This window comes from Colius striatus, chromosome 2, assembly GCF_028858725.1.
Source record: "Colius striatus isolate bColStr4 chromosome 2, bColStr4.1.hap1, whole genome shotgun sequence".
NCBI classification, from domain to species: Eukaryota; Metazoa; Chordata; class Aves; order Coliiformes; family Coliidae; genus Colius; species Colius striatus.
Genome location: NC_084760.1, coordinates 120,330,505 through 120,390,223, shown reverse-complemented (window position 1 = coordinate 120,390,223; position 59,719 = coordinate 120,330,505). Strand labels below are relative to the sequence as shown.

General features: G+C 41.6%; 1 protein-coding gene across 1 annotated transcript; it reads right to left on the bottom strand.

The window, feature by feature from the left end:
* Positions 1 to 10,650: 10,650 nt before the first annotated feature.
* EFEMP1 (EGF containing fibulin extracellular matrix protein 1) lies at positions 10,651 to 59,486 on the bottom strand. The gene is made up of 12 exons (XM_061989302.1): positions 59,408 to 59,486; positions 58,981 to 59,069; positions 58,754 to 58,841; positions 55,149 to 55,197; positions 54,729 to 54,986; positions 23,336 to 23,458; positions 19,644 to 19,763; positions 17,141 to 17,260; positions 15,588 to 15,707; positions 13,990 to 14,113; positions 13,670 to 13,865; positions 10,651 to 11,858 (listed from the first exon to the last, which is right to left on the bottom strand). Exons 3-12 carry the CDS (start codon positions 58,832 to 58,834, stop codon positions 11,700 to 11,702), a joined length of 1,350 nt encoding a protein of 449 aa, XP_061845286.1. The 5' UTR covers positions 58,835 to 58,841; positions 58,981 to 59,069; positions 59,408 to 59,486; the 3' UTR covers positions 10,651 to 11,699.
* Positions 59,487 to 59,719: the final 233 nt, after the last annotated feature.

Sequence of the window (59,719 nt, the reverse complement as noted above, 5' to 3'; positions counted from 1 at the left end):
CCATACTAAATGAAAATGGGCATCTTGTTCCTATTGTCTGAGTTGGGTGGAGTGAAACCTACCCTAAAGATACTGTGGGGAAAAGTTTTGATTGTGATTTGCTGTGATGAGCTTCACTGTGTAACAACATTGAACTTGGTTATCACAATTAAGTTTGCTTTAGACTTTTTGGCTATTTTGTGAATTTCTTTGTTCTATTTAATTGATTTACTGAAGTAGAGTTCCTGAACACAAAGTTTTAACGTTCCTGGTTTTGCCAACCTTTGAAAATAAACTTCAGTAGGTATCTTGATTTTGGAGAGCTTCAGAAATGCAAGGGCAGCACTCCTTTCTCTTTCTTTAAGTTCATGGTAAAGATACTGGAAATGTGAGTAAATTAATGATCTATATAATACAGGTTGATATGCAAATGCTTTTCAAATTACTCCTTACCAGTTACTGTGGAGCCAGTGCTTTCTTCCCTGCTGGTCCAGAGACCTGTGCATAGATTCATTTCATGGAGGAATGGATGACAGTTGCACAATTTTCTTAACGTTTTTCCCTTGTAAATACGTTCTTTCCACCAACACAGTGCTGATTCAGACAAATGAACTTGTTCCAGGTAGACAACAGCTGTTCTTGTGGATCCCAGACTTGATCTGATGCCAACTGATTGTATAGGCAAATTCTGTGTCTGTTGCCATCTTCATGATTTCTGGTCTCAACAATATTTGTTGTCTCTGGATCATGGCAAACAGATGGTGTTCAAGTTTTACTTAAATAACTGACTGCATTGGAAACGAGGCAAAATGAATTTAGCCATCACTAATAAGAATAATGCCAAACCCTCAGGAAGTTTCTTTCCTCTCTTGCTTTTCCACAGTCTTAAGTGTTATACAATTGTGTTTCATCTGGATGGTTTTGGAGATGTACCTGCATGTATTTTTTGTCTTCTATGAGCTGAATCACAGTGAGCATGGTTACTGGTGCACACAGGTGTCTCTTTAGACCTGTCTGTCATCTTTGTGTGTACAGAAATCGGTTTTAATGTAGAAAAACACATCTCCATAAAACAGTTATTGTTCTGGCTAGGTAAATGCAGCATTTTAATTGCATTTATCACTTGAGCCCAACCAGTTGTGTGTTAGTAACTGTTTTCCTCACAGCAGTAACCAGCAACAGCTGCAGGCACTGAGCTTTATGTTCAACCTCATTTTTTGGAAAAATTGTTTAGCAATTAACACTAATAGCTGGTTGACACTTGCATAGCATCCAAGTTCAACTCTACATTTGCCATTCACAGAGCAGGCTTGCAAACAAGATCTGGCACCCAAACAGGCCTGTGCTAGACTGAAATTATTCATGTGTAGTTGGATAAGTAAACAAATAAGGAATTTGGAGAGTTTTTTGATTATTTAATTTTTTTCATTTAGTATCTGCCTTTTTAACTTGGAGCCACCCAAGATGGTCTTGAAACTAAGCTTTTAGGCTTAAAAGCTCATTTATATGTTTCTAGGGTATATTATTCATACTCTTAATAAAACTAATGGGACTTAATAAACCCAGCAGAGCCTCTAAAGGAGGAAACTGTTCTTCAGTATGGACGTACCTAAGCAAACAAGTCCTGTAACACTTTGCAGTCAGGTTGGTGCCCTTTCAGAGTTGAGCTCTGTGGCACTGATGGCTCAGTTCTGCCATTCCATGAGATATTGTTTCTTTGAATTATACCTTTGATATTTCCAAGTCCTAGAAAGGTTATGTGAGCACTTCAATGAGGATGAGTGCCTTTGCAAGGGTGACACGAGGTGAAAAGGGGAAGTGGCAGTAAATGGGCTGCACTGACTACTGAGCTGCAGAGCATAGAAAATGCTCGAAATATCAGATGTGTAAGTTGAAATTGCCTCAAGGCAGCTTAATCTTATATGGGAGGAATTGGCATTGTGCATAAACCAAGCAGAAATGGGCCTTGGCAGCAGTGGAGGAGCAGCAGTGTCTCTGGGACAAGTTGTTCTGAACAGTTTTATCGCTTGTGAGAGCTCATGTTTGCTGCGTTGCTGACCTGGGGAATGGTCTCCTGGTTTGATCTCAGCCCGATATCACCCTTGGCAGAGCAATCCTGTGCTTCATTCAAAACTGAGCTGATCTTTCAGGGAAATCCTCAATGGCTGGAAATCCTCCCTGGGCTGCTTTCCCCCTGGGCTTTGTGGTAGTATGGAGGGCTGTGGTACCAGCCCTGGGGTGGTGGAGGCAGAAGCACTCTTAGAGGTGGAAGGGAGAAGACAGTTCAATGAAAATAATGCTTTTCCAAATACAGGTCATTCTCTGCTTTTTATCTCTTTGTTCCTCTGATTGGGATGGGGTGGGCAGGTTTCACAGTGGTCTGTGCACCCCAATGATCAAATAAACTTGCATGTTTTTGTGCTTCAGGACTCGTTTCTGCTTTGTGATTGCTTCATGCCGCGATATTGTGGTGGGATTATTTGGGAGAGAAGTGAAAACTTTTTTCGTTGTTGTTCTGGATGGCTTTTGGCACTAAGAAAACCTGTAGCTCTTGCAAAATGTTCAGCATCCCTGAACTTAAACGCTATCATAACATCAGACCTCACTGGATTTTGGCTTGAGGCTTGCATCCGGAAGTATTAAAGTGCTTGTGTTAGGAATGTTATCCTCAATATAAATTTCCATATAAAAACCTCTACTTGTTGTTTCTCCATATGTCCCCCTGTTTGTCTCACCCTTGTTTCTTTTTATTGCTATTTCTGCTTGGCACAGTCCTACCTGTTTGTCAGCCTTTGAGAGAGCTTCTTGCAGGGCAATGAGGTTTTAAAAAGAACAGGTTTTTTGGCATGCTATGGGCTCTCCAGGGCTTTTAGACCCCTTTTTTTTATCTCTGGTGAAGGAAATATGTGAGCAGTGGGATAGGGCTTTGGGTTGGGGATGACATGGGGAGGAACTGTCCTGACTTCTCTCACTGCCTGGGTGGCCCCAGCTGTGGCTTTTCCCTCTGGGATGGGGCACCCTGTCCCTGCCTCGTCTCTGCTGCACTCTGAGTCTCACTGTGACGAGTGGGATGGCATTTACACCTTTAAAACCTCTTCAGCTCTGTACTGGCTAAGGGCTATGTGGTTGTTGGCTCCAGCCTCGGTGCTTCAGGGCATGATTTCAACCACGTCTATGGAGACCAATTTTCAACATCAAAACAAACCAGTGTAAGTGGAATTTATATTACCTTTTAAAAACACAAGTCAACAGAGCTGAGGACTCTGCTTCGAGGAAGCCTCATGGGTTTGTTCAGGGAATTACTACAAGTATTTTTACATACTTTTTGAGGCTCCAGGCAACCTCAGGAGGTGTCTGCTGAGGACAGATGTTGAAATACCCCAGATTGTGTAGCTGATGGGGAGGATTTTTGGGCCTGTGGTGTGAGAAAGTGCATCTCTGTCACCAAATATCTTACACTGCTTGAAAGCACTGTCTAATTTTCAGAGCTGATCTTTCTAAATATCTTGGTAGTATTTTTTTTCCCCGTGGAGTACAGTGTTTGCAGCTTGGATGATGGTTGTCAAGAGTAATTGGACCAAAATCCTTGATCCCGAGTGCCTGAGTGTGCAATTTTGGGTAAGCCGAAAGGTGAAAAAATGCACTGTCCAGAGATGGAAAATAGCCCTGCAGCAATGACACAGCAGTGGAAGGGTTGAATTCAGATAAGAAAGGGCTGCAGTGGAGGCTGTGTTGGGATGTGCCCAAAGACCAATGAAAAGCCAGGCTGAAGATGGATGAGAATGAGCTGGGGGTGCTCCACTCAGCTCTGAAATGTGCCTTGAGCCCCCGGTGCTCAGACTGATTATCTTGGAGATTCAGTAATAGATGCTTAAAGCCAGAATCTGGACACTTCAAAAATGTGTTTTGGTTTTTCTTCCCGTGCTGGTTAGCGCTTATGCCATTTCCCACAGAGCAAGGAAGAGAAAGATGTACCAAGCTACTGGTACCCTGTCTTAGCAATTTAGACCTAGATATAAGCATCAAATTATGTAAAGATGAATAGTGAATTAACTGCTAACTTTATCATAGGAGTAGGCTGTGCCAACAAGCTGCCAGATTAGAGGTGTGTTCTAATTGTCTTGGTATCTTGCAGGCTGGTGGATTTGAGTGGGATGTTGGTACTGACTGGCTCCTCATTTCTGTCTTTATCAGTGCTCCATGTATGTATCATACGTATGTGATGTCCTGTGTGCATAATCTCTCAGGAGAGCTTTATTTTAATCTTTGCCATGACGTGCATGTGGTGCCTCTGGCTTTTCTTTACACTTGTATACAAACAGTCTTTATACAAAGGTCAAATGGAAACTTCACAAGAGTGTCACTGTGGCTTCTTAATTTCTGACAACTTCAGAAAGGGAAGAAAAAAAATGCTTAAACTGAGCAAGGAAACATATTGCTGGGAAATGTTTACTTGTGGTGGAGCTAGGCAGCTTTTGACCTGATATGATGGCAATTGTAATGGCTAGCAATGCCCCTACTGTATAGCAGGAGGAAAAAATGATTGTTGGAGAAGGGGAAGCTTCCTGATAAAAGTAGGAAGCTGAACCATTGCCAATTTGCCCAGAGATGGAGTGGGCCTTCAAAATCTGATGCTCTTGCAAAGGTTTCACCGTGGTTTCGGTTTGACGTTTCCCAGCACTAGGGGGGAAAATGATGCACGAGTCTGGCTTGCAGCAAGATGTGAGCGTATGTCAGCCTGATCTGCTCTCTCTTTGCAGCAAACAAGAAACTGCAGCCTCTTGTGATATAGTTGAAGAAACTACTGCTTGATTGCCCATGACATTTCAGTGCTTTATTGATGTTCACTGTGTAATTTAGGTCTTCCCTCTTCAGCATACCAGAGCAAAGGCAGAAATCTTCCGACCCCATTGAAGTTTCATGTTACTATTTTGATCTTCTGTTTTAGTTTTAAGTACAGAATCAGCAGCCTTGCAGTGAGTGCTCGGCATGTTGCTTCATGTCTTCCACTGCCTATCTACCTTTGCCAGTTTTTGCAGCTCTCATGGAACAAAGCAGCCCTATTAAATATCGGGGCATAGTCTTTACACTGACCCCATGTTGCAAAATTATCTAGAACCTGGTTCTTCATGGGAAGAGAAAGCAGCAAGTGCAAACTTGAGCCTCAGGCTTTGAATCACTTCAAGGGTTGATTGCTGTCTAATCAGTCCAAAAATGGCTTTTTTAGAGACATCACGATTGGAAATGATCTGGTTGCTGCTACCTTCCCTCAGACAGCGCCTTTAAACTGGGCAGAAGTTGAATTTCTCTCCCTTGCAGCTGTTTTTTGGTTGTTTTTTTCTTTTTACAAGTGTTTGCTGCTCATGGGCTTTGCTTTAATACTTCTGTGGCCACTGCTGAGCTGGGTGTGACAACTGGTCACCAAACTCAGTGTGGGCAGCTCACCATGGACTGACTACAGCAAGCACACAAATGTTGCTAATGCAAATGACGGATGCAGCATCCAAATGCTTTGTACAGGCTACCTCCCTTTTTCTTTTTGGTGTAATTTTCAGATTTTAGGCATTTGGCATTGTAACAGACACTGCTGATGGTAGAGCTTCTGGCAAGGATGTGTAACAGCTTCAGAGCTACTAACAGTGAAGTGCAAATGCTTCCCCTGTGCCCAGAGGTGCCATGGGAAGAGCTCCTGTCCAAGACAGCCACATAGTTAATGAATCTTGGGAGGCTTTTTTGTGAATTTGTGCAGTTATTTTTCAGACTGATCTGTGCTTTAACATTCCCTACATTCTGCTGTAAGAAGGAGTTGGGGGAATGAGACCCAACCTGCATCCTGTGTTCAAGATGTAGCTGATTTACACAACTGTGTGATGTTCAGCTTTCTTTCCTAATTAGCTTTCTGGAGCTGTGGTTGTCTTTAAATGATCTGTCATAAACTCCTGAGAGGCAGTGGACATTTCAGAGGCCTTTGGTGGTCAAATAAAGCAGGGAGAACTGTTCTCCCGTGTGCATCACTTCACATTTATCCCCTTTGGTTTTACTTGGCATTATTTGCTCAGTAGAGCACTGTAAAGGCCTTGTTTCCCAGAGAATGCTCATCTTTACCTGAACAACTGGATATCATTAGTGAAATTTGCTGTTCCCCCTATTCTAACCACTTCTTGCTTTGAGGCAGGTCCTTTGATGCAGTGCCTGTTAGAACAGCTCTGGCACAGTGGTACTGGCAAATTCCTTCTCCAGCAATATGATGGAAAGTTTCACTTCATTTTGCTGCCATGGCATTATCTTTTTTGCTTATTCCACTAATGTGCAGGTCAACCCTTGGCCCCATCAGTCTCCTGGGAGGCTGCTTCTGCTGTGCTTGGAAGAGGCTGGGTTTGCTAGTCTGGGTGTTCGTAAGTTGCTGCTTTGGCCTGCCTTGTTTGTTTTTGTGTGACCTTCCAGATCTCAGGAACGTTTCTATTTTCCTCATTCGTATACAACCTCAGCTTCTCAGAGAATGACTTATTGATTTTAATAATGCCTTTTACCCTGCTGTTTTGGTATGTTGGCTTCCCCTCTGCAGCCCTTATTCTGAGCTTCCAAAATCTGTTTGTTTTCCTAGTTTCCATGCCGCCTGCAAGAATTTTGCTCTTTTGACTTCCCACTTGGGTGTTTGTTGTATATATTATGTATAGGAAACATTCCTATATATTGCACATAGATACTCCAGGAACACTTGAAGAAGAAAATGTGACCCTCAAGAGGGAGTTGGTCATAGGTTCAGATGCTTCTAGAGTGGCATTGGCAGGATTTAGGTGTGGAGGTGTCTGTGTAACTCTTAATGGTTGTGGTTTGAGTTTAGCAGCATAAATATGTTACTTTTGTCAGCCCAGCTGGTGGGCTGCTAAATTTGAAAGCCTGTATGCTTATTCAGGTGTATATATGGGGATGGTGCATGCCTTCACATAGAGAGTTGTAGACAATAATTGCAGAAGCTTTAGGGGGTATCTTTATGGAGGGGGTGTGGGGGAGGAGGGAAGAAGACTGTTTCCTTAAAGGTATACAATAAAGTGCACCAGAGTGTGTATTTTCAGGGAAGAAGCTTTCCAAGGGCTGGTCTGAAGCATGTTAGTGGGAAAGTTTCATGTTTGAATATATAATTATTGTGTGGTTATGTAGAAATTTCAAAGCTGTTAAATGAAAACTTAATATTAATGATCCAGACATATTTCTGTGAGGGAGTAGAGATGCAGAGCACTGACATCCCTCTGCAACTGTTAGGATTCTGGATCAGAGAGGGAAATACTGTCTCTCAAGTGAGAGCAGAAACAGCACATGACAGTGTGATTGTGTTTACAGACAAAACCTGGACCTCACCTGTGTCCAGCATTTTGATCTGCAGGAAGCATTGCTCTGTCTTGGCCATGCAGCCCCTAATCCAGTATCAATCTTGATATAAATCTGGGGAAGCCTTTACTACTGCTTTGTCATGTTGTCATGACACAACGTTTGCAGCTTTTTCTGCTGAGCAGAAGGCTTTAAAAACAGTTAGCCTTGAGATCGCTTACTTTAGAAGCTGTTCAGTGTACATAATCTATATCAATGTAAAATTGGACTGTATTTTTTTCCCATGCAAAAATTACAAAAGCTGTTGTTCTGTCCTTGAAATTTGCTTTGGCAACTAGAAGCCAACTCCATTTTATTAAACAGCTCTCTTTCCTCCTAATATATACAGAAATGTTTGCAGTATAAACATCTTAACTAGACATCTGCTTTTTGCAGATATAAAGCACAGTTAACTTTTTGCCCTGTTTCTGTTCACTGGGGCTGATAACTTTTTTTTTCTGCTGGCCAGATGAAATAAAATTGGTTTTTTGTACCAGATGCAGTACAGCTCAGTTTTGCATTATGCAGGTGTTCCCCCAGCTGGGAAGTGTGGAAACGTGCCATTTTGCTGAGATGATGGTGAGGTTTAGAAATGTGAGGGCGTTAAAAATAATTCTCCGTGTTAACTGTGGGCTTTGTCCCTGGTGGGCTCCGTATGCTGAACAGCTGACTGGGACAGCAGCTGTTCTATATTTTAATAGGAGAGTTATAAAGTTAGAAACATGGATGATCATTCAAAACATAAGCAACTCTTTGCAGTCATGGAAACGGGATTCAACAATAAACTTGCATTTGTGAGCTTTCCAAACAAAATAATCCCACTGCACTGTGTTCAGGTGGTCTTGGGGAAGTGGATGAACTTGCATTTCTGTTTCCTTAAGCTCTGTTTACTCCAAGTCCTATTTTTTTAAAAAACACTTCTTTTCTCCCTGTTTTCTCTTTCTGAGAAGATATTAAACTTTGCATGTGATCCTGATTTAGATTCTTCTGCAGCAGTGACAGAGATTTATATGAGAATCTTTCCTGGAGTGTGTTATGGACAGTGGTTTTGCTGGTAGGTTATAGCGAAGGCTGTGAAAACGCTTTGTTCTCATCTGGCTTCTTGGAATTTCAGTGTCCCTTTTAACCCAAGTAGCTGTTGAAACTCCTGTTGCATGTTTTGCTGCAGCTTTGTATCCTTCACAAGGCAAGTCCTGCTTTCCTGGAGGATTGGATGAACCTGTGGGCTTCCTTCCTAACAACATACAGGTTTTCTGGAACAGTGCGGTGTACAAAAGCTCTCCTTGTTCAGGCCGTGAACCATCTTCTCCCTTGAATTATGGGCTTCTTTCAGACTTTCTCATCCTCGATCACTTACCGCACCCCTATCCAAAACAATACCAGCCACCCCCTTCCAACTTCTGCACAGCCCTGCTGTAGTCCCTGGCTCGCTTGGCTCGCCTGCTTGTGTTTTGGTTTGGAGGGGCTGCTGTTACTTCAGCTCCCTGCTTCCATAAAAGTGCCATGATTAATGTCATGTGTGGAGAGCAGTGCCCACACCCAGCAACTGTGTTTAGGTCTCAACCAACCCATTGCAGTATAGTGGCAAGTGTTTGGATCTGTGCTCCTGGGCTATGTGATAACCCTTAACTTGTCTAGATTGGACCATAAATGGTCTTATATAGACCTGGATACTGCAAACAAATGGGGAACAGTGTGGTTGGCAGGACAGTTTCTGTGTGAGAATAAATTGGTTAAGCCAAGTCAAAGCACAATGAGATGTGGAGGAACGAGTGGGATGAATATGGCTTGGGCACATATGAGCTAGAACCTCCTCTGCTCTGTTCGTGGCATTTGATAAGTACAGAAGTGTTGGTTTTTTTTCCCCCTATATATAATGGTCAATTTTGGGTTGTTATCAAATAAACAGACTTAAAAGGAGATTTAAAAGTGCTGGTGACAAAACTGGTATAAGTATTGGCAGAACCTGAAGGTGGAGTAAATCCTTGGAGCAGAGCCTTGCAGCTTGGGGATGATCAGGATAACTTATGGCTGTTTAATTCACTACAGGGGACAGTCTGGTGCCCTGTAAGTCCCAGGGCTGAAGGAGGCAAAGCCACTTCAGCCTCCTCTGAGCACCTATCAAGAGAAAAATGCCCATTTCAAACATGATTGTTTTTTGGAGTGGGTCATGCTGAATTACACAATTTGGCAAGTTAAAAGTTGCTGTAAAAGAGCAGTGCTGATGTTGGGGTAGAGGGGGATGCTTGAGGTCCAGCAAAGCTTCTTTTGTGAAGCCAGACTACATAGAAAAAGTTAATTGGAGGTGAGCGTATGCTGCTTGCCACAAGAATAGGAGGGAGGAGGCATTTTGCTCAGTACACATGTGGGATGAGGATCTGCATTTCGAACCAAGTGGATTTATAGTGGTGATGAATGGGGAGGAATCCCTCTGGGGAGAAGGAGCTTCCTACACGCTAAACTCTATATCAGAGTTTTCACCGTGGAAAACACCAGTTAAATCCCTCTACAAACCAAGTGGGTTTGTATTGGTGAACTCCTCTCTGCAGAGAGGAATGAAGGCTACCTGGGGTCTCATCCCACAGCTCTGGGGCTCCAGGCAAAGAAAATGTGACCCACCGCCAGCACTACTTTTTGGCCTATGCTATAACCATGTGTTCTGACTCTTTTGGCAGATGAAGTATTTGTTTAAAACCACAAATGACTGCCTGAAGGAATGATTGTTGGATAATGGGGTCCTGCTCTGCAATTTGTTTGAGCGTGGGGGATGTCACCCTAAACCAGAGCGGTTGTGGCCTGTCATAAGTTATATTCTGGAGCAATTTTTTTTGTTGTACTGCCATGCAGGACCTCTGCATGCCAAGTTCTCCAGCCATGCTTGTTGATTCTTTGGGTGCCTCAGCCGAAAAAAATCCCTGAAGGTTACTGACAGTCAGTAAACATGGATCTGCAGATCTGCACCACAGGAGGTCTTTTCTGTGTATACTGTGTGCACTATTCACAAACACTTTCTACAGGAAATGAATTTTAAGCAGAAAAGAGGTTTCCTCCTGTAAATCAGCAACTAGTAATGTGTAGTATGTTAGTATATTTTTCCTTGATGTCAGTAAAACTAAAACTCGGTAGGTAATACGTTGGAGGAATTGTGGTTTTAGTCTTCCATGAACTAATAATGTATGCACTGGGTTCTGAGTCATTCTGACTCCACAGACCTCCATGGGGCTTGGACTCCCACAGTAGCTGACAATTCAGCCCTTTAACACAGCTAATAAACTACCTCAAACAAAAAAAGCCTAAATACAATATAGTAAGAGATCTTTATTAAAAATTTTGTACATCAAAGGATTAACTACTACATTTTAAACAAGAAATCAGATTTTACATATTACAAAAGAGGTTACTATTTCTTGAATTAGAAATACATTTTATGAACACTGTACATGATACATCTGAGTTGTAAGAGTAGGGATAGGATCAAGTGCCTGAAAAGAAATGATAACTTAAGAAGCACTAACTTCTTTGTGTACAACATAGTATTTCTGGAAAAATAGCATGTTAACTTCTATCTGAAAATGCTGTATCCCTGTAACCAGTGACTACCAACAGTGTTCTTGGGAGAAAGCACAGACACATGTGCCCTGCATGGTGATTTTTTCTATTTGATATTTCTTTCCTTGTTGGAGGAATCTTCTTCTTATGGCCTATTTCTTATTTTGGAGAGAGCAGATTGTGATTCTGTGGTGTAATAAACACAATCTGCATATCAAACCCCAATGCAAAACAGTTCTTTCATTTAACTTTACCTCCAACCCAATTAGAAGAACCAACTGCTAGCACATAAATGTCTGACAGAAATAGACTTTTCTTGACTGTTATCTTTTGTTACAAAGTAGTTAAATACATTTTAGCTTATCAAATAACTGTTACTTTGTGTATCATTCATACTACATAATTCTTTCTTTGTTGAGATTGTCAGTGTAGCTGCATTAGGGTTTAAAATAAGAACAACACAGAAGGTCACCTTTTAATTGCGTGACCTCTTTGGCTAGAAAGGGTGTGTGAAGTTTTCCAGGACAGTATGAACACAGAGTTGTCATACAAAAGCATAGGATGTATCTAGTCCAAGAAAGGTAATAAAGATTTAAATCTTTATACAGAAAGTGACAATGCCCATGTTATACTATGGAACACATCTACTAATTCTGAATTACAGGTGTAATGTGTGGATTAAAGATACTAAAAAAAAATCCTTTAAAAAAGAGAGCAAAATCTATAAATAAAATAGTAAGTGCTTTCTTTAAGATAATATTCTTTGGCTGCTTTAGGTGCCAGTGAAGGGTTATTGAAAACCACTAAAATGCATAAGGTCCCACTATTATTGTTAATCTTAACACCGAGCTTGTACGATAATTCAAACTGTTGACTGTTAGCATCTCCAGATCCACAATGTGTTCTCTTGGTCCTGATAGGGATTTCACCAGTACAAGCATTGCACTTACAGCACTTGTTTGCTGAAAGAAGAATAAAAAAAGTTTAATTCAGTCGAAATCTAAATTGGTTCTAAATCTAAACGATTCCCTAGTTGTGTCAAGAGCGTGCCTGTGTGTTACTGCCCTGTAAAAGTGCTCTGTCTCAGCACAGATACACAATGCAAGTATTCTTTTTACATTTTTAAATGGCCATGACTAATCTCACACCTGGCTTTGCTGCAGGGAAAACTTTACCTGCCTAGGGCTCAGAGGAATAAACTACACTGCAAAATCTGTTCCTGGTTATGCTGACTCTCCTAAAAGATGTGAAAAGTGGTAATCTATCCCAGGATGGTCTTTGTTTTTATCCCCATCTATCAGCTTTTAAAATATATAGAGAAGTAAAACAAGAGAGTCCTAATGTCTTTAACAGTGATGCAGCTTGTTTGGTGAAGGGAAACTTGAAGTCTGTCACATGGCTCATACTCCAGAAGGAGTCGTGCCTCACTTGGTAAACACTGGCAATTTTTGCAACTGGTGATGTGAATCCCAATTGCCATCCCCATCTTGTAGTGCTCTGAAGCCTGTTTCCCAGTCTGGGATCATGCTGCTGGGCAACACCTACAGGCCTGCTCTGGGGCATGCTGCTAGTTGGTTCAAAGGGTTAACTCCATCTCTCCCTTCACTGACTAATAATATTTTCTCACGATGTCAAATGAGTAGGATGTACAGATGAATCCATTCTCCCTCCTCTACCTGAAACCCAGCTCAGAGCTTTCTTAAAACAATAGGAATAACTTCTAAGTAATCCTCTGTTTACTGCAGTCCCTTGGCACAGGAATAAACACATGCTTCCTTATTTAATGTGATTCCTTGTTAAGTAGCAAGATTAGGATTGTTAGTCTAAATCCAAGGAAAAGCACTGGATTATAGGTTATACCAGAACAAGTGAGATACAGATGAGTGGTGATTCATTCCCATCTCAGGGAAACAGGGTGTAAATAGGCAATGTTGTATCTTGGTACACTTCTTGATGTAATATCAACCTTTCCTAATCTTCAGGCATGAAGAATGGTAAACAAACCCCATCTCCTTCCAATTAATATATTTCTAATCTAATTTTTGTTCTGGTTCTGTTTCACTGAGTGTAAAGCCACATATGAAGCAAAAAGGACTTCCCAAGAATTTGTAAATATTACAGGCATCCAAGAAAATCAGCTTTCTTCCAGAAAATCTTAAAAAGCAGATGTTGTGGACACTTTCATTCATCTGTATCTACTTAAATGCATTATACCAACAGGAAATACTGCTATTGGAAGTCATTTGAACTTTTGTGGTTTCGGAAGTAGTTGCAACACTTTGGGGAAAACCAAGGTTTGAGTAGGTCTCAAGACACAACCTTTGTGAGTTAGCCTGAACTTAGCACTCCAGGAAGCAATGCCCCATCCCAAGTCAATATATGAAATGTATTCAAATAGTTATATCCGGAATCTTTCATTAAACTTTTCCTATGTGCATATATATGGGCTGTTGGTGCACAGAGGTATCTCATTTGGATCTGACATGGGTGTCACAGGATTGCTAGATGCTCATGATCACTACTAGTGTTGCATTCATTTGAAAGAAACAGTTTGATTCTTCTTAGAGTTTTCAGGTAGAAAAGTAAAAGGCTTTTTAATAGTTAGAGACTGAGCACATTTCATGAGGAAGTTTAAAAAAATCTGTAACTTTGGGATGCTGTGATGCTCCTACAGGGTCATTAGAGTGTGTCAAAACAGCAGGGCACTGTACCTCCCTGGTAGCACCAGTAGTTCTTGTACCCCACTCAGGATCCAGCTCCCACCAATACTCACTCTCAGGTAAAATTCTCCGTTTTCATTTCCAGACTTGATCCGGAATGTGTTAATAGTATTGGGGTAAATAGTGGTTGCCTGAATCTGGAAGATGTCAGAGGGCACTGTTCTGTCTGAACGGATGCTCATGTATTTGTACACAACAGAGTAAGGCAGCTCTCGGCAAATGGTGTTTGAAACAGGGCAGACACAGCGGCTGAAAAACAAAAATGAGTGAAACTCTGATGGCTGCAAACAAATGCTACTTGCTTTCTGTTGTATTTCATCATGTTACCTGTTGAGGATGATCCTACAAACCCCCAAACTAATGCTTATCTTACTTCTCAGATGTAAGGACATAGGGCTCTTGACAGGGATTTCTTGGGTAACAACGAAATCCCCCATGGTAATTCCAGCAAATTTCATCCTCTCTGCATTCATTAGTAGTCTCACACTCATTTATATCTAGGAGGAAGGAAAAGGGACTGTGTCAAAGCAGATGGGAATGAATTTGCTACAAAACCAAATGCAGTCTTCAAAACAAACCAAAACGTAGCCACCCGTTTATCTGTTGAGACCCACCAGGTTTCAGTGTCCTTTGCCTTTTCTGGGGCCTGACTCGATAAGATTTCTCTGTGCAGTAACAGAATAAATTTTTCAAGTGGAAATTAAAGCTGAAGACTTTTTTTAGTTGACTAAAGAAACACATTAACCATGTTATACATAATGCAACTGCAGGAATATTGTAGAGTTCCTCATTAGCAAAGAATGACATTAATGTAGCAGATCAGAGGAAAAGAGGAAAGTACATGAAGAAAGAGATTTTGAGGAAGAACTATGATTTCCTGCTCTTTGCAGGTTTTCTTTTTTAATTTCCTGGGTTTCATGGCTCTGTTAATGGTTACTTTTTAACTAAAATAGCTTGGAAAGAAATAATCCAAGGTGGTTTTTTTGTGCTGAGTAGAGCTTCAGGGTTTTTTCTTTTTTTGCCTGGGAAAATAACCACCGATGTCTGTGGGGACTGCCAGACTTCTGCTGTACTAATGCTTTATGATGCTGTCAGTGCCAGAACCTCACTGCTCTCATCTATACAGTCTCCTAACACAGAGTCACAGAAAGGGTTAATTGAAATGTCATCTCTGGGAAGGCACAAATTTTTAGCTGGTCAAACCTATCTCCCTTAAAATGTTCAAGATTGGCTATTATTCTTAAGGGGAAAAAAATAATTTGGATTTTATTAAGTTGTGAATAAACAATTTATTTCTTCACCCTTTTCTGCCAAGAATTAGGGCACCTATTTATTTCTAAAAATGATGACTGTTAAATTGGGTTCTGCATTACAGAAGCAGTGGTTCTTGCACTTAATATGATGTTCTGCAGTGTTCTATAATAAGACGCAAAAAGATATTTAGCATTGGTGAGGAAAAAAACCCACAACCTTAAACTCCCAAGATTTGAAGGCAGTTGGCCAGAATATTTCTTTTCTAAACACAAATTATATAAGCTACTTGAGGCTTGCATTTTTCCTTATTATCAGAAGAAACCTATCTTTAATTTCTAATGTGTCTCGATGTAGGAACCTCTATAAAATGAAACATTATATACAGCTATGTTTAGTGTCTGTAACAAATGGCCTGAGTTTTTTCCAGAGATACTTATCTCTGAAACTTACTCCCAGCCTAGACAAGTTTTACTTGGTTGCAAAACCTGAAATTTTGTTCTAAGAATCTCAAAGATTTAGAGTTTGAGCTGAAGGAATCAAAATAGAAAAGAATTAATGTAAGTGATGCAATTAATCAAATGCTTTATCAACTTATCTTTTGCTAACATAATGAAACATAATGCTATGAAATACAAACATTTAGATAGCAAACACTTCTACTCTTGCTTAAAATTATTAATAAGGTAGTACTGAGATTGCCAAGATGAGGGCACTTACCTTGACATGTTCTGCCTCCTACTACCTGGTATCCTTCAGGACAAATACATGAGAATTTTCCTGGTTCGTTCACACACTGATACTGACATAAATAACTTGAGGTTCTGCATTCATCAGTATCTGCAGAGAGTGATAAACTTATTAATTTTTAACATCTGACTTGATACAGAACTAAATATAATAGCTAAATGCCGTTCCTTACAGAATCATAGAAGGGTAGGTGTTGGAAGGGATCTTTAGAGATCATCTAGTCCAACCCCTTCCCCCGTTTTTCTTCTATCAGGAAAAAGAATTATCTAAAAAGAATAAGTCATCAAAACCCTGAAATGTACTCTTAAAAGTCTCAAAGTTTCAAAGAGAAGAGATAGTTCTACTTGTGTTTTACCAATGATTTTTACAAAATGAGAATTTTGGATTTGATTAAGCAGAAGCTAATTTAGGCTTCAGAACAGGTTTGGGAAAACAACTCTTGAAAGAATTTATACTTTGAATATTATAAAAACCACAGATGAGAGATTAGTGAGGCAAAAATACTGCCTTTGTACTTGTGCCCTGCCCTAGTAAAGCAGCTTTTTGAGAAAGAGGGGAAGGCCTCTTTTTTTTGCCTTTAAATGATATTCGGTGTATACTGTTCTCCTAGAGAAGTGTAGTGTGAAAAGAATTTAACAGTATATGCCATTAGCAGGAAATTAAATTAAACCTATCAAAACTAGGCAATGGTCTGGAAAACAGCACAACTCCCTCCTAATATCTCTGAGGCTTGAGATCAGTTCTTGATTTGAGTCAGGGATGTCCTTGGAGGCTGCATACTTGCTGCTCCCTGTTCTGTTCACTTGCAAGTAGGATTAGCTTAAACTTGGAGAGCGAGAGTCTGTAATTGCTCTGCTGGCTTGTTTAGGAGGGCAGTGGTAAACCAAAAAGACCTCTTTGGCTCAAAAACTGGTAGAAAGGATATGGGCTTTAAGGGTGAGATCATCCTGTGTCCAAAAGGAGATTAGAGGACCCCTGTGGAGACTCTGGCAGAGGAAATAAAGTGTTGATTGTATAATCATCAGGAGACATGCCGTTTGTATACACAAGCTTGAAAACACCTCAAAAGCACAATTGTCACTTCCTTAAAATCAAAAATTTGAGGCTTTATTTTCAGAGGAGCCTAACAACACACAAAATTGCACTTGTTTTTGGTTTGCATTCCTTTCCGATTCATTTAATGGTCATCAGCATTAGACCACACACAATTCAAGTGAGTTTGTGAAATAAGTATTCAGGAGCCTTATTCTTCCCAGCTGTGATGTGAACTGTAGTAATGTCTGTCCTGTTTTGCACGTACCATTAAAGAGATACCCAGATCTATGCCTACCTGAACGCAGCTGCAAAGGTTTGTATTAGCAACTGCACTTGCAACAGAAAAAATACAGGTCTGAAGGGTTTAGGCTACAAACTGCACCCATGGTGTGGCTCGACTTGAATGATATCCCTTAGTTCACAGAAGGACTTCTGGGAAAATAATTAAAGAAAAAAAAGGCTCTTCCAAGACCAAAACAGTTGCTTACCTTCACAGTTGATTCTGTCACTGCTTAACTCAAATCCTGGATTACACTGACAGATGAAAGAACCCAGTATATTGTAACACTGTTGTGCACATGGGTTATTGGCATCACATTCGTTTATGTCTGAAAGGTGAAATTACAGATATTTATCTTGTGTAGCTGGTAATTAAAGCTGATGAAGTGGATTAGTCCTTACTCTGTCTCTGTTGCTTAGCAGAAGCTCAGTTGACTCTATCAATATAGATCTGCAGTCACTGGAACAATGTCAGATCTATGCTTTACATTCCATGTAGAAAAAGAGTATTTTTCCAGGAATGAGTGTTATTCTAATGTGTGATGGATTCTTCCAAAAATGTTTAGTGTGGCTATTAAACTCCACATTCCAGAGTCTTTTTTTCAGGTATGAAATGCCAAGTCTCTAAATAATTGATATAAGGAACACATACTGATAAGACCTCTCAGCATGCAGTGGTTAAGATTTATTTGAGCTATTTATTACTCCGAAAATTTGTTCTTTTAAATTCCATTGCAATTATAACATGAGCCTTTGAGGCCAGTAGAGTTTTGCAATGCTCTAAGGCCTAGACCATATTGGGGGAAGGTATGTTTCTGGGTTAGATTTTTTCCATGATGTGCCCATCATAAGAACATGTGTGAGAACGCTGTGGTATGATATGAGAAGCAATTGTTAATGGGAAGTTTATATCATTAATCACCTCTGGAATCTATAACACTCTTTTTTATGGGCTGTTGACTAACTGCTGCTCCTCTGTCATTCATTCTAGATTTTAGTGTATTTTCCCTTCTGTTCATCCCCTGCGTGTTTTCCATTTATATTTGTGTTTATCAGACATAACCATTAATAGCAGAGCTGCATTTGAAGAAACAATCTCGAGGCTTCTGTAAATGCTTATAAATGTTTGCAATGCTCAGTCATTTACAGACACAACTGAAAACCGACACAGATGACTAAGATTGGGCATTCACAAAACCTAAACCAATGAGGATATTAATTCTCCACATTGTGTACCTCCTAGTCCTGAAACTGAATGGTAAGAGGGGAAAACTGATTGAAAAGATTTTTATTCCTCCTTTTAGTTTAGTTTCTGGCAACATTGCCAAAGAACGTACATCATGACAAAGCTACCAGAAGGAATAAATAAGCTAGCCAAAGCCACAGTTCTGTTTGTTTTCCTTCCAAGAAATATTGACCCACTTTCAATATATGCAGAAGTTGTAAGAGAAATGTATTTGGTACAGCTGTCAAGTATCACTTCTGCCAGATGACTGTTGCAGATGTGAAAGTCTGTCTTGACGCAGCAACCATTAATCCAGAAGCTTTCTTATGAAGATTTACTTCACTTTACCTGGTGGGAGTATGCTTCATTGGGCTGTGAGGCCAGCAAGTCAGAGAAGGGGTGTTTTGGTGAAGCACCTAGCAAACTTGGAGCTGCCAAGGATTTGTGAGTATAACAGAAAGAATAAACCTTGCACTTGACTAAGGAAAGGGTCAAATAAGTATCACATAACCGTGTAAAGTGCTTATGTTGTGTCCATGTGCAATTTTTTCATCTTGCATTAGGTGAAAAAAACCTGCTCTGTCACTTCAGTGCTATGCAGGGTGCCAGGGCACTTGCTAAGATATGGCAGTGCTTGAACCTAATGTTAAAAGCTGGAGAACTCTGGAAATATGTCTATAGTTACAGGGGAGTTTTATATATATAAAATACAGCCTTAAAGAACTTCTGACCATCTCCGTCACCAATCTCTTGGGTTTTTTTAATGGCTTTTCTCTCTCCACTTCAACATAGTTACCTTTTTATTATTACTTTAATTCTTCTAGAACAGAATTTATGATTTTAAATGTAAGAACAGTTAAGGTTTAATTGCAAGACTTCCCTTAGTCTTTTACTCCTAATGGTAAGACCATTTCTAAAGGCTCACTCTCCCTTAGTGACCCTCGTTTGCACTTCTAATGTTATTTTCTACATAATCAACTGTGACACTTGGAGATGCCTTTTTTATCTTCACTGTGTTTATCATGTGCTGAGAATAATGACACCTAAATGCAGAAGTATAGTATTGCTTCCCCTGGTTTCCAGTTCCAGCCTTTCAGTTGCATGACCTGGGAATAATATCATGGAAGCCAATTATAACGCAAAGCAAGCCACCAGAACTGAAAGAATAATTACGTCTAAGATTAAGTCATGACTATAAACCTCCAGGGTTCCAGTTGCCAAGCTAGATGTTCCTCAGAAACCTACTATTTCAACAAAATAACAGGTTTTCAATAATGCTCCACTTTTATTGTCTAACCCTCTTGTTCTCAGATCACTTGCAGAGAACCTCTCAATACAGCAACTGGTATGTCTTACGTACTGCTCGGTGTTTACTTCCTTTAAGCTGAGATGAAAACACTTAAATTTCAACCTTGGCGTGTAATGTGTCAGTATTTGTCCCTACACCACGTGAGTTTGTGTGTAAGCACATGCAGAGAAGTTCTTACCTACACAGGTGTGGTTATTGGATGCTAACTGGAAGCCAGCATTGCACTGGCAATAATAGGAACCGGGAGTGTTCACACATCGGTGGTGGCAGTATGGACGCAGGGTGCACTCATCAATGTCTGGGTTATCAAAGAAGAGAGAAGAGGTCAAATGGAATCACAGGGATTCACTGTTGCTGTTTTGTGTTCAAAGAAATGGTAAAGTTAATTGCATGTGATGAAAAGCAGGAAAAAAAGTATGTGAGCTAGGCACTGCTGCTATGGATATTAATGGGAATGCTATTTAACCTCTGTGAAAACCTGGTTTATGCTGATTTTCTTCAAGCCACTGAGATCAACATAGATTCCAACTTCATTGTTTTCAATTCAATTCCACAGTACTGCTTACTCTTGTTTGTTTTCTAGAGGTAGAACCCAGAGTGTTTTGTTCTGCTTTGCACCCAAGATTTCTCCTGATCAGCCATAACGCTGACCAACACACTGAATGAGCTTGTAGCTCTTGTTTGTCCAAAAATTCACATGCAGCACTTTTTAGCACATCTTTTCAGCTCCATTAGGAAGAGACCGAATTTTCTGTGCAAGTACAGAGGAATGATGAGAGGATTAATGGGCCTGAAAAGGAAACAGGTGGCTGTGCTTCTGCAGGGATCCCCCAGAAACTGGCTTGCTCACCCAAGGGGTTGCCCTTGCTCCCATTCCCCTTGCTGCCTCTCCTGCATACAGCAGCACTAGCACCTTCTGGCTGCACATTCTGGTGCCAAGGGAGGTGATCAGACTGGCTGAAGCTGGTGCTATCTCAGGCAGGATTAACTTTCTGCAGACTCTCCTTGCAGATTAGCTCTGGTTTTGAGGTGGAGCAGGCTGCCTTTCCAAGTTTCAGCATTCCTAATGTGCATTGGAGCAGGGTTTTCACCTGCCAACCACACAAAATGTACACCAGCCCATTTTTTTCCCTCCCTGCATTCTGGAGGAGATTCCGCCTCTGTTCTTGTCCAAAAACCTTTTTCTATGCTACCACAGTGCTGATTATACATGTATGTGCAGCGGGCGTCTTCAGTCATGGCCTGCTTGAGCTTGGTGAAGAAATTCATGCCGTGTTCCGTACATGTACACAATGTGAGGTTTCAAAGGCTCAGCGCTCAGACAAATAAGACCAGTTTTCACTGGAACAAAGAAAGGCACTTCCCATATCCATGCCAGATCTTGAGTTTCCTACCTCCAGCTGTTTCCACCATAGATGTGTTTAAAAAGAGGCCAAGGCTTTTTTATAATGAGGAAAGTGTTTGTTTTAATATCAAGTGAAAAAATAATCTTGAGATGTTAACCCTTTCATTGTCACTGGTTGGGGCTAAACTTAGCAGTGGAGTGTTTCAGATAGTTCTGACTGAAGAGACTTATCCTGGAAAATTCCTGACTATCCATACAGTAGCAGTTGTTGCTGTGACTCTTTTGTTAGCAGAGAAATTTGGAATTAGAAATGGAATAAATTAAGAGGTACAGTAGATCTCTTCCATCCTTGACTTTTACAGGACTAAGCTTTTACAAATTGCTGTTTAAAGCTCTGATGATACAATATAGACACAATAGGTACAATATAAGACATGATTTGCTGCTTAAGCACTGCACTTATGCACGTAAGTGCTTCCAGGATCTGACACTAATTCAGTGAGAGATTTCCTTGTGGGATTAGACACAGCAGCCTCCTGCAGAACTCAGGGCTAGGCATTATCTAATCAATTCAGCCAAATCTTCCATTGGAAGTAATGCTGGAAAAAAGGGCACTCTATCTGCAGCCCCACATTTCAGAAAAGACTAATTTTGCAATATGCAAACAAAGCAAATGAAACAAAACCTCAAAACCCAGAAGTGGCTAGTGAATTCTGATAAAATCAATCAATTGCTAGAAACGAGCCCTTTTCTCCCTCTACTTTGAAGCCAAAATAGTCTGGAAAAATTTCTTTCAAATTTGAGAAACATTTCCTCCCATATGGAGAACCTCTAACAAGATTTGGCCTCAAAAACGTTTTCTGGCTGAGTTGTTATAAAATCCCTAAAGACAGGCTTTATTCTGAAATGCTGACAGTACCAAGTGTCGGGATGTACTTATAATTTAGGTCAGTATGTAATATGTAACACAGGTGTTATTCTTGGTTTTGACCTAAATAAGAGAAGGGAAAATTCACTTTCCATAGATTAAGATGCATAAATGTCTTCACGTGTACATATTGGGGTGTATAATTCTGCTTCTCTTCTTTTGAGTGCTGCAGTGTGTCCTGCAAAACTTTCAGGCAGTACCTATGGTCTTGACATCTAAAGTGCTACTGCATAGCAATAATGTACTTCACCTGCTCTAAAATCTCTAGATAAAACATAGCTATTTAAATAAACAAACCAGTGACCTGTCCAAACTATTCCTCTTCCTACAGTCCAAACCAGTCATTCTACTCCTGCACAGAGAACTGAGAAAAATCACATACATCTGTGTCAATATCAATTTGTCAGTTCAGAACCTGATCCACATCTTTTGGGAAACAGATAATTTTTGGGTTGATTTCTACAGCTCCTGCCTCAGAATGCTGAAGAGCCATGCCCAGACATTAAATTGGTCTAGGTGTGTACTGAAACTTCCCCAGTTTCCTTCCTGCAGCTCTTGTTAGGCAGTGACTGTACCTACAGTTTTTGCAAGGCTTTTTGAAAGAGGTTAAAAATGAAAGGAAAGAGATTAAATGCAGGGTACCCAACACAAAGAAAAAGAGGAAAACTTGAAGCTGTGTTGTTCCTCTTCTGCTGAGGACAAAAGACCCCAAACCAAACCCTTTTCTAGGCTGCATAACACCAGGCTTGTATCTTATACAAGAAAAATCAATCTCATCTTATTCAAGACCACCTCTTCCATCACCTCATGATGTATATACTTCATGCTCTTATTTCATAGTTGTTTTTATTATCTCTGTCAAACCTAAGGCTTAAGGCTGGAGTGCCTATAAAAGCAATTCATCCACCGAAACGATGACTAAAGAGGTGTTAAATAAAGGCTGAAGGAGGACTGCAGGAACAGGGTAATGGTACTTCTGCATAATATTCCCAAACCAGGATGGAATAGGAAAGATGCAGTGTTTACACTGCACTTGGATTTAATTTAATGCTATACTTGTATAGGTCCCAAGGGTGCTGATAGTTTATTTTGGCACAAAGAATAAAGCGTGGTGGTTTATAAGTTGCAAATATCATATACCTGCATTCAGAGTTTCCAGCTCTTTCATTTACACTCATAAAACTCAGTACTGAAACAGACCATGCAGGGGGGCTCAGCAGAGCAGGGATTAGGTCTGTGTGAAGGTAGTGCTTCGGCCTGCAGATCTGGAGTCAGTCTCACTGAGGTCAGTGGAAAGACAGGCTTTAGTTTGCTGCTATGGTAGACTTATGACTATATCTGGGACATTAGGCAGTACCCCAATACAAACAATAAACACAATGGTAACTATTAGGAAAATTAATCTTGTGAAGTTCAACTCCAAGTGTTGATTATACTTGAAATAGTTTCTAGTTCCACGTTTTAGTGATTACTGTGATAAAGCATTTCAAGCTTCTCTCGCTCTCTTACAGTACACATACCTATACACTTGATAACCAATACAAAGTTTGCAACTACAGTCATGCAAGGAAACAGTTTTCCCTAGAGCAACACTTACCAACGCATTGGTCCCCTCGTTTCTGATAGCCTGGAGGACACTGGCAGCTGAAGGACCCTCTTAAATTGACACATACTTGGTCAGCTCTACAGGTATGGCTTCGAGTTGCACATTCATCTATATCTTTAGGAAAAAAAAGCAGATGCAATATTAGTCATGAAGTTTACCTAAAACACTTAGTCTGTTGAAATGCTGTATGCATCTTCAAGCTCCTTGTAAGTAAAAGCAGCTAAGTCAAAGATGTCATCTCAAGGCTTGCTCCATTTCTAGGACATGAAATGTTACTAGATTTCTAATAGCTTTTCATTCTGATGTACTGCATTTGGAAATATTTTCAGATAAGGTTACTTTAAACAATCAGATGCTTTAAATTGTCAAAGATCATTAATATTTTGTACTTGCCACTATAAAAAAATCTGTAAACTTATTACATCTTTATCATATTTAAGTAATTTCCCTTTTCCCCCCCCATGCTGGTTGGTTGATGGATGCTGAATTACTCTGGAAAACTTCAGCAAGCATAGTTCAACACTTTTTCACAAATGAGATCAGTTAGAAATATATTGTTTTGCTGATGCTAAAAAGACTCTGGTCTCTTTTTGTATAGTTCCTGTGCTCCTTACTTTGGACAGGGACTTGGAAGTTGGTATGTGGTGGCCCTCTCATCAGGAAGAGATCTGCCTCTTGTTGTTCCCATGAAATCTGGAAACTGTTTTCTGTATGTTTGGCTTTGAACAGCAGAGCTAAAAATGCAAATACTAGACAGATACTTTTACTGTAATTCAGGCAGCTTTTAGTTCACACTAAGTGCAGGTTTATACAAGTATAAACCCAACATTTTGATTTTGCCCGTTCATTGTAACTGCTGGAGGTACTTAATTATAATTAAACTGCATGTGCTGACAAACAGGTTGCTTAAAATGGAATTGGGATTTGCTTTCTCATCTGAACATCCAAAGTGTTGGAGAGCTTTGTATCGTAACCTGACACAGTACAGTGAAAGGACGTTTTAATTTTGGCATTGTACACAATTTGGAGACTCTAGGCTGAATAAACAAATTCCTTAAAACTTATGATCTCCAGTTTACAAATCTCAGCTGACCTCTCTATTTGTATAGGCACTGGGGACGTTAGAACATCACCAGTGGCAGATTCTGGATGGTGCTTTGGAAAAAATGATGGATTCTTTCTCATAGCAAATGAAAACAATTTTGACCACAAGATTCAATAAAAAATAAACCGTCAACAGTTTGAATTAATTCTCAGTGTTTGCCCTTTCCCCAAATGTCCACATATTTCACATATATCTTCTCTTTATCTGACAGGAAAAATAAAGTTCTTTTACGTTAGCCTGCTCTTTGCATTTCTGCATAACATCACTCCTAAAACTGATGTGTTGATGCAGGACTTGCTGACTGCGTTGTTCTGTACTGACAGCTGAAAAGCACATTCTCAGGTGTAAAGACTTTCAGGGACTATAGTTGGCTGCCTTATACCATCCTGACACATCATTAAATGCTTGAGCCAAGAAACTGTGGAGCTCAATGCAAGTCTTTGCAGGGACTTCAACAGGCTTTGCATGTACTCCTAGTTTCTACAGAAGCTGAAAATAAAATGGCCATAATACTCATACAGTCCAAATTCTTGTTGCACAGTGTGCTGCAGCAAAGAAAGTTTGATCTTTAGGACCTTCATACATGAGTAAACTGAACATGAGTTACTTTTTAAGATGGATTACCTAAAATGCACTGAGTCTTTATGTTGCCCTTTACATCCAAGGCTTGATTTCCATGTAGCTGAATTTGTGTAGAATAATAAGCTACTTCAGCCAAAAGGAAGCAAACGAGATTGATTTATGCACTTGGGTTCTTTGACTTTTCTCAATGGTGAGTTTAAAAGTAAAATGATTATTCAAAGATAGTGTTTAACTGCTAGCTGCCTCCTCATTTGGAAACTCCTGGAGGATCCAATGTTATGGCCAAAAAGATCTGTGTTCACAAGGACCTTTTCTTGAGGCTTGTTTTAAGGGAGACTTAGCTCTCCTGAGCTTTGTAGTCAAGTTAGGATCCCGAACTGGGCTGCATTAGCTGTGATTATGATCTGTCTTCTATATGCCATAAAAATGCCTGCTGGTATGTGATATGTTCTTGGTGGACTTCAGAAGAGCTTTGTCAGTGGTGTTAGTCTGCATCATCATGGTGCTTTTTGCTATTTTGGTTGTCTTTGCTGGACAGCTTTTGTTGAGATGTGAGTCCCTAGGCAAGCTAGGGAAATGGATACATGGAATCAAGTACTAGTGGGAGTTCTTGGAAAACTCCAGTCATCTCTTCTTTGGTGGGCTTTACTGAACTGCCTAAGGTGGGAAGTGGGCAGGAGAGCAGTCTCCAGCCTTCACTGAGGAAGGACAGTGGGTTGCCATGCTGAAGCAGTTCTGCTCATATCTGTGCAAAGAAGTCAGTAATGTTAAAGGAAGGCTGATAGCCTCAAGATCCTATTTCTTCTGGAAAATTCAGTTCTGAAGTCTCTAGTATTGCAATAATTACAGATATGTCTAGTCTTCTGACTGATGCAAAGGTGAGGAAGTGAGTGGAAGATTTCAGTGCTGAAATCAGTGCCAAATTGTGAATTGTATTGGTGAGATACTAGAGATAGCCCAGCTCCCGTGGGCTGTGGAAAGAAGCACCGGTGAATCATAGAATGGTAGGGGTTGGAAGGGACCTTTAGAGATCATCTAGTCCAACCTCCCTGCAGAAGAATCTTGCATGTGATATTGCTGCACAGACCTCTGCATCTATGCCTTTGGTGACTCAGGCCCAAAGAGAGGTCTTCAGCTTTTTTGCACCTTGATGCCATCTGAGTCATTCTCCATTAGAGAAACAGTCTTCTTTCTTAACTGTTTAGAGAGCTACTGGAGCAATAGAGGAGTGGAAGTCATAGGAAGGAAGCAACAGCAATGTTGGAAGTGTCCCTGGGATGAAATAACATTTTTCTTTCATTTTTTCTGAGGTGACAGAAGTAGAGTTAGTTATCTACCAATAAACACACTTCCGTCCCCATATGAAATGGCTTGCAGTGTTATCTTACACTGGTGGTGTGCCAATATTGATCTGGGATTCCCACTTATGTGTTCATGGTTCTTGAATGGGTAGACTGTATCTGCAACTGTTCAGGATCTGACTGGGATGCAGCTTCCAGATGGTTTTCACAGTTATGTCCTCTCTGTTCAGAAATCAGTAACTCTCAGGTCCTCATTCCATTATTCTAATAACTTATTTTCCTGGTTGAAATCAGACCTTTTTCAATGCATTAGTTTCTTAGCTTGTTTACTCTAACTCGCACTGATTCTGTGACAGTGATCTGGAAGCTGCCTAAGTTCCTGCCTTCAGTCTGTATCAAGTGCAATAATTTGGGCACGAGATGGCAGTTATAGAAAGCACATGTTTTGTCTACCATTCTACCATCTCATTGCATTTGATGTTTCTCGACAAAATCCCTGGACTTAAGTGTGAACAGCAAATGAAGGCACTGGGAATCCAGACATTTGACTTCTGCCTACTGCAGACACCTGTAACCTGAGTGATTTGCGGTCTGTGGAGACATAGCAATCTGAGGCAAAGGTGTGACAGAAACTGCTCCAGGAACATGACAGAGCTCACCAGCTTTAAAAGCAAGATACATTTGTCTGACCTTTCCTCTCTAACGTGAGTGTTTAATAATGTGTTATGTGCATGTGTATTTAAAATAATTAAAAGAATTAAACCAAGACAATCCACTGCACACACTTGTCTCTGGGGAGAGGGTGAGGGAACAAACATGTGACAGATGTTTGTCATGTTGCTTAACGCACTACTGGAAAGCACTCAAGATACCACAGTGATGAGTGCAGTATAAGAAACAGATCTAGAAAGAAAATAATGGGCTTTTACAAGTTCATTCTTGAGCATCTTTTCTCTGCATCCTCTTTTCCTAACAGAGTATCATCATGATAAAGTTTGTTTCCATAAGTGTTTCAGCAACCAATGCCATAGCTGAAGCTTCTACCTTAAGCAAGCCTCTTGTAAGCTATACCTGAAAATAACTTATTCCCCATCAACTCTGTTTAAATTTCCTTTCTAAATGCTGCCCACAGATTTGTCCACCCAGGTAGGCAATGTCAATTACACTGGTAACAAATGATGAAAATGGTATTATGTTTTCCTTTGTACTCTTTAATGTCAGCTAACACTTCAAAAGGTTGTGCTGTTCACTACAGAGAAACAAGAGCTGTACATTTGTATTATATTAAGTACCCTGAATGGTATTTGATTATTGATGTGTGCAACCTGTGAAATATAGATTCATTCTTAAACTCACTGTATCTTTGAGTCTGAGCTACGATGTTGCTTAGATTTTTATTCCCAGTTATTCTCTGGACAGTTTCACTCTGCATAGTTGGAAGATTTCTTTTGAAATAGCTTGGATGTCTCTAACAATCCTTTTGTAGACTGATGTTACTTGAAAATAGAGCTGGGTTACCCGCAGTGTCTCGGTCATTGTAACAACTGAGCTCGGATAATTACGCAGTCTTTCAACAGGCCACTCAACAGCAAACTCATTATGGGATTTATATGTAATTTAGTTATAAAAACTTAACAGAATTTGCAAACTGTGTATGGCTCAAGCCCTTTAATTTGTGTATTGTTTATAGGTGTTACAGCCAGAATATTACACTGAAGGAATGGGACGGTTTCGAACTACTTGAGGGGTTGCAGAGTTCAGGTCCTCTGAATGGTCTGCATTCAGATCCATTAAGCATCACACCACAGTCTCTATAGATATGAGCCTCATATATAGTGGGATGCTTCTCTATCAAGTTGCAATGATATCTGCTGTATAAAAACTTTAAATAGATGTAGAGTCAGAGTCAACAGAGAAGTGGGCAGAGGAACATACTCTTAAGGACACCGGACTCTCAACTTACATGTAAGGCACGCTGCTCTTTCAGAAATGTTTATGGAAGTCTTCAACTGTCCAATGGTAAATACGGCCATCACACCCCAGTGGCATATCCTAATATAAAGCCCATCTTTTGCAGCCATTGCCAGGGCTGTTCTAGAAAGTTCATTTTAGAAGACTTTCAAATTGATAACTATCTGCAGGTTAAGATAATGCTCTGATTTGCATAGGCTACTGTTTGAAGTTTGCAGGGTACAACAGACACAGTGTGAGAACCGTGGAGGGCAGCAGAGCTTGCTCCCGTACTCCTTCAAAATCAGAATCAACTTGCATTTGATAGTTTTAATTCCACAGGCCTCACTAACAGCTATACCCAGTGATTCCCTCATTTTCCAAAAATGCACCCGCACTCTCTCCTGAAGGGATGTCCACAATTATGTCCTTCCACTGCTGACGTTGGCAGCCTGCTCTACATTTCAACCACCAGTCGTGTTTTGCCTGACCTGCCTTTTAGTTATAGCTTTTGCTAAATCTAGTGTATGGAGCTAGCTGCTTCTCTATTGCAACCCATCTTGTCAGGCTCTTATCTACATCCATAAAATTCTTTCCTAGTCTCTCTTTCTGAGCTACAAACCTGGCTCTGTTCCCGTCACGCTGTGACTCATTTTTCCCAAACCCCCTGACTCATGCTGCTTGCTTACTTATGCAACAGCCTAATCTCTGTAATTTTCTTCATATCATTATGAGAAGTACATAAATTCACAAGATGGATTTGACCAGTGCTTCAAACTTCTGCAGAAAAAATTGCAATCCACATATATCCTTTGTCTTAATGAAGCCACTTAAACCTTTTCTCCTCCAGCTCATACCTGTGTGTTCTGCTTGGAGCTGGAGAGCTGTATTCTCAACCAACTCGAGTATATCTTACTGCTGTTACTGAAGTGCTCAGGTTCTTGTTGCTCACTGGCTTTCAACATATTGCAACTTCATACAGCATCTTCATACTCTTCTTGTTTGTGTATATATCCATTTGTTCAGACAAAAAGTGTTTCTAGGTTGCTTTCTCTATGCTGGTCTGTAGCAATCTTGTATGCAAAAGATTCAAACAGGTCGAAAAGAGGGCTCTTAAAATGATTCACATTCTTATTTCTGCCCCCACTGAGGAGCACCAATGGACCAGCTGTTGAATAGTTTCTACAAATCTAAACCTAGAAGGATTGCACCGATGCCAGTGTTGCACTTGTCACCGACTCCAGTGAAACTGTTCTCCCTCTGTTGTGAATGTAAATAATAAATATTTTAGTTAATCAGCTTAAATTTTTTTGAGTTCTCAGTGTGAGTGAGACCAGAAAATGACTTGGTGTATTTTTCTAATAGATTCATCTGAAGTGAAAACACTGCCTCCCACGTAAGCAATGGCACCAGTGAGTCTGATCTCAGACATACAATGTTCTGCACACTACCACAGGTATCATGGGCAATTTACTTCAGGATTCTGTAAAGCCTTTCCCTTTCTGTTCATTACCTTTCCTTCTGTCTGCAAGGCATTTCATATCAGTATAAATAACCAGCTGAAGGTAAAATAGTTGAAAAAGACCACTCTAGTTCTTCCATGAGTATGGGCTCACTTTATTTTACCAAATTCAGTATTTTGTCCCTTATTACTCTTTCTTATATTGTTCTTGCAACTGAAGCCAAGCTCACTGCTATGTCGTTTCCTGGATCCTCCCTGATCCTTTCTTACACATAGGAACAACATTAGCAACCTCCAAATTCCCTGGTTCCCTCCCCAGCCTTAGCAAGCTATCAACAATTTCTGTCAAAGGCTTTTCTATTTCCCTTGCTACTTCCTTCAACATTTGGGATGTTATTCATCTGGGCTGAATGCCCAGACAACTTTTAACTCATTGGTGTTGGGAGGCCGTGCTTTGCGGTGGTAAATACCAGCACGAAATTCGTTACATAACATCAGGTTGGTAGGTACCAAAGGACTAAATACTTGGAGCAACTTCTTATTTCTGGAGTGGCAAAACCTGCTAATACAAGGACCTGCAATCTAATAGTGCTCTGACTATCCAGTAGTGTCATGAGGTAGTGTCTCTAATTCTGTGCAACTCTGCAGCAGCCCATAAACTCTCTTCTTTATTACTGGGGTTTTTTCTTTCCCTTTTAAATTTTCCTTTGGCCTTTTCGTGTTAAGTATATTGCACCCATTGCCCTGGTAACAAGCTTTTACAGTTGAGCAAAGGTAACCTGCACAAATACTTGTTTGCACAGGAAAAATATCACTTAGAGCCAAGACCTACATTTAAGCAAATACGTGAGGTAGAATGTTTAAATTAATGAGAACTTCATGAAAAACGGCACAACTTCTTCTGGTGTGCTGAAACATTTCCCCTTTCAGATGTGAGGGTGCAGCAAAGCAAGTCCCTTGTAGATTTGTCTTTTAGTACTCCTGCATGTCATGGCACAACGAAATAGAAGTAATGCAAGGTATTAATGTAGAAAATGTACTAAACCCCCCCTCAAATGCAATGCAACTTCCAGCTCCTTGTGATTTCTGTATCTGGACTGCAAAAGCATTAGCAGCTACTGTAAATTTGGGAAAGTAACCTAACCACAGTGACTTCATGAATATGAAGGTACAAGAAAAGCATCCTTCTATTAACTCAACAGAGTTAACAAGGGATCGAGCTGAAATAATCAAGTCTGCACTGCAGTACTTTGTCACAATTATGTATTGTCTTTGGTATGTCCAAACTGAATTGACTTATCACATAGAATAGCTAAATAAAGGAGTGAGCCATAGCTTTCAGCACTAGAACATCTCCCACATGTTTGTTTGGGAGTGGCAGGCAGCTGAAAAGGGAAAAAAAAAAGATGAATGAAGGCTTGAATTGATGCATTGCTTCCTTTCTTGTCCACTTTGCCTCCATCTGTGATGCTCTCTTTCTTCTCTGGTGTATGCCATGCGGTCTGGAACTTGCACTGAGTTATTTCTGAGAGGACTTTTTCCACTCTGACAATGGAGATGCCACATGCAACCAAATCTGCTTTTTTTTTGTCATGTATCTTAACACAGTTCTTACAACTGTCATGTCCAGGACAGCATTTCAGTGGTGACAAGGGAATGGTGCTTAACCCGAATCAGCACCCAAGCGTGTCTTCTTTGCCTCTGCCTCCTGCACACAGTAGCTGTCCATGCTGGAAATGGTACAGCAAATTAAAAGGCCTAATGCTCTATTACAACTTCTTCTGTGTATTTTCCCCTGTACTTTTCCAGGCCTCCAGCAGTACAAGCCATGGCTCAACATTGCTTGTAAAAAGGTGTTCTGATCAACAGATAGACTTGATGATTGAATCACAACCGTAGTGAATTCAATGCAGGTGACACATAAAACACTGCTCAAGTCATACAGTAATGAAAATTATTACTGTAAATGAAAATGGAACAACTAACCTGGCAACAGTGCTAGTCTGATATAAGGCCACAAAGACTGTTCCCAAAAGACATTTAACAACAGTATTTTCTATCCAATGTCACTTCAGTGTGTATTCTTAAAACAAGAACATGATTTATTTGTGCTTAGGGTTTCTCAAAGGGAAGAGTGCTTTTTTCCTCAATAGAAGACCACAATGTTAACTGTTAGTTCTCCTGCTAATCAAAAAGAAAAAATATCCCAAGTTTTTGATCTCTATTAATTTAAAATGTGTGGGTTTGGCTTTATTTCTGCTGAGGCCATAAATGGAGCCATACTTGCTTTCAAGCTCCAAACTAGCAATTCAGTGCAATGTATCTGCAATTCTCAGGGTGCATTAAAATGTGAGTTGTCATAATGGTAAACTTCTTCTTTTACATTGCAATAGCTTATTTTTACTTTCAGTAGAGTATTTCCTGCTGTTGCTTTCTTGTGATTTTATGCTAGAGGTCTGACAACTTGTGCTTTTTGGTTCATGCCTGCCTAAGTGAGGATCACCCACCCATGATGACCAATACACTTGGACTATACTCAAAAACAACAAGGGTGGATTAAACTATTCCATTATTGCAGATGAAAGAGTTCTCCCCGACATCTGGCATATCATCTTCAAAACTGATATGGAACGTTTCCATAAATTCAGCTTAACATTGTTTTTGTGAGTGTTCCAAAGTATTTTTAACATGAAGAAATAGCATGCAAACTAATTTCCTATTTGAAAGTAAACGTCTTGCTTTTATTCCTAATTCACCCAGTTATTAAAAAGAAGGAAAAAAAAAGAGATGTTCCCTTAACTTGAAGCATACTGTTTTGTTTACTTAAGTTAATGGAAAAGCTAGTCAGTGTTTGATGTAAAGCTGCCCCCTTGCTTGAAAGAAAACCAAACAACTGGTTATGAATTATGAATATCTCCTAATAGTTTCCAGAATTATCTGAAGTATGTATTTTTTTCTTAATTACATACACGTAAAAGTTCCAAGTTCCCCGTTCATTTCCATTTTGTTTATTTCTCTCCCTGGAAACCTCATAAGCATTTTCCTTTAGCTAGGCTTGACTGAACAAAATATTACTGCTACAACCTGTAATATTAGGGAAATAAAGTCCTGAAAGCTCCTTGTGGTTTTTAATTAGGAAGTTGAAGAATCACTCATTAAATCTTTGCAAGCTTTTTCATAGCACTGGCAGCTGCCTGGTCCCTGCAAGGGAAAACACAAACTTCTACCCCAAAAGTGTCCTTCAGAGCAGACTTTAAAAATCAGCTTTTATTCTGAGACAACACAGAAAACAGTCCATGCAAAAAATCTTGCTTTTCTTGTACTAAAACAGTCTTCAACTGTCTTCAACTCTTTTAGTCCTCTTGTGAGGAACAGCAGTGTCTCCTTACAGCGAGGGAGGCATCTCCACGTGGGAGCTGCTGGCAAAGGTTCCGCAATGAGGGATGCAGTCAGGTGAAAACCTGGTCTGTCTGTGTGGCACTGCCATAGTCTGCAGGTACTTCTGACAGTAAAGGCAGGTAGTTATCAACTGGACCTGATTAAGATAGCAAGTAAACTGATGCACTGAGCATAAACTATGTGATATCCAACCCCAGCCTGAAATGCATTAGCCTGCTTGGGGTTGTTTTTTGGTAGTGCATGCATGCCTCGTCAGTGCATACTCTGCTAACTCAAGAAACAAGAGACCTTAAGATATAAGGGAGTTAAGCTCTCAAGCAACTTAAACTATTTGATATAAGGGAGCAATTTAATCAATAAAAACCTATTATTCTTCAGCTTCTGCAAGCTGAATGAGCTGTTTCAGGAGTTATAACTGTAGCTTCCAAGCTGAGAGCATTGAAGTTCAAGTCGAGTTCAATAGCAGCTATCAGAAGGAGAAGGCTTATCTAAACGATGATATTGTTTTTAACACTAATCATCCTATCTGTTGGCAGTACCAACTGGGCTGCAATCTCCACAGCTCCCTACGTAAATAAGCAGATTCCTGATGCTGTTCCAACTTCAGAAATGCCTTTGAAGGCATTATTTAGTTATGAATTTTTCCTGCATCGTCGTGTGATACTTTTAGTGTGTTGCTGTATGTACCCACAGATGCCTTGTTTTGAAGTAATGTCTAAAACTTATTCACTTTCAAGGTGTAATTGCTGGGCACTGGTCTCTCTTTTATGTTCTTGAGAAGTTAAAAATGAAATGGTTAAAAGGAATTCACTTTCACGTCTTCTACAGCTTTGAATGATAGAACAATAAAGGCAAATGATGGAAATAGTACTTAAAAAAAGACGCATCAGTTGATACTGTCCAAAATATACTCTGGGGATGGGAGGAGATTGGAAGAGCTGGGATAGAAAAACACAATGTTCAGGTTGCACAGTTCAAGCAGAGTGAAGTGAAATGGACTTGTAGAAGTTAAGAGCGCTGTGGCAATATCTGTGCTACAAACGAGCAGTGTTACATGGTACTGACTTAACAAAACCACCAGGAACAGTACCCTGTACATTTATCTTTGTCTGTCTTGCCATAAGAATTCAGATCAGCTGGCTCTCCGTTTGAACTGAAGTGGAAAATCCAATCTTCCATGTCATTCTCCACATTAAGAGGGCTTAAGATGAAGTTCTAAAAATTCTTTGTTTGAACAAGAATAGATACAAAAAGTGAAGGCAGGCAGGATCAAAACAAGGCAGAGGCACCAGAGAAAAGGCAGGATGAATATTTAGGAAGGAAAAAACCCCAAACATCAAAGTTAAAAAAGATGTCCAGTTCTGGGCTCCTCAGCTCAAGAGGGACAGGGAAGTGCTGGAGAGAGGCCAGTGCAGGGACACCAAGATGATCACAGGACTGGAGCATCTTCCTTATGAGGAAAGGCTGTGGGACCTGGGGCTGTTTATTCTGGAGGAGACTGAGGGGAGATCTTATTAACATTTATCAATATCTAAAGGGTGTGTGTCAGGAGGTTGGGACATCCCTCTTTTCTGGAGTAGCCAGCAACAGGACAAGGGGTGATGGGATGAAGCTGGAACACAAAAAGTTCCACTTAAACATAAGAAAAAGCTCTTTCCCTGTTTCAGTGAGGGAGCCCTGGCACAGGCTGCCCAGAGGGGTGTGGAGGCTCCTTCCTTGGAGGGCTTCAAGCCCCACCTGGACACGTTCCTGTGTGACCTGATCTAGGTGACCCTGCTTCTGCAGGGGGGTTGGACTAGATCATCTCTAAAGGTCCCTTCCAACACCTACCATTCTGTGATTCTATGATTCTATGTGTCGTGATAGAGGTGACTAAGTGGAGTCTGAAGAAAAGAATGTGAAAAAAAGCAAAGCAGATACCTAAGAGCCCTTTTAAGTAGCTGCTTTTCTCTTACAGAGGTAGTGTTCATTAGACACTTTATTCTCATTTCAAACTAGCAGTGTGATTTGGTTAGATCACCAAGATGCTTTTGCTGCTCACTTTCTGACCATAGTAAGTAGCTGCCAATGTGTGCATTTTGCTGCTGTTTCTCTGATTCAAGGTATATTTGGAGCTGTCAGGAGAATGCCTGACTAGGAAATGCTGAGGTGCTTCAATCCCCCCTGTCCTGCTGTGGTCACATGCGAGAGCGAGACAGGAGCCCAGGGCAGGTTATGGTGGGCTGTGGGCAGAGACAAGGACAACTGAAAGAAGTTGAGGGTGTGTAGTCTACTGAAGACTGTAAGTTGGAGTGGTGCTTGGGAAGGATTCGTTGTTCTTTCAAAAACCTGACAAAAAAAAATCTGAAAACTGAAAATTATTATTATTTTTGGCCCCGAGCTCAGATTTTTCTGGGGTTCAGCCACATTTTTTGTGTGTGTGTGTATTTGGGAACAAAAAAGAAAAAAGACACCAAAAAAAACTTTGTTCTTTCAATGAGTCAGTAATAAATAAATCCTAACGTTTTCAAACCCAGAAATTTCCTTGGGAAGAGAGAGCTATTTTGTCTTCCAAAACTACACTGCCTTAAAGTTGTGATCAACTGTGCTCTCAGGCTAAGGATCTGACTCCCAGCTGCTTTTAAGCAATCAAGTAGAAGTAGCATTTGGGAGAGCTTTGCTCTCTCTTTTTTTTTTTCCCTCTCCTGCTCGTTGGCTGGGAAGTTCTATGAGTTTGCCTTAGAATAGATGCTGTGCTACCATAATCCTGGCACTTTTCACTGAGAAGGAGATTTCAGCAGCGTTTCCTAGAGTAAGCAGAGCACTGCTGAAGCCTGCTCGCAGGGCTGCTGAGCCGGTGAAGTGCAGCAAACTGCTTTTGTTTCCCTCAACGTGGGACTTTTCTCCTTTTTCTTTTCATATTTTTTTTTCCTACCTTGTGATCTTCACAGCCTTCTGGCCGAGCTTAAAAGGTTACTTTGAGAAGGGAGTGGCTATCATTTGTTTAGAAAATAAATAGAAAAAAGTAGGCCAAATACCAGTAAAGTTCCAGTTTTAAAATATTAAACTAACACACAACATTGCTGACCTGGAAAGGTCACATGAAGAGGGAGAAAGGATGTATTTAGAGGGATTGCCAGGCAGGACGTGGGATCTCTCACTGACTTGGCAGTAGATCCTTCAGCTCTCTTTGCTATTAGTGCTGTTTCGAATGCTCCTTATTTGCTGAGATCTTAATCCTGACAAGATCCATGCTTTATGTTCTACACAGTATTAAGCAAGTGTGTAAATCCATTCAGAGAGTAGCCAAGGCCTACCCCTCTGCTTCGTCCTTGGTTAGCAGACAGGATGCTCAGAAACCTGGGAAGATGGAAATTTTGAGGGGTTTTCCTTTGGGGTGTGCTATCACATAACAAGGTTGTTTGTGTCATGTTTCAACTCGCTAAATGCGGTGGAATAAGGCCTTTTGCTTCCAAATTTGTCAGAGAGAGAGAGAGAGAGAAGAAAGACACGACTGCTTAAGTTCTTCTGAAGAAATCATCAGATTTAAGGCAAATGTAAGCATCTCTTTAAGGCAAATGTAAGCATCTCTTTCTATGGCCTGACTTTAGGGTACTTGGCGAGCATAAAGCAGAAAACCTAACGCAGCAGATAAATAATTGCTGCCACATCATCTAAGCACATCATTATCACTACTGGATGAGATGAAAGGTATTTACAGAGGAGAGTCTGCCAGGAGAACACAGTCAGCTCAAGCTTGCTCCAGCTCCAGCTGTAATCAATAGGAACCTCCAACTAAACTAGAGCTTGAAGAACAAACTGACTTCTTTTTGAAGTGCTTTATACTGAGAGTTTTGCAAGATTAAAGCTGGAGCTCATCAGAAGTGAGGCGCGGAGGGATTCGGTGCCTAACAAAGCCCCTCGTTTTACTCACACGTTGCCTCATGGTCTTCAAAACTGTACTTTCCCCTCTAACAGCTCAAGGCCCCATTCTTCCTTCTCCCCCTTAAATCTCCCACTTTCACTTTCCTCCTGTTTTTCTTTCCCTGTCCCTCTGGGTTCTGCCCTCCTAGTTTTTCAAGGCGGAGAATGTGCCTTTGTTTGTGAAGAGCAAAGCGAGTTTATGGCACTCTATTCATTACATTAATGAATCATATTTAAGTGAATTTTTCCCATAGCCTGAAGGTGGCTGTTTGCCCAAAGGCACTGCTCTTGGTGCCTGTATTTTCTATTTATAAGGTGTATTTTAGTTTACATCAGAAGCTTAGGGAAAGACTTCTGCTTGATATCACTTCTGCCAAATGAAACCCACAGAGAAGCTGTGGCCAAAGGAACTCTGTACAAAAGTTGTCTGGGCTCTGTAATTTTCTTCATGTTGGGTGCATGGTACTATACATCAGCTGCCAATAAAAACAATCTAAAATAGATACAGCCCTGTGCAAGTCCCGAGACGATCTTAAAATGGAGAGAACACAGGTAAGTGAGCATCGGGAGAGAAACACGCTTTGTCTAAACATTGTTTAGTGAAAAGTACCGCCTTTTGCAAGATGGTCATGAAAGAGGCACCTCTGACAATCCCTTCTACTCCATGAGAGTTGGTGAAACTCCTGAAAGAGCAGTTTACAATCATATTAAAGAAGATTGCTGGTTTGGAAACTATTTATGGTTGTGACAGTGTGGGTGCTCCCCGCACTGTGTTGATGTTAAGTAGGCAGTATAGCCAGGGACATGGAGAAATTAACCATTTCAGCCCTCAAAGGGGAACCATCAGCATATGCTCAACGTCAGGAAAGGCAAGTCTTTTGGCTCTGGGTCACTGGCAGGCATTGAGAAGCCCCAGCAGCACGGAGCCCAGCATGCATGCATGTAGGAGATCGGCTGTGAGACAACTGTTAGCACAATTGGAGGCTTTTTAACACCAGAGATCTGCAGGAATAATAAATAGGAATCTGCTTTGCAGCTCACATGGGGAAGGGAAGGAACATGCCCAGACAACTTCACTGGACAAGTTTTTAATGTTTTGTGTCATGAGATGTTTCTCTTGCTCCTGGCTCCAGGAAGAAAGAAGAGTGGGAAACAGCTTTAGCCATCCTTCCTGAAAAAGTAGCATTAAGATCCTTATATTCATCTTTTTCAGAAAGTGTTTTGCTTGGTTTTCAGTCTGTTCCATTCCCTCTTTAAAAGACACGAAGTCCCAGAGTTTGATTCTCTAGCAAATTGAGTGTGTGAACTAATTGCCAAGGATATGCAGCATTTCTGAGGGATGCCCAGAACATTATCAGTGCATTGCTCAGCATAACTGTTTCATTGCCTGGTTGTTCCTACCTCTAAGTAGAGTCATAAATGTTTGATTAAAATGTAATCTAGCCTTTCCATGACCATTGCAGAGGTTAACTAATGAACACAAGCCTACAGGGGAACATAAGGGCCTCATATGCTGTTGAATACAGGCCAATATTGGTTGGTCAAAAGAAATTTTGCTCATAAATTCCTGCAGGATGGGAGATTTCTCAATTTAGACTTCCATCAGAGCTATTGGAAAAAGCTGTCAATCACACTCAAGGTTCTTATAGATGCCTTGCTTCCTCAAATGCCTTCCAGATGGATTTAATTCCTGTATGACTGGTTGTCCACTTGGCTTTGCAGCTGTGCACTTCTCGAGGAGAGTCCATGCCATGCTCATTCAGCTGCTAGATGGCAAAAAAGAAGTATCTTGTGGCTCTTCCTTCGTGGAAGTGCCACCTTTCAGTCACCAATGAGGCAAGAGATGAACTGAGAGAAGACAAATCTAAGGGAGACTAATTATACCAAAGTAATTAATGCCAAGAGCAAAGAACAGAATTAAGAGGTAAAGCAAGGAAATATGTACATAAGTATTAGTGAGATGGTCAATAGATATGTTACCAATCCTATCATTATTATTTATGCTGCTGTGATTTTTGTTAGCTTGAATAACCCCAACCACTGTTTGCAATGTTAAGCCTTCTCCTAGGCTAATCAACTTCAAATTTCTTGTGCTAGCTGAAGAGGTCTAACGTGGTACTTGTACTTCTCTGTGTTGTTTGCTTACAGAAACCCTCATCATGGATAAGGATTCTGCTGCTCTCGTGCTACTCAAGTTCTGAATCAAAAGACAGGGCCAATTTCAAGCAGCCTGCATCCTGAGACGAGAAAGTGGCAGGTTTCAAAGGACAGCAAGAACCAGTCTGGTAGGTAATGATGGCTCATAAAGATTTTTAAAAGCTTTTGCAAAATATAGGATGTCCAGACTGGGACTACTGATGAGGAAGGGAAGGGTTTTTTAACAGACTCTAAAAAGGTAGGCTTAAGTGGATTGTCAACATTTGTATCTAGCACCTAGCAAAATCCACTGATTTAGAGGCTGGTTTTATTTAATCATATGTTGCCAATAAATACACAAAACGTTGGTGGAAGAGCAATGACAAGATTGGTTCCCAGCAGTTAGTTGAGCAATCTCTGTAGCTAGATCAGTGTCTAAACTCCTTTAGGATCTAACAGACTATTAGTGTGCTTTGGAGATTTCACAGACAGGCAAAAAGATCAATAGGAAAGAAAAGAAATGCAGTGTTTCAGATAATAACAAGCTGGGATCTTCTGAACTGGTTTCAAAGCTTCAAAACCACCTCAGAGAAATGAGAAATAAGTCATGAAAGTTCTTGTAGCCTGTTATTATCAAAAGGACAGGGAAGTGTTCAGTGTGTTTTAGGATCAAGTCCAAATGATTTTTAAGGAGTTAGGTCTCATTTTCAATGAAAGGAAAACGAAAAGGAAGCAAAACATAATAGATAAGTAATGGCTGAATACATATTAAACCCAGAAATCTTTTCAAAGCAAAGAACAATGATCTCTTATCTCCAGAATGTTCAGTAAATAGATTCATTCTGCCTATTGACCTAAAACTCTTGGGCTTGATTTATTATTGCTCGTATTTGTGCAGTAATTTTTATTTACCCCATAAGGCTTCTTCATACTCATGACATGAACATGTGCTCGCCCAAAGTGTCCAGTAGGAGAGAGCAAAGCCTCTCGAGCCAGGAAATGAATCTGACAAGTTCATGGCAAGAACTCTCTGTGAGTATACAGCTACGTGTCATTCTGTCCCAAACCAGTCATGTCCATTGCATCATTCTGCTTCTCATAACAAAGACAAGGTATCTGATTTTCAGATAGTAACAATTTAGCCGTTCAGCCTGTAGAAGGGACAGGAATTTACAGTGAGGATATTGAGATGATTATTTTAGCCAAGCCAGGCATCGCTTCCTGCAGAAGTGGCATGAAGCATCTAGTTAGTAAAAGTGATAATATTTTTTCATCTGGCACTGTAAACTGTTCACAGTCCTACTTAGAGTCACCATAAATCAAAAGGTCTCTAGTTTCCTAAAGGAGCAGCTTTATTTCATTAACATTTTGCAACTCACGTTGTGATGCTGCTAATTGTAGAGTAGTTTATCCAGGATCACAGTGTGTGTTGCTGTTTTCAGTCAGTTTTTGGCACTGGTTGCCAGTTTAAGTACAGAGGAAGAGAGAATGAAGCATTAAATAGAGACAAAAGTGACAAGAAGAGTATCTAAAAGGAACAGCGCTGCTAGATGTGAGACAAGCTGGGATGTTCAGAAGAAATATCTGAGAACTAGGTCTCAGCAGTCTGTGAGCTGAGCCAACAGTCCTGTTCCTTCAGACCAGGGCTACTCTCTCCTATACTTTTAAGCATTTCCCAGTCACTGGTGAATGGTCTGTACTTGGTATTTGCAGGCTTGCTCTGGCAAGTTGTTTTTTTAGTGGGAGTTTTAAAAGTAACAGTTCCTAGCAACAAGGTGAAGGACTAACTCAGGACAGCATTCCTATTCAAGGCAGCATCAAGTAATTGTGTCAATTTAGGTATGTGCAGAGATGTCAGTGAAACTGCTGGGATTCAAGCACGTGCCCTAAGTGCTGGAACACAACTGAATGTGTCTCAGTGTGACACCTCCAAGCATAAGCAGTGGTTTTGTTTATGAAAATCAGTCTTGTTATAATTTCAAGAAGTTTGGCCACTAGCTCTGGATGAATCTTTGCATCTGTTCAGTGTTGCCCATCACGTAGCAGACACTGAACAGTGGAACTTCACATCTTTCCTGGGTTGTGGATACACATTGATTTTTCTTTTCCCCCAAATTAAAACTGAAAAAGCTGCAGAGATTCACTTGTGGCAAGAGCTGGGTCATGAGAGGCCAGGAACGACACTCTGCTTCTCACTAGTCTGTTTCCCATGAAAATGTTTTCATTCAAACCTAGGGCTACCCCAGAATTGTGTTGCTTCTCCTTATGGGAAGCACTTCCCCACCTTCACCTTTTGCAACAGACCAGTTTCCCCCATAAATACAGCAGAGTTTTGTAAAAATGTAGGTTCTGAAAAGTAGAGCAAGGAAGTCTTAGGAGCAGGTACAACCCAAGGACGTGTCTCTTGAAATCTCACTGAAGAAAATAAAGAAGATGGAAGATGGAAGGTTTTCTCAGGTGAGCTTTTTCACTACAACATCTGTGCTTACAGTGCCTTCCAGAAGGAAACTTCCCCTGGTGACTGGCACCCTCTCTGTGCTACAGCCTAATGAAATGAAATAATTCTAACCAGTTTGGTAAGTAAAACCAAGGGAGAGGTGCAAACCAGCTGCCACAGAGTACAATGAAAAATTAAGAGAAGCTGGGTGGGCAGTGGGAGGCTAAGTCTGCATCTTTAGCACATCACTTCAGTTAGTCTATATCTAGGGTGAAAGGAGGGGTTCTGACCTTCACCATTAGGCCAGTGAAGAAGTGGAACACCTTGCCCTGAGAGGCTGTGCCCTCTCCATTCACAGTGGTTTTCACGACTGGACTGGATAAACCTTCCTGGTCTGATGAACCTGGTGTGATGTCAGACCTGACCCTGCTTTTTGAGCAGGACATTGGACCAGAGACTTCCTGAAGTCCCTTCTCACCTGAATTATTCCATGATGCTGTAAATACACTCTAAGGTATTAACCAGGATGGAGAGCTACACTACCTTTCCTCCCTCTGGCTTTTTACAGGTAGTGTTCCTCAGGCAGGAGTTGAGTCAAGTGGGGTTTTCTGATTTAAACATTTATGGGGGCTGATTTACAACACTTTTTTTTAATGCAACCTAAGCACCAAAGGAAATAAATTCAGGACAGCTGTGAACTGAGAGAAAAAAACCTGTAAGGAAGCCATTTGGTCATCGCCGGGCTACATTGCGAAATGAGCGCTAAGAATAGTTCACAACGGGACATAAGCATTTAATTTCTCAAATTAAGGACAAATGATAGGAATGGAAAAACCTGCATGTTATCATTCCAGTTTGTAAGGGCTGTTGCCTACCCAGCCCATCCCAATTGCATCCCAACGGGACAGTAACGCTGTCTTGAGTCTGAATTTGTGTGACAGAGAGGCTTCAGTGACTTCACGCCATAAAGCCGCTGTGGCGTGTTAGCCGGTGCGTTGCGTGAGCTTCTGCTGCACTCTGCAAGGACGGGCTTCAGTTGAGGCAGGCAGATCCCACAGCTGTCCTGCCTGCAATGGTACAGCCAAATTCTAATACAAACATTTTTGTGTCATCTTTTTTTGCTGGTTTTCATATTTTTAGACACTTCGGCTCGTTCTTTCTGGCTGAACCCCCTGAGTGGCCATTCAGTCTGTGAAAATCCCAATTAGTCCCATTGGTCTCTTTAATGGTTTGCTTTCAGCCTACTGATCATAGCTGTCATAGGAGTGTGACTCCACCCTGAGGACAAGGCACTGTGAAATGGCTCCTTAGCCCCTGTTTGGTCACAGATGAGGCATGTGTATGGAGCCCCCGGGGCTCCCACTGCATCCACGAGCCAGAATTTGCTGAGGCCGGTTTTTGGCTAGGTTGGATATAACAGATACTAAAACAAAGAATCAAATGCAAAGAGTGATATAAGCTGCTGCTGCATTCATCTCAAATTCAACACTAAACACAGCAATAGTGTTGTAGAAAAGTGTGTGTGTTCATTAAGGTATGCAAATGCTTGCAGCAGTAAGGTGTGCAGGGCAGGACAGACTTCTCTCTACATGCATACGTTGGCCAGAAGAATGGTGCCTAAGTAAGGCCCCTCAGAGCTGTGGCAACACAAAGTGATGTCACTGAAATTCAGCACTGCCTGCTTTTCCACCCAATAACAAACTGTGCTGTCTATAATGAAAGTGTGCTGACATAAACACCTGGTTTCTTTTTGACATAGGAATAGGCTTTATGCTCAGTACACAGGTAGCAGTCACCTGCTGCAGAAAGATGGGAAATTTAACACTGCTTTCTCAAATGGGCAGCAGGAGTTGCTTCAGAAGGGTGCAGATCTTGCCAATCTCCTCTCCAACAATTAACCTCATCCTAACATTGTTCAATAATTAAAGACTGCCTTAAACATATAAATTAGGTTTATTATCCCTTTCAAAAGTTGCTGTTTTAAACTTCCACTCTCGGTGCATAAAGTGTCCAGACTTTGGTTTAATTAAGTTCTTAAATCGTTGGCCTCATTCCTATCCTGTAGCAGTGAGTTCTGGGAGTGTTTCCTGCCCTGGGATCCTCCAACTATACCTCCCTTCAGCATCATCAATGAAGTTCTGAGTTGTTATGTTTCAGAGTGGGGAACAGCAGTGCAGGTCTGCTTTCTCCAACCTCTTCATCATTTCTGTATGGTTTTGCAGTACTTACCTCTTTTCTCAGTTGTTAAAAATCTCTCCTCATCCCCTAAAATATTGCTTTCTCCTGCTATGAGCTGCTCCTGTTTTGCAACATTCCCCTTGAAATGGGCTGAGCAGTATTGCAAACAGCCTGCTTCTCATGAGCTGCCTGATAAGTAAGAAAACCAAGCAAGTGCACTGTTGCTGCATCACAAAGAGCCACTCCACAGCTCCTGCAAATCCCCCAGGAAGCTTTCACCAGGGTGGAGAAAGCAGAGACAAGATCAAGACTGGTGTTCTAAAGCTGTGCTTAGGGGAAGAGGCTGAGGGTGTTCGAGGGTGTTGCTGGGTGGATCTCCTTGGCTAGTTGCTGGTTTTGGCTTTATTACATAGCTGTGCTTTCAATTTATTTCAAAGGTGCCTGGAGCCTTATAAATCTGCATACATAGTAAGGAAGAGATTTTCTTACCAGTGAATACAGAAATTTGAGTGTAATCATAATAGAGAGAACATTTGATTTAAATATATAATGAAGCTACCTTGCCATAAATATACCTTCTAGAAAGGGAGACTCTTCCCTTTTAGAGGCACATGGAGTCTCCTGACAGAGCAAGACTCTACTTTGGAACACACACACACAAAAAGCAGCCCCCTTCCCCAAAATCATCATTTTCCACATACTGAATAATCGATTACAACTTCTGAATACGTTTTCTGGGTTGTTTAAATAATGGTCAAACTGTGTTTGTGATGGGAAAACTGTGTGGTTTTCTCCTGCACTCAACTTTTGCCACACACAAACCACATCAGGAGGATGGTTATAACTCTTCCAACTCAGGTTCATTTGAGCTGTAATTCTCTCCTGCTTCTGCAAACCTCAAAAGCCCAAGAGTTGTTCAACCAATTAAAAGTTGTTGACTTAAGCCCATCATTTTTATCTGCTTGTACAGTGCTTTCTGCACTTGGTAAACAAATACTGGGCCAAGAATAGGCTGCTCAGGGAGGTGGGGGAGACCCCATCCCTGGAGATATTGAACAGCCACACAGCTGAGAGGCTGAGGGCCGTGGGTTAGTGGTGGGCTCAGCACTGTGAAGGGAGGAGTTAGACCTGATGATCTCAAAGGTCTTTTCCAACCAAAATGATTCTGTGATTCTAAGAAGCATTGGCAATATTTCAGGGTCTTGCAGTTACCCTCAACTTTTTTCTACTCGAGTGCCGCACAAGGAGCAAGCTGGGTCTGTCTTGATCCTTCAAAGGATCCTTCAAAGCCAGATACAGATTGATGAAGAACTAGATGCAAAGTAAATACAAGCAGGATGACTTTAGGTAAGAATGTGGTTTTCTTTACCTCTGGGAAATGAGACTGACTTTTGAGTTCTGCACACATTCCTGATTTAGTCTCTAACAACCTCTGGGAGGAATAAAGTAAGTCACCTTCCACAGCCTGGGGGACAGGTCAGTGGGTGCTCCAAAGCACTGCTTATTGCTGCCACGACTATGCACTGTTATTGCTTTTAACTAGCCCTAAGTGGGACAAACAATACATTGTTGTATCTGGTTCTGGAGAACTTGTTCCTGATAAGAAAGTCCTTTGAGAACAAATTAATCTACTGAGAACATGCTTTAAATACGACAAGATATTAAAATACAGGTAAGATCTGGTAACACAGGTGCAAAACAAAATGGTTTCAAAATCACCTCAGAAATCAGTAACTGTTTTTTTAAGCCACTTAACAAAGATAACTACACAAGGAAGAATTTCTTCAGTGTGAGGGAGCACTGGCAGGGGCTGCCCAGATGGGCTGTGGAGGCTCCTTCTCTGGAGACATTCCAAATCCACCTGGATGAGTTCCTGTGTGCCCTACTCTAGGTGGTGCTGCTCTGGCAGGGGGGTTGCACTGGATGAGCTTTCCAGGTCCCTTCCAGGCCTTGAGATTCTGTGATTTCTTGAAATGGTGCTATCTTTATCAACTTAGATGAACATTCTCCCAATACTGACCTGTATTTGCTGCTTCTAAATGTGCATTTTGTTCCATCTCTCTTCTAATGCAGCTCAGATACCCAAATTTCTCCACTTAGCAAGTCTAGACAGGAAAGAGATTGCTTTTTCCACCTTTCTCATCAAGAAATGTTTATAAGCTAAGTCAAGTCAGCTAAAATCACACTGAAGTTTCTGCTCACTTTGGCCTGTTTTATTCCTTTCCTCTGTGCAAGTGTGTTATTAAATGTTAGCTCATTGGTAACCTCTTTAAAACCATCCACAAAATTGTTACCTGTCAAAGGTTCTTTCATTTTTCATTTCTAAGTGCTTCTGTTAGAACAAGCAGCTGGAAGTGTTGATAAAGGATTCCTTTTTATATTGTTAATGCTGAGACATCTGCAGTTATTGCTTGTCCCTGTTACTGTTTTTCTGGCATCATGGCATCTTTTCATCCCATAAGAAATCTCTCTTTTTTGCCCTTTAACTCTTAGGAATTTTAATGATTAAAACCCAAACTTGTGAGCCTTCATGCAAACACTAGTTTTACATGGCAATCTGACTTATCTTTTGGTGCAAGTTACAGCTGGTGGGGGAATTTAGGTGGCAGAGGGACCAAAGTCGATGAGAGGACGATTTACTTGGAGGCCAGCAGGAGACCTGCTTCTCCTTTATAAAAGCCATCTTTTTGAAAGAAGAGATTCCTTGGGTAGACAGTGACCACTTACTTTGAAAACTCAGCCTGAACATTTTACTGTTGTTGATGGAGAAGCCTAAAGGTTTGAGATCACCTCTGTTGCTTTCACTACCTATTGAAGTTTGATTGCACGGATTATGACCAGTTACCTGTTCACAGAAATCCCACCTGTGCAGCCACATGCATATAAAAACCCCTGAACAAATTCTGTTTGCACTCAGGAAACTACACAGAACATCTGTTCAGGCATGGACTAAATGTGCTCAAGTAGAATGTCAAATGTGCTTACATCATATCATACTGGGTCATGCATTAGACTAGGAGTTTACCTCAGATTAAAGTCAGCTTATAAAATGAAACTCAGCCACATCTTTTCTTTTCAGAACTGATTTAAATAGGCTTAAATGATGGCTACATAAGTCCACTCAAAGACAGATTCAGACCTTCCCAAAGCAAACATCACTTCCCAGGAGATACACCTTCACACGTGGAATCCTCCATCATCCCATTTAAGAATTGGACTTATTCCTCTGGTTAGCCACTAATGGCTATCACCACTGTCCTTGACCAAAAAACAACAGAAAACCCAAAACAACCCAAAATTCAATAAAAACCAAACAACAAGGAACTGAAAAAAACCTCCCAAAACCCTGAAAGAAAGAACAACTACCCACCTATTTTTCAGTTAGCTAAAGTAACTTAGTTGAGCCATTTGCTAACAACAACAGATAAGAGTCTACTGAATATCTAGCTCTGAAAATGCCCAGAGATCAGGATTTATTATGCCAGAAAAGGCCTAATTAATATCTGGGCTTCAGTAACATTTTCTTAGCACTGTAGCTTACAGAAGTGTATGTGACATGTTTCCTTACTAAGTTTTTTCAGCTTCAAAGCTACAGGTTTTACCATATAATTATACCTCACAATGACTCGATGTTTCTCCACTGTATTTACAGCAGAACCAACGTTTAACGTGATTTCAGGTCAACAAATAAAACAGAAATGTGAATGAGCATAAAGGGGATAATAACCACATGTATGTGAAACCACTTCAGAGCTCTGTAGTCTGCAGACCCCTTCTCTGCTTTTAGTGAAGTTACATTGCAAGTGAAAGAAGGTGGAAGCCAGATTCATGTACATTAAATGTGTTCTTTCAGGTTAAACTGTTGCAAATACCTTTTTCTCCAAAATTATTGCTTTCTGGCTGCTATGAGAAGAAAACTTTGCAGATTAAAGATGAAAACAGATCTAATCTTTGTGAAACTTCATGCTTTTTATCCATGAACCTTACACAGAGTAGGTGAATACAACTATCTCATGTATTCTTGACACAGAGAACAGAGACCTTACTAAGCCAAGTTCAGATCTTTTGATCTTGTGAATGGAGGCCGTTGAACTTTATGACAGATATATGTCAAACTTCCCTTTGATAAGAACCCTTCAGCCAAAAGGATGCTTAAATCTTGGGTGAATTATTACAGAACTTATGAAATGAAGAAAATCAGTTGGAAGTAGAACACAATAAGGAAAAGGAGAGCTTCAAGCTTCAACTCTTTAAGTAGTTTACTAACTTGCTAAATTAGTGTCCCTCGTTGGAGATGCTCAAGGAATTTCTTCAACCTTTAAAAAGTGTGTGTCTGTAATGCTGAGATCTTTTAGAAATGTTCTAGAGTTAGAAAAGGTGACTTGGTAACCCAGACTTGGAAAATGAAACTAAACCATTATATAGTAAGTCACCTGAAGCAAGAATCACGTTTGAAAACACATTAAAGAAGTGTTGGTTGAGAGAAAATGACCCTAAGCAAACAACTGGAGAAAGGAGGAACACAAAACCATTCTCAGCAGGCTAAAGTACTATAATGCAGTAGTGTGGGATGAAATAACTGCAGACCTGCTCAAAGCAAACACATTGAGAACATCACCATACTTCATGGAAGTAGGGGAGAAAAATGTCTCCACAAAGGGGCAAAGGTATCACCATGGAACTGTACAAGATGGGTCCTAAAAGCTGCTGCCAGGATGCTCTCACACTGCTGCTCCTGCTAGGGAAATGTTCTGTATCACTGCAAGGCTGTAGACCACAACTCATCAACAGCAGGTATTGAAGCAGAACAGAAAGCCAGCCCGTGCTCCCACAGGTCATGTTTTAAGCTATCTTATACTATGGAATGCAACAGTTGACAGCTGTCATTCCCTGTAGGGCTTAACTGACTTTTAGGATGCTTGTGTCTGAGGGTTTGCAACAGATACAGGGAGTTCCTTGAAAGGAGAAATAAATACTCTGTGCCTTTTAATGGGGTGCTAAGTGCACTGGGATGCCCAGTCAGGATCACACATAAGCACATTCTTCCCCTTCCTATCCAGTGTGATTCCTGATTGCATTACGAAAAGACCTCCAGCTTAGAGTGGAATTCTGAAGGAGGACAGATGGATGGAGGTTTGGACTTTCTTCAGGCCATGTGCCTTCTGAATACATTTGCTATGTTTTGTCTGTCAAAACATTAGCCTTCTCAGAGCTACTAAGCAAACAGGCTTTACAATCAACCAGTCAAATGTGAAAGCACGATGGGACTGCTGTACATCCCGCTCTTCTTCAAGCAGCAGCCACGAGAACTGCTAATGAGTTTACATAAACTGAAGCCTCCTGCTTTCCTGCATCATCACAATTCCAGAAGCTAAGGTAAATAGACCCTTCAGAAGCTTGCCTGAGTTGAGGACACTTAGCACAATTAGCAGATGGTACCACTCTTTAGCTGAAATTTACTGAGCCTGTTCCTGCCTGGGTCAGAATAATGGCAAAGCAGTAACTAACTGAAGGAAGTAAAGCAGCTGTTAGTATTTATGCTTGTGATGGATGTTCACAGTAAAATGGTCAGACAGAACAGAGAATATCCATCCAAGGTCTTGACATGACACTCACAGCTGTGCAAATAGCACAGATGGGAAGATGATTCACAGCGGCCAGATTTTGAAAATGCCCAAAACCAGGCCCTCAAAACAAGATGTGTTTTGTGACCTGCCCTCTGGTCCCTCAAGGCTATTAGAGAGATGCTCCAGCAAGGACTCTTTGCAGCAAAATGTTGCATTTTCACAGATTAACAGCTTGAACAATTGGTTTGGGATGGGCTGATGAAAGACCATCTCTGTGTGATGTACCCAAACGAACAAGAAATTAAACACTCAGCACAAAGAGCTGTGAAAAACGTCAGCTTCTGTCTTTCTGTGGATTCTCTTAGACCTGAATCCCTACAGCTTTTCCAAGTAATTAGTATTCCAACGGTATGTGTAACCAGGTCAGTCTCATAGGGTGGCTACTGCTGGCAACGAGTATTCTCCATGTGCTGAAGTACTGCAGCAAACAATGTACACGTGAACTGTGTGACTGATTAAGCACTTCGATGAGCTAACAGCATCCTAAAGCACATATCAAGAACTTAAGTTTTCCTACCACAGCCTCTCTCCTCACCCTATCCTCAAACTAAACAGATCTGTGCTGTTGAGAGGCTCTTGTACAGTATTCTTTAAAACACAGGAAGTGGGAAATCTTGGGAGCGTGCAAGATTTCACAAAAGGCTCTCCAAAACATTTCTGGGGCCAGCCTAGGAAACTGTTAGAGGTGTATTTTAGGTTATGTCTATCTTAGCAGGTAGTGTGGACCCCCAGGAGAAGACCAGTACAGCATCCCAGCACGTGCATTTCTGAGGGTCTCCGGGCTCTCTCGAGTCTGGTCCTGCAGCCTGAACACTCGTTAGTCGCTGTGGTGTATTAGCAGTACTCCTGCAGTGCATTTCAGCTTTAGTTTCATCTGAAGGGCATCTGGTTGGCATGAGGCAAACGAAGGCACATTAAGTGGAGCTCATTAGGAGGTACATTTCAGAAGTGCAGCCTGCACCCCAGCCAAAACGTCAATGAAAAGCACCCTGCTGGAGGCAGAGCCAGGCACTCCAACCTGACCCAGTTCTGCAAAGGGCCAGCTAAATGCACCTGCCCTTACCTGATTTTTACAGCCTTTATATGCTAGCTGCACAGCCCTCTTATATAAAACACAAAGTGATTTCTGTCCAGAAAACAAAGCATCATGAATTGTTCCCCCTTGCCCCTCCCTCCTTAAAAAAGGAAAAGGAGAGAGAAATCTAGAGGGGCTTAGTTGCACGAAGTTCACTTGTTCTGGGAATGAGCATGGTTGCTTTTCAAAGTACTGGAAAACTTAACAAAAAATCCCTCCAACTTTACCAAGGAAGGCATTTCTAAAGTTAGTTTGCAGGGGGGAAATAACCACAGCACAGAAAACAAGTTTATTGCTTTCCTCCCCCTACAGAGAAGAGAAAAAGGCAACTGAGATTCACCAAGTCTAGGCAGAACTATCTGGGGAAAAAGGTGTCTCTCCCTCTCCCACATAGGAAAGCATTGATAGCTCTTATTACAATCTGTTTCCCCCCTGTATTTTGGTCACAGTAGCACAAAGGGTTAAAAACGGACTGGGGAAATATAGGAAGCAAATGTAGCTGAGGAGCTAAAAGGTTTGCTGAGTGTATTGCTTGTGTTGGCAGCGTGACGGGAAGGCAGGTCATTCTCTACCTTTGCTTGGTCTCTTTTTTCATTCAAGTGTTACTAACATTCCAGGAAAAACTAGCAGCTTCTTGCAGACTAGATTTGACAAAATGGAATTAATTGGGTGATTTTCTCTTGACTTCAATAGGAGCAGACTGAGATCACAGAGAGGCGAACACCACAGCAGAAACACACTTCAGTCTCATAAGCCGGCAACAGGACACAGCTCGTTATGTTTTTAGCAGGTAGGAAGTGGCTGTGAATATTTGCTAACTCCCTCATCTGCTTACAGATATTTTCTTCTACTCTGCTTTTGCTTTTCCCAACTGAAGTGATACTCTCATAATGAATGGTAAGAATTTGAGTGGCTTCCTGAAAGTGTTGGCAGGTGCCATGGAAGGGAATCTACACTGGTGACCAGCTCAGCAGCCCTTGGAGCGAAATGCACATTTGGAAGTGAGAGTGCAGTGTGAACTCACTACACAGAGATGGGGAGAAGAGGGTGAGTTAAGGTCATAAACTCAGAATCTGACACACAGTTAAAGTGTTTGCAGTTGAAACTCAGTCCTCTGTACATACTCTAGGTAAGAGATCTTCCTCCAGAACAACATTCCCTCATCTTTTCATCAGTTTTGGAGGTTCCTGACACTTTACTGCTCATGTACAGTATCTTAGGAATTGCCCAGGAAATTTTAGCTACCTACACTTCTAACATCAACACAGTTACACAAGAACAAGTTTCTGATCCCTGGTAGCTATAAGAATTATATATATCAGAGGAAACTTCAGTCTTTCCCTTGCAATTGTCTTCTGCAAGGCAGTGTCCTTTGCTATCAACCTGTCATCTGTGCTGGTCGAGCTACATGGTCTCTAATAAATAACAGCATGCAGTTCAGACAGAAAACTCTCAGCACTGATTTCACTTCTTCAGGTCACAAGTTAAGAAGGTATTAAGCAGCTTTTGTAACTCAGGAATATGGCCATGTTTTGGTAGATTAAGAAGTGCAGATAATCTTGCATGTCCCTGAACGTTTCTCATTCCTTGTCAATAGAAATAGGATCCAGCCACACTGCATCATGATTTACCCAGCAATGAAGCTCAGCACATCAGCGAGGCCTCCTGAAGTCCAACAGGACTAGTGTCATTCATAGGTGTGGATTCCAAGTACAGAAACCAACATGAGTGTGTTTGGCCTATCGTACCCTCCCTGTTCAATGCTTAAAAAGGGAGTGGACATGTGTACTAAAACAGAAGGCCCCTCATACTCTAGTATGATGTCAGTAATTCAGCTCCTCGGAGCATGTTATTGTTTTAAAAAGAGGTCTCCACACTTTCACATTGGTTATAAAATACTTAGTGCTGCTGGACTGGAAGGAAAATGTCATACATCTGCAAACAATTAGAAGGAGCTGGACTTCATATTTGATTTACTAAACAATAAAACAAGCTTAAGTGTAACTATATGTGTAAGTTACACTCCCTAGGAGCCTCAAACAGTTATCATAGCAAAGTCTTTTAACCATAATTAAATAAATCCACAGTGGGACCATTGCTGATCAAGATTATCTTTTATAAGATACTTTCAGCAGTGAAAAGCACGAAGATCATGAAGTTGAACGCAATGCTTTAAGTGCTGCACGAGCCTTTTAGCCTTTCTTTCAAGTACACTGTCCACTACCCTTTTTCCAGCTGGAATTCATTCAGTGTAATACATTTCAGCTTTTAAGCACTAATATTTCCATGCTTTCTGCATTTAGATTGAAATTTTGGCCTGAGGAGATTAGTAGCAAAACTCCGATTCAGTCAAGCCCAAGATTTCACCATAGTTTGTGTGTCTGCTCCTTGAAGGGGTTTGGTACTATAACAACAGTTAGTTGTTGTTAGAAATTAACCAACCATTTGTGAACTGAATATAAACATGAAGTTGCAAGTCTCAGGGAACCAGAGCATGTAGTAAAATAATAGTGACCCACCACCACCAATCTTCTCCTCTACAAAACCAAAACCTCACGGAGGTGTTAGTCTCAGCCCTAACTCAACCTCTATTTGCAAGACAAAGTATTGGTGCCACACACTGTTAAGCTTTCCTATGCTATCCCCAACTTATGCCCCTGAAGCCATTGTAGCAGAAGGGATGTTCATGTCTGCAAATCTTCTAGCATTACCTGCTTTTTGGTTTTTTAGTCAAACAAAAATGTTGTTAGACCCTAAAACTGAAGCAGTTTATTGCAGTTCATCAATGAAGGTGAGTGCCAGCCACAGCACTCACGGCCAGATCAAAACCCAGGAGCCTGGTACTCGGTTCCTGGTTCTGCTGCTGCTATGCTAAGTTAAAACTAAGCAAAAAAACAAACCCTACTTGCCATCCTTGGCATTGATTTTTCCCTTGGTAACCCTAAATGATGGCTTGGGGTTAAGGGGATCCCAGTACCGACCTCCTGCGGTCGGTTCTTTACTTGACAGGCTTGAACTGGAGTGACAGAAATGTTGAACGTTAGCAGACAAGCCAGAAACGCAACTCTGAGGCTTGGCCTACAAAAATAACTTCTCCAGCTTCCATGATGATTACTGTGCTTCAGAATGACAGGGGATTTACTTACTAGTGATAAATAATGGTCTGTATACATGAATACCAGGGAGAAAGGAACTACCACTGTATATTACAGCCTGGCCTGATTATAGTCACTCAAGTGCTATTTTATATGATTATACTGTTACGGGCCACAAAGTGGAAAAGATGAACCGTGGGGTCAAGTTTTGCCCTCTGTTTGTATGGGTATCCCATTAACATGCTTGAAAACCAAGTTTGTGAACGAGGAGTAGAAGATATTTTTATGAAAGGAAACAAAACAGTGGAGAAAACATTTGTTACTTCAGCAAGAATAAGAGTAAACTATTTATATGAAATACTAAATGAAACAGCCTTAGTTTACAGTAGTGCTTGTGAGGCTGGTTCCTGAATGCATACAATTAACATTGCTAATACCCTGAGAATTTTGGCACTGTGTGTGGTGTATGTACACTCAGATGAAAGCTCTTCATTGCCATAGTTTCAAAGACTGGCTAGACCATGGCTGGGAGTAAGCTGGCATGGTCTGCCTAGAACTGCTCTTACAGAGATCAGAAGAACACAAGCTGTTCAGACCTTTGGTTCCTACTACTTGAGAAATATCCCTCATACATAATAACAGCACTGTGTTGTTCTGCATTGCCATCTGTTCAAAGCAGAAATTCACATGGTGGTGGTTTGTTGTTCACCCACTGAAAAATAGAGTTTTGCAAGTCTCGAGACACTGTCTATGGTCTGACTTGCAGTGTCAGACCCTACTTCTTTCAAAGCACTGCCTCTCCTGGTCATGTTGAATACCATGCAAAGGGTTTGACTGAAGTTGCTAACTTGCAGGAAGGGGTTTTTTGAGGATCTACAGACAACAGAAGTATTTCTACTCATGAGCCAGAAAGAGACGGAACAGGCTGCAACAAACTGCAAGTTCTGTTACCTTGAACAGTAACAACTGGAAGGTATCTTATTTTCATCTCTTTAAGCGTGGATGTGTCCAGTTTAACGGTGCAACAATACGCTCTAGCGGATGCCAGAGCTACAAGCTGTCACTTCCCAGGCATTAAATTTGTATCACAGACCCTCCAATGACACTGGAAGCAAAACACAGCAGCTGGCTTACCTTGGCACACATTGTGATCGCTTTGCTCGTACCCAGACGCGCACTGGATTTGATGAGTTGGGTTTGGAGGGGCACGGTGAGGGTCAGCTGGGGTCCGGCGAATGACGTTGTTTCGCCCACTAGTGGATTCTGCTGCTTCTTCTCTCTCATTTACAATAATTTGCGCTGTTCTGGGTAGACAGAGGTATCCTCCATAGTGGTTAACACATTTCATCCCACCTTTACATGCATCTGGGACTATTTCACATTCATCAATATCTGTGGTTAGCAACAACACAAGTCATGCTTTTAACAGTCAGACCTTCTGCAACAGCCATTAATACAAACAATGAGACATGCAAGCACCCCTCCTTGTCCAAAACAGGGGTGTGTAATGAGAACTCCAATGGCAAGTCTGTCTTTGAAAATCGTTTACTGTACCTTTGCACCGTTGCCTAACAGGATCCCATTCGTAGCCATCTGTGCATTGCTAGAGAGGGAAAAGAGAGAAAGAAAAGTAAGGATTCTTTGTTTTTCCAAAAGAAAGAATCCTGAGAACAAAGAAATTCTTTCCAAAATAATCAAACACATTTCAATGAGCTCAAAGTTTGATCCCAAGGGACATGTGGTGTTGGCATACCTTGGCAAGCTAGAAAAATGGCTGTTGGCACAGCATTGCTGGGCAGGAACAACAACAAGAGAGAGCCTGTATCTCAGGAAGTTGCAGAGATATCGTTTGCTGGGAATAGGTAGGTTTTACTGGGTCTGGGGAACCAAGCGAGACAAGCATCACCTCCTCCCTGCCTTGCTCCTAGAGAGTTTTAAACATCTTTCATACGAGGAAAGGCTGAGGGAACTGGGGCTGTTTAGCCTGGAGAAGAGGAGACTGAGGGTAGCTCTTATTAACATTTATAACTATCTAAAGGGTGGGTGTCAGGAGGTTCATAGAATCACAGAATGGTAGGTGTTGGAAGGGACCTTTAGAGATCATCCAGTCCAACCCCCCTGCAGAAGCAGGGTCACCTAGATCAGGTCACATAGGAACGTGTCCAGGTGGGGCTTGAAGCCCTCCAAGGAAGGAGCCTCCACACCCCTCTGGGCAGCCTGTGCCAGGGCTCCCTCACTGAAACAGGGAAAGAGCTTTTTCTTCTGTTTAAGTGGAACTTTTTGTGTTCCAGCTTCATCCCATCACCCCTTGTCCTGTTGCTGGCTACTCCAGAAAAAAGGGATGTCCCAACCTCCTGACACCCACCCTTTAGATAGTTATAAATGTCAATAAGATCTCCCCTCAGTCTCCTCTTCTCCAGAATAAACAGCCCCAGGTCCCACAGCCTTTCCTCGTATGAAAGATGTTCCAGTCCCCTGATCATCTTGGTGGCCCTGCACTGGCCTCTCTCCAGCAGTTCCCTGTCCCTCTTGAGCTGAGGAGCCCAGAACTGGACACAGGACTCCAGATGAGGCCTCACCAGGGCAGAGGAGAGAGGGAGAAGAACCTCCCTTGACCTGCTGCCCACACTCTTCTTGATGCATCCCTTTTTTCACCAACAGGTGAACATCTTTCATTCCTGGGGCTGGTTTGCCAGAGGGACTGATGGGCTTCTCTGCCCCTGTGCTTCATCCCGTCTCCCATTAGCTCTCCAGCAAGGGGGGAGGATCCTGTGAGAGCTGGAAATTCATTCACATGCTTTTTAATGACATGACTCCAGGAACTGCAGTCTAGAAAGAACAATTTATATTGCAGGACAGACAATAAATGGTTGGAATTTATAACAGTGGGACCACTTATTTATATAAGACTCTGCAAATTTCAAACAAGACTTTACTCAGTAACTACTCACATTGACTCAGGCTAGGAAGTTCAGGATGAGCTTGAAATATCTACCCTGCAGTTAGGTAGGCATCCTCATTGTTCCTCTCCCCAAAACCATTAAACTCTCTGCAGGGCAGCAAGTTTAACCACAGGCAGCAGTTACAGAAACTGACCAGCAAAGTCTCACAGCGCTACCCACCGCAGCAGACACATTGGAAATAGGGATGAATCGAATGAGCTGTGCCACATAGGTGCATATGGGCACTGTGCTGCTCAGGATATTACTTTAATGGCCCTATAGTAAAAAGGAATTGAGTTGGCTAATGTCATTAGTCACAGCCAAGCAAGCTAAGTCTCCTTGCAACTCCTGCGCTGCAGAGGAACTACACGTGTGACAGACTGTGATGCCGAGATCCGCTCGTTGCGTGTGCTATCCTCAGGTTATTTTGAGGAACTTGGTAGTAACTCAGCATCAGGGTTAAAAGTCTTTTCTTCATTTGCAGGTGACAGCAGGGAACTGCCAAATAGAGCAGCGAGTTGTAACTTGGGAGGCTTTTTCTTCCAAAGGAGTAAGTGGACAGCAAATTGTGTTACAATTCTCAGTCTCTAAAGGAATGAGTACATGCTGAGTTGACAACACCAAAGTTACTGTAGCTATGAAAAGGCAAACCTGGAGGAAAACAGCTAATTCATGCATTTCCTGAATCACCCAATTCCTGTTAAGGCACAACAGAAGTACTGTCTATGTAACAGTATGGAGCCAAGTCCATCTATTACTGCAGCTGAAGGGACTGTGACAATAGGAAAGGATTTGGCCCCAAGTGAATACAATGTACGTGTGAGAAACAGCAGCATGCTAAAAGTAAACCTTCCAAAAGCTAAGGATTTGTGTTGAGTACTTTTACATTAGAGTCTAATGATGATGGGGGAACCTAAATGCTAAGGTCTCTTTGAACACAGGAGTGTAGGAAGCCAGGTCACATTTGGATGCTCTAAGTTTTCAATTGGTCTAAACAGAACTATGTCAACTTCTCAGAAAATGCTACCCATATTTTTACAGAAGGCTAAATAATAAGAACAAAAGAGGGGAGGGAACAGGATCCTTATGTGAGGCTGGATTTTCAAAGGTACTTAGTTGCTTCAGTTTCCACTTTATATGTAGGGACTTAAAGAAACTCACAGAAGCCTCCAAACTGAAGGATTCCCAATCTTCAAAAAAATCTATTGCTTCTAAAGCCCAGTGTTAAAGCATTTTATGACTGGCTTCCTAACGCTCACTTGAGGCTTCTTTGAGCTCTGTCTTCTACAACGAGGTCCAACTCTGCAATATTTACTCACTTGAGCCATCCCCCCTGACTTCAGCGGGATTACTTGTATAAGACACCATCTCAGACTTTGGCTGTGGTTCTCTAACTTTTTGCATGTGTGCAGAATTTTCTGCTTGTGTGGCATTGCGCTGATGTCTGTACACAGATTCAGAGGTCCACCCATATGAAGCAAGTTGCAGGGATTACAACTGTAATCAGATGTGAAAATGTGGGCTTTTTTTCCCCCCAGCCCAAGCCGATGTAATTGCCACTCCTATGACATGCAGTATCCAAGACAAAGGCTGAACACAAGCAGAGAAAGAAAGAGCAAGCCTTAAAATGAAGCCTTTAAATCTCTTATCTCTCAGTTGCTTACAAGAAAAACCTATTTGCAGTATTCTTGTACAAGTTCTGTCAAGTCATGCAAAACCACTGCTCAGAATCAGCTGGGAAACTAACAGTCCTGTGATCACCCCAGGACTTAGGTGCTTCATTAAGAACACTGAAGCCTGAGGTACTTATGTTTCCTTACAACCAGCTTGAAACATCCAAAAGAAAACACACAAGAATGTTTGACCTAATTATCTGTCAAATCCCATATATTTCAAACGAAGGTCCCAGGGACCCTAACTTTAGGAAAACAGTTTAAGGAAATATTAGAACATCCTAACTTTGTGCAGTTCATCCAGTTCAATAGACAGATAGGCTTCTCACAACAGCCACTTGTAGCCTGTTTTGCTCAATCTTGTCAATCTCAACTTCAAAACGGCGTCTCGGTGCATGAACAGCTTATTTTATGGTTAACATCTGAACTCAAAGAACTTCGTATTGCATGCTATACGTTGGCAAGAAACTTGGTTTTTCTAAAGGGTCATTTAGAAAAGAATCCCTGCAAAGCAGTAATTATCTCAAACTCTATTAAACCTTACCGTGTATGTTATGGTTTCCTCAGTTTCCTGCGAAAGTACTGCAACAAGGCTCAGAGCAGCCAAGAACACAGCTGTCAACATCGTGAATCTTGAAAGAAAGAAAAACAAATAAAGTGGGACTATTTTTAGCGCCGAGCTTCGCCGGAGCAGCACCTCCGGGACCGGGTGGGTGTCCAGCAGCGGCTCTGGCCCCGGCCGGGAGCGCAGGGCGCCCGCCCAGCCCCTACCTGGCTGAAGCCGCCGGGACGCTGCCCCTGTGCTCCGCAAGAAGAGGGTGAGGTTCGGCTCTGCTCCCAGTCCCTTGTATCTTATCCAGCTGAGGGGAGGAAAGGAACAATAACAAGAGTTTAAACTAACATAGCACTTAACGCCACGCTGAACTGGACGCGGTGCAGCCCAGCGCCGGGCAAGGAGCGGGCACCGGGACTGCCCGGCCCGTCGCATGTCTTGGGCTAGCGACGGTTCAGCAAAAGCTCCCCGCCCGTGGGGAGACCCGGCAGGGACGCGCCACGACACCGAGCCCCGGCTCCTCGGCGACACACGGCAGCGCCGGGCACCTGCCGGGCTCGGCGCGGGGCCGCCCTGCCCCGACCCGCCGTCCCGAGGAGCGGCGAGGCACAGCCGTGCCGTGCTGCCGTGCTGCCCCGCTCCTACCTGCGGCGCGGCCGGTGCGGGCGGCGGCTGTTCCCGCGGCAGCTCGGCGCCGTCCGTGCGCTGCCGCTGCCGGCGCCCGCCCGCTCTCCCGCGCCGCCCCCCCGGCGCTTCGCCTAAATAGAAGCGGGCCCGGCTGCTGCCGGAGCCGCCGCGCCCCCTGCCGGCCCCGCGGCGCGGCGGGCTCCAGGCGGCGCAGGTGAGGCGCTGCGCCGCCATGTTGGGCCCGTGAGGGCAGGAGGGCGCGGCCCCCGGAGGCGTGTGGAGGACAGCCGCGGCTAGAAGGTGCCGTGGAGAGCGGCTGCGGGTGCGTCC

What these genes read in the sequence shown, in the direction of transcription:
- EFEMP1 (XM_061989302.1), bottom strand. Translation starts at nt 58,834, where the DNA reads ATGTTGACAGCTGTGTTCTTGGCTGCTCTGAGCCTTGTTGCAGTACTT. An exon ending in ACGAGGGGACCAATGCGTTG is followed by an intron (nt 19,764 to 23,335) that starts GTAAGTGTTGCT and finishes TTGATAACCCAG; the next exon opens with ACATTGATGAGTGCACCCTG. An exon ending in ACGGAGAATTTTACCTGAGA is followed by an intron (nt 11,859 to 13,669) that starts GTGAGTATTGGT and finishes TTCTTCTTTCAG; the next exon opens with CAAACAAGTGCTGTAAGTGC.